The sequence below is a fragment of the Megalops cyprinoides genome, chromosome 13, assembly GCF_013368585.1.
Source record: "Megalops cyprinoides isolate fMegCyp1 chromosome 13, fMegCyp1.pri, whole genome shotgun sequence".
Lineage (NCBI taxonomy): Eukaryota > Metazoa > Chordata > Actinopteri > Elopiformes > Megalopidae > Megalops > Megalops cyprinoides.
The window spans coordinates 28,066,696-28,127,643 of NC_050595.1; the positions used below are offsets into that span (position 1 = coordinate 28,066,696).

General features: G+C 39.8%; 4 protein-coding genes across 5 annotated transcripts; all 4 read left to right on the top strand.

Moving 5' to 3' along the window:
* Positions 1 to 34,834: 34,834 nt before the first annotated feature.
* On the top strand, positions 34,835 to 40,398 carry LOC118788169 (UDP-glucuronosyltransferase 2B31-like). Its single transcript, XM_036544069.1, has 2 exons — positions 34,835 to 34,863; positions 38,700 to 40,398. Exon 2 carries the CDS (start codon positions 38,705 to 38,707, stop codon positions 40,301 to 40,303), a length of 1,599 nt encoding a protein of 532 aa, XP_036399962.1. The 5' UTR covers positions 34,835 to 34,863; positions 38,700 to 38,704; the 3' UTR covers positions 40,304 to 40,398.
* A 978-nt stretch (positions 40,399 to 41,376) lies between these two features.
* Positions 41,377 to 47,377, top strand: LOC118788024 (UDP-glucuronosyltransferase 2A1-like). The gene is made up of 2 exons (XM_036543849.1): positions 41,377 to 41,619; positions 45,555 to 47,377. Exon 2 carries the CDS (start codon positions 45,569 to 45,571, stop codon positions 47,162 to 47,164), a length of 1,596 nt encoding a protein of 531 aa, XP_036399742.1. The 5' UTR covers positions 41,377 to 41,619; positions 45,555 to 45,568; the 3' UTR covers positions 47,165 to 47,377.
* Positions 47,378 to 50,477: 3,100 nt separating this feature from the next.
* Positions 50,478 to 54,288, top strand: LOC118787926 (UDP-glucuronosyltransferase 2A3-like). 2 transcript variants are annotated; one of them, XM_036543699.1, is made up of 2 exons: positions 50,478 to 50,640; positions 51,841 to 54,288. In XM_036543699.1, the coding sequence occupies exon 2, from the start codon at positions 51,865 to 51,867 to the stop codon at positions 53,452 to 53,454; it is 1,590 nt and encodes a 529-aa protein (XP_036399592.1). In that variant the 5' UTR covers positions 50,478 to 50,640; positions 51,841 to 51,864; the 3' UTR covers positions 53,455 to 54,288. The 2 variants fall into 2 exon arrangements, with proteins under 2 accessions (XP_036399592.1, XP_036399593.1); XM_036543700.1 differs by lacking the exon at positions 50,478 to 50,640 and having other exon boundaries at positions 52,151 to 52,519; positions 52,601 to 54,288.
* Positions 54,289 to 57,506: 3,218 nt separating this feature from the next.
* LOC118788123 (UDP-glucuronosyltransferase 2A1-like) lies at positions 57,507 to 60,573 on the top strand. Its single transcript, XM_036544000.1, has 2 exons — positions 57,507 to 57,571; positions 58,736 to 60,573. The coding sequence occupies exon 2, from the start codon at positions 58,760 to 58,762 to the stop codon at positions 60,347 to 60,349; it is 1,590 nt and encodes a 529-aa protein (XP_036399893.1). The 5' UTR covers positions 57,507 to 57,571; positions 58,736 to 58,759; the 3' UTR covers positions 60,350 to 60,573.
* The last annotated feature ends 375 nt before the right edge of the window (positions 60,574 to 60,948 follow it).

The window sequence follows — 60,948 nt, forward strand, 5'->3', positions numbered from 1 at the left end:
TAGCCTTAAATAATATGTATTCTATTATACTTTGTATAGTGGAACGTATTGTATGCATTAAGCACTACTACTAAAAAGTAATATGATGTGATTCTATGCCTAAATAATGCTGGGAGTTACCCTAGGTCATAAACATTGCATGTAGGCCATTGTAAGACACCGCTAGGGGGGACATAATCTTGGGGGCTATTACAGGACAGTGGGTGACCTTGGAGAAGGAACACTGCCTTCAGCATTGGCCCTCCCGGGAAGTCACCCCAGAACCTTCATGCACTATGTTGCTGTTCTATAGTCATGCCAACTTCTCCTATTGGTTCATGGTCTACGCTTATTGTATCTTTTCTCCCTTCACTTCTCCTATTGGTTTACGGTTTACGCTTATTGTATGCTTTTTCTCTGACTCATAGTCACGCCACCTTCGCTTATTGTATCTTCTCCCCCTGACATGCCCCTACAGCGTGTCAGCATGTTTTTGCCTCCTTTTAACATATGCATCCCATTTTAGTTTTATATTTTCTTTTAGGAGTCATACAGCTAGAAAATAACAGCTGATTGCCTGCTTTGGCCTAGCTGACATCTACTGGCAAATGCTTGCGAACTGTATGTGGATTTACTGCAGTTTGTCATAGTTGCCCATCATAGTAGTGCTGAGCCAACGGCCCCCTTTGCGGGGTTTAATTCTTCTTTGTCTTACTCTCACGGCCCATCTCCTGGGCCGTGTCCAGACGGGGCCTAGTTCTTACATTAACCCTTTGCTTTAAGGCCTAACCTTGTAGCTTATGGCACATAGATATCTGTGTGCCTTCTTACAGTCTGCAGCACCGCGGTCTGGCTAACTGAGTTACTTAACCTTTTTTATTATTTAAATGTGGGCCTGGAAATAATGGTAATATTCCAGGCATATATGCTGTGTATTATTTAATTATGTTTAAAAATCATATATGTGTGGAGTCGAAATAATGGGAAATTTCAGAAGTGTTATGTTTAAAAATAAAATACAATTAATGACTATTGTATTTTTGGGACTAAAGTTTATGGGACTTTCCAGGCGGTGTAAATGTAACAGCTTAAAAATTAAATAATGGTGTATTAAAATGGAAAATGGGATGATCCTGAAGGAGGAGCCTGGGAGGAGTTGGAAATTGTGGTCTGGGATAGGAGGAGTGAGAAAAGGCATAAAGGATGGATGTAGGCTGAGGGGAAGGCGGAGTGATTGGGGAGTGTTTGTGAATGTATACACACCGCATATACACCTGTTGCTCCATGGACCAACCCGGTTTACTGTATGTGATTGATCACCATATGCAATAAACCAAACAACCATGATTACATCAGACTCTGTGAGGACTTATTATTTTTTGGAAGGCATCAAAATGTGGAGGATGACCCTCGGTCCATTTGGCCCAGACCAGGGGGATATCCACCACACATGTGATCAGTGATAACAGAAAAAGGAACATCTCATGACTAAAACTATCTCCTACTACACTATAAAATAAAATAATAAAAAGAAATTGTGATGGTTTAAAGCACTTGTTAGCTTTACCTGCTAGGTTATACCTTACCAACCTTTGGAACTTTGTCATGCAGCGCTTCTAATATTGTTGATTCTGTATGTTTTTTTTTGCTTGTATTGTATTGTACCTCACTTGTAAGTTGCTTTGGATAAAAGTGTCTGCCAAATGAATAAATGTAAATGTAATGTAAATGTGTTCAGACATTATATTCTGACCAATGAATACTATGTTGCGTGTTCTAAAACAAGGATGTCTCATATTCTGCAGACCAAATAATCCTAAAATTTTAATTCATTTTTGTGCCCTCCTTCTTTTGAAAATGTTGCAAAAAGAGTTCAGAAAGAGCATTAAATAAAATTTAATACATATCAAGATAATAGAACATGCACTATCTGATGTAATGGTTCCACTGAATCTGTATGAAACAGCTGCAACATTAGTTTTCCACAAGTATAGGAAGACCCAGCTCAACCAACAAATGATTGATCAAGGGATCCCACCCCACTCATTTAAACTTGCCAGAGTATCAGTAATTCATCTGCATGTGGTTCTAGGAAAGGTAAATATATCCCTCTCCCATTTCTCATATGGCACCACTAACAACTACATTCTTCATCTTTAACCTTTCTGTAGGAAATGACATCAGAGATGAAGACACATGGAAGGTTTGACCTACATAGAAGGAACCAGCTGCAGCTCATGAGAGGCAGTGACGTCTATAGCTTGTTTCAGTGCATGATTCCACTGCCACGAGTGAATTTTTCAAATTTCCAAACGGAAAACAATATTGAGAAAGATATGTTGAAATATTTAGTGATCTCAGTGATTCATTGCTGTCTATATGGGGGTATCTAAATTAATTACCTTTGTAACAATTACAGATATTTTATGGTCTTATTTCTCCACAAGACAATAATTACCACAGAATGATTTCATTTAAATCCTGCCTCTCCACAGGCGCAGTGAGTCAGGCTGTTGAAGTCTCTCAGAGCCCCAGCATTGTGATGCTGACACCAGGACAGTCAGCTGACATGAAGTGCACCCAGCGCAGCTCTGATCCAAACATGTACTGGTACCAACAGAAGAACAATGGACCTCTACAGTTTGTCGTGTCGACAGCAACTTCAGGGGAAGTAACAGAGAAGGGAGATGGGATCCCTGACAGGTTTACAGTCTCCGGGAAAACCTTGCAGAATACAGCACAGAATAACAGAACAAACAAAAGTAGACTGTTTGCCCTCATGTGTCATTTCATGTCTTTGACAAGGATAGGTCTAACAGACAGGAAGTGGTTGACTTCAGACAGGAAATTGTTGCTGTTGAGCATGTGTATTTTTTCAGTTCATATTGAGTGGTTTAGTGTCTGTGCCTCACTTTGCCAGACAGATGCTCTCATAATGGATCCTGCTCTCTCACTGTTGGTATTTTACAGTCTTTCTTGTAAGTGCTGTATTAATGCTGAATTACACACTTTCATGTAAAATCCTAGGCTGAGTTTCAGCAAATTGTTTTAAAACTCTGGAAACCAAAAAAATGTATTTGTTTACCCAGGTCAGACATTCATTGTGAGAAATATTCTTTCATTCTACTTTTTTTCAGTTATTGTAATTGTGTTACATTGAGCAGCAGGTAGTACAATTGCTATTGTTATTGAATTGTGAATTCATTTGTTTTCACAGATGTCCAAGGTCAGTCTGAACTGAAGGTCTCGCAGTGGCCCTCACAGAAAGTCATGGCCAAGGGCTCCTCTGTGGAGCTCCAGTGCAGCCAGAGTGGATCAGAGAACTACATGTACTGGTACCGTCAGCAGAGATCTCCAAGGCTTCAACTCGTCATTTTTTCTGCCTACATGAATGTCCCAGAGAAGGGAGAGAAAATCAGTGATAGATTTACCAGCAAGAGAGCGGAGATAAAGAAAGTTACACTCAATATCAGTCAAGCTGAGGAGTCAGACACAGGTGTTTATTTCTGTGCAGCTAGTCCCACAGCAGGCAAATATGTCTCTCATCCTGTAATAAAACACCACAGAGGGTTAGCGTAACCATGTAAAGAGCAAGAGAATCCGTGAACTAATATCTTGCTATATTAGCCTCTTTACAGATTATGTTATTAAAATGTCAAAGTGCATTTTGCAGTCATTTTTACTTCATCTTGTACATAATAAAGTTATGAGGGGTAGAATAAATACATTTTGACTCACAACACATTTCAGTTAACGTATTTATTATTTAAAGTGAATTCATCATGCTTCTAGCCACGGCATTAACATTAATGTGTTGAATGATTAATGCCAGTTGGGTTCATGGGTATTAGCTGTTCATTGTCTGTCAGGGTATTTTTTTGAGTCATTTCCTGTGTCATTCTGTATAGGTGCCTTAATTATCTTGATATTCCACATACACGTGAAGCCTGTGGCAGACAACAGTCTGTAAACTTGAATGTGAGGGAGAGCCTTCACCACCCCTCCCTAAGTGCTAATAGTGTTAATCATTGGTTAATTGGTCACTTGTGTGTGACTTGTTTGGGGAAACAGCCTATTGGCTAAGGAGTCACACCGGAGTAATTGGAGGCAGATTAAACACAGGTGTGGCTGCAGAGCAGGAGAAAGGCTTGTTTTGTCCCTGCTGTTGGTTTGCATAGGCTGGGTTCTATTGTTTTGTTTGTTGGGTTTTGCAAAAAGTTTTTTTTCATTTTAACCTTTATTCTTTTCTACTCATTCGTGGGAGAAGTGTCAGCCACCTTCTCTACAAAGAACGTTGAAAAATTGCACATATATCTTCTGTACCATCAGCTGACAGGTAGAGACTGAATTAAGTTTCCATGTATTAAAAATCTATATCATTTTGGGTGTATATTATCTATTCTTTACTTGTGGTTTGCAGTAAATCCATCAGTACACATCTGTGTGCAATGTTTCACAGCAGGAGTTTCAATAAAACATTGTGCTATATTCAAAATTTGTGTTTCCACAGCATGTATCCAGGGGACTGTTGTCAGGCACCCCAGAAACTCCTGTTGAAGTCTGAGGAGCCTGTTAGGATCTACTGCTGGCATGACAGCAGCTGTCGGTATTATTGATACTGGCAAAAACCTGGCGAATTGCAACATAAACCAACAGAAACCTGGCAAAGGCATTGAGTTCATCGCCATCATTTTCACTGGAGAAGGTGCACAGTTTGAGAAAGAGTTCAACAGAAAGGAGTGATATGAAATATAGAAGCCTGAGACACTGTCTGTATCATTCAGGATCAAAGCCCTGAACTTATCAGACAGCGCTGTGTACATCTGTGCAGCTACTCAGTGCAGTGCTGTAGCCCTGCATTAACAAACAGTCATACAGGAATACAATCTGCCAAAAGGGGGAGTCATGACTCATTTACTCAAACAGTGATCAACAAGGGACTTCAATTTTCTGTACACACATAATGTAGAGGAGCCCTTTAGCTGTCTGAAGCTGAAACGCAGAAGATATTGATATATATTCCTGTGCAGTTAGCCAGCAAATTGTGGAAGGTCTCTTTTACCCTCACAATTTGCTATCTATACACTGCAGCAAAGACTAAGTTTTCACTTAATTGTGTGATGCATTTATCTTCTGACATTTTCACATCAAAAAGTGTAGTGTTCAGACATTGACATTCTGATTAATAATTTGCTGTGTCTTTTTAAAACAGGGATGTACAGTATTTTCCAGCCCAAACATTAGTTCATTTTTTGTGACCCTCCTCTGCTTGTTCACAGCAGAAAAACATGCTGGCTTTCCTGTCTGAAAACTACAAGGATATTGAGGGGTAGTAGCATAGACAGACATGAAGGAGATGGACATACTTATTCATTTAATGCATGTGATGAACTATATAGAATAGTTAGGTTGTCTTTGTGGATTGATGTATTTCACACATTCAATAAGGACAGGTGTAACAGACAGGAAGTGGTTGACTTCAGAAAGGAAATTGTTGCTGTTGACTGTGAGCATTTTTTCAGGTCATATTGGGGTGGTTTAGTGTCTGTGCCTCACTGTACCACACAGATACTCTTATAATGGATCCTGCTCTGTTACTGTTGATATTTTACAGTTTTTCATGTAAGTGCCTTCAACAATGCTGAATTAATTTAGACTTTTGAACAAAAATCCAAGATTCATTGAACAAATTTTAAACTGCTTGTAGATGTTTGTACACAGCATTAACAGTATTTAGATTGAAATTGTATTAGTAATTACAAATATTTTCTAATCAGCACTTGGTTTTATCTGTGATGTTGTGATTGAAATTTTCCTTGTATCCACAGGTGTCCAGTGCCAGTCAAAAGTGAAGGTCTCTCAGTGGCCCTCACAGATAGTCGTGGCCCAGGGCTCCTCTGTGGAGCTACAGTGCAGCCAGAGCAGCTCCTACAGCTACATGTACTGGTACCGTCAGCAGAACTCCACAGGGATACAGCTTATCATTTATTCTTTGGAGGGGAGCAAACCAGAGAAGGAAAAGAGCATCAGTGATAGATTTACCAGCACCAGACCGAATACAGAGAACATCACTCTCAGTATCAATAAAACTGAGGAGTCAGACACAGGTGTTTATTTCTGTGCAGCTAGTCCCACAGCAGGCAAATATGCCCCTCCTCCCGTATTAAAACACCACAGAGGGTTCACATCAGCCTATGAAGAACAAAAAAAAATCACCTGAGCTAAAATCTTCATATTCATCTCTCTTTTCACACTACCTTATAAGGTGTGATAATTAATTAAACAGGTGTTTCACGTAATATCTTTCGTCATGAAGTTTTTAACATTTTTGAACCTGTGGAGAAAAAATACTGTTTTATCAATGAGATCTGTATAAGAACACAATACTGTAGCAAAATTAAAGAAAAGTGAAAGTCCTTGTGTCGATGGCAGAAATGCTTACTTATTAAGAGATAAATAAGTCTGCATTGACTGCACAGTGTTTGTCTGAGGTTTTTTGCCACCTCCCCTAGCTATGTCATTTCCTGTGACAGCATTATTGCACGTTACTCCTGTTGAGAATTCACTTACAGTCAAAACCCACAGAGGAAAACATTCAACAGGCATGAACACTGACATATTCTTCTTACCTCTTCTATACTATCAGCTGACAAGTATGGATTTAAACTTATTTCAGTATTTCCTTTAATATCACACTGTCTCTTGTCTAGTAATTAGCAATATAACCATCAACGCACATTTATGTCCAAGGATTTATTAATTCTCTGCAACGGCATATCATACTACAACTTTAAATGAAAAAACAAATGTAATCTTTGTGTTTCCACAGCATGTACTCAGGGGATTGTTGTCAATCAGACACCCAAGAAACTCCTGCTGAAGTCTGGGAAACCTGCTAATATCTCCTGCTCCCATGATGCCACCAGCTATCGCTATTATTATTGGTACTGGCAGAAACCTGGCAAAGGCATTGAGCTCATCGCCAACATTCTCACTGGTCAAGACGCACAGTTTGAGAAAGACTTCATCAACAGAAAGGACAGATATGAAATAAAGAAGCCTGAGGACCTGTCTGGATCATTCAGGATCAAAGACCTGCAGTTATCAGACAGCGCTGTGTACTTCTGTGCAGCTTATGAAGCACAGTGCTACAGTCCTGTCTCTCCCATCAACAAAAAGTCACGCAGTAACAGGTTCTGCCAATAGAGGGAGCAATGACCCATGTGATCAGTGATCAACACAGGACATGTACATACAAAAGAGAGGGGGGCTCTTTGCTTTTCTGAAGATGAAATATAGAAGATATTGACACATGTTCTTGTGCAATTGGCCTGAAAATTATGGAAGGTCTCTTTCACCTTCACAATATGCTACCTAACCACAACTATGCAGACTTTACTCATTTCTAACTCCATTGTGAGATGCGTCTATTTCCTGAAATCTTCATTTCAAATAAAAGTGTGGTTTTCAACCAACCAAAGAGAGCTCATGTTACACCTCTCTTGGTCTCACTCCACTGGCTCCCTGTAGCTGCCCGCATCATGTTCAAGGCCTTGATGCTCACGTCCAGGGTGACCAACAAAACTGCACCTAAGTACCTGAACTCACTGCTGCAACCCTCTGTTCCCTCCCGACTGCTACGCTCTGCCACCGAACGGTGCCTGGTGGGGCTGTTGTATCGTGAGGTTAAATCACTATCCAGGACTTTCTCCGCCATTGTTCCCCGGTGGTGGAATGAACTTCCACACCTCATCCGTTCTGCTGAGTCCCTCTCTGTCTTCAATAAACATCTGAAGACACAGTTTTTCTGCTCTCATCTGAGCACCTGAAACTCTTCCTCCCTAAAGGAACATCTCATGACTAAAACTATCTCCTACTACACTCAGAAATTGTAATGGTTTAATTCACCCATTAGCTTTACCTGCTAGTTTGTACCTTGCCTGGCCAACCTTTGGAACTTTGTCATGCAGAACTTCTAATATTGTTGACTCTGTATGGTTTTTTCACTTGTGTTGTATTGTACCTCACTTGTAAGTTGCTTTGGATAAAAGTGTCTGCCAAATGAATAAATGTAAATGCAATGTAAATGTGTTCAGACATTATATTCTGACCAATGAATACTATGTTGTGTGTTCTAAAACAAGAATGTCTAATATTCTCCAGGCCAAATAATCCTAAAATTTTTATTCATTTTTGTACCCTCCTTCTTTTGAAAATGTTGCAAAATTTGAGTTCAATAAGAGAATTAAACCAAATTTAATGCATATCAAGATAATAGAAAGTGCATCTGATGTAATGGTTCCACTGAATCTGTATGAAACAGCTGCAACATTAGTTTTCCACAAGTATATCAAGACCTAGCTCAACCAGCTAATGACCCATCAAGGGATCCCACCCCACTCATTTAAACTTGCCAGAGTATCAGTAATTCATCTGCATGTGGTTCTAGGAAAGTTAAATACAACCCCCTCGCATTTCTTATATGGCACCACTTACAACTACATTCTTCATCTTTAACCTTTCTGTAGGAAATGACATCAGAGATGGAGACACATGGAAGGTTTGACCTACATAGAAGGAACCAGCTGCAGCTCATTCTACAGAGAGGCAGTGAAGTCTATAGCTTGTTTCAGTGCATGATTCCACTGCCACGAGTGAATTTTTCAAATTTCCAAACGGAAAACAATATTGAGAAAGATATGTTGAAATATTTAGTGATCTCAGTGATTCATTGCTGTCTATATGGGGGTATCTAAATTAATTACCTTTGTAACAATTACAGATATTTTATGGTCTTATTTCTCCACAAGACAATAATTACCACAGAATGATTTCATTTAAATCCTGCCTCTCCACAGGCGCAGTGAGTCAGTCTGCTGTTGAAGTCTCTCAGAGCCCCAGCATTGTGATGCTGACACCAGGACAGTCAGCTGACATGAAGTGCACCCAGAGCAGCTCTAATCCAAACATGTACTGGTACCAACAGAAGAACAATGGACCTCTACAGTTTGTTGTCTATACATCAATTTCAGAGGAAGTAACAAAGAAGGGAGATGGGATCCCAGAAAGGTTTACAGTCTCCAGGAAAAACTTGCAGAATACAGCACTCAGGATCAACGACGTTCAGGCTGAAGATGCTGCAGTTTACTACTGTGCCTCTTCAGCACAGTGGCAGAACATGCTGGCTTCCCTGTCTGAAAACTACAGGGAGATGGAGGGGTGATAACACACACACACAGAAATGCAGTAGATGATTGCACTAGATAAATGTCTTGGCACATCTTACCCATCTGAAGAACTAAACGTAACAAAAACAATACAATTAAAATCTCACTCTGTGCCTTTATCATTTCATTAATTTGATAAGGACATGTGTATCAGACAGGAAGTAGCTGGCTTCAAAAAGGAAACCTGCTGTTGTACGTGTGCATCTTTTATGCTCATATTGGAAGGTTTAGTGTCTGTGCCTCACTGCACCAGACAGATGCTCTTATAATGGATCCTTCTCATTTACTGTTGATATTTTACAGTCTTTCATGTAAGTGCCTTCAGTAATGCTAAATTAATTTGCAGACTACTGAACAAAAATCCTAGATTGCTTGAACAAATTTTATACTGTTCTTGAAGATGTTTGTACTCATATATAACAAAATATTTAGATTAAAATTGTATTCGTATTTCCAAATATATCATAATCAGCAGTCGGTTTTATCTGTGATGTTGTGATTGAAATTTTCCTTGTATCCACAGATGTCCAGAGTCAGTCTGAACTGAAGGTCTCTCAGTGGCCCTCACAGAGAGTCGTGGCCCGGGGCTCCTCTGTGGAGCTCCAGTGCAGCCAGAGCAGCTCCAACAACTACATGTACTGGTACCGTCAGCAGAACTCACCAGGGATACACCTAGTCATCCACTCTGTCTACCTGAGTGATCCAGAGAGGGGAAAGAACATCGATGATAGATTTACCAGCACCAGACCGAAGATGGAGAACATCACTCTCAGTATCAGTCAGGCTGAGGAGTCAGACACAGGTGTTTATTTCTGTGCAGCTAGTCCCACAGCAGACAAATATGCCCCTCCCCTTGTAATAAAACAACACATAGGGTTGATGTGAATCTATAAAGCACATACTGGCTTTTCATTGGTGTTCCTGTTGAGTACAAAATTATTTTACATTTTAAGCCTATAGAGGTGAATATTCCATAACCGTAAGCACTGATAATTTTACATGTTTTTTCATATCATCAGCTGACATGTATAGATTGAATTTCAGGTTTGTTTGTTTTTTCCCCTGCATTAAATATCTTCTGTATAATTAGAAATGATGAGTATTAATTTTCTATTTGAGTATTTTAATAGTGATTAAGGATAATTAGGACAATTGCTCAGAATACTGGAGGGTTCACTAAGATTTTCTGCTCTCTCGATGACAACATCGTATATCATTCATACTGAAACCTACAGCTGCCTAATTACCAACATTTTCACTAACCAAGAGGCACTGTTTCAGAAAGATCTCAGCAATGGAGCAGATAAATATGTCATATTAAGTCATGTGGTGAGGTGTTCTGCCAGTAGGGGGAGGCAGTATTGGCAACATCTTCAAGACATCATCACATGAAATACATATAACCAAGAGCACACAACATGTTTCATTCAGCTGCAAATGAAATGATCTGACAGGATCAAGTCACTCTGGGTCTGCTCAAGTTCTGTCCACACAGAACTAAAACTCTTTGAGATTTTGTTACTGTGAGTACCAGGCTATTGAAGATGGAGAGAGGCTGCTATCTGCTCACTGCTTACATATGGTGTCTACTAGGTAAAGATTTTAAGAAAATATTAATCAAATATTCTATCTTCATTAGTCCCATGTTTGTTGTGTTAACGTCAATGTATGTTGGAAAAAATTTACCTCCATTTCTTTTACTCTACTCCACTAATACAGCTGTCCCTTTTCAGAGCTCACAGCAGCCATCAACGTAGAGCAGTCTCCAACTTCTCTTTTTGGAAAACGCAGTGACAAGGTTGAGCTCACCTGCCACCATGATGACACCAACTATAACAGAATGTACTGGTACCAGCAAGTTAAAGGACAAAATGCACTAGAGCTTCTTGGATTCCTTAACTTGCGATCTCCTACCCAAGATGAAAAGTACAAAAGCAAAATTTAATTTGACTGGAGATGGCAGTAAGAGAGGCTCTTTAGAGATATCAAGCTTAGGTGCAGCAGACAGTGGCACTTATTTCTGTGCAGCTAGTTACCATAGTGCTGGAAGGTGTCTTTAATCTTTACAAAAAACCACCCCCACAACACCTGCTCTCAAACACTAAAAATGTATATTTTCCTTCTGTTTGACTCAAAGCATGCACATACTAAAATACTCATATCCAATAAAATCTGGGCTTTGAATGTTGCCGTTCTCTATGTCTATAGTTACAATTTAAAATCCACCGGTTGGTGTCTCCCAACATCTCACTGATCTTAAAGTTCTCATCAACAAGAAAGGATTTATTAAACTAATGCACACATGTTTTGTGTAACACTGTTTGTATTTTTGTGCCAATAGAAATTCAGCATTTACTCATGTAAGGTTTGATGGAATTGAATATTAACTTGTTGCTATGAGGTTTTTTCCCCATAGTTGTGTCATTTCCTGTGTCATTCTCCCTTACTGGGCTTGTCCTGCTCAGATTTCAACTTCTTCAGAAGAGCAGAGAACATTCTATGGACATGAGCAATAACAAACTGCTCTTGTTTCTACTGTTCCACCATTTATCAAGTTTGGATCAAGCGTTTTGTTGCACTGCACATTTTGTGTTTTACTGAATTATTCATATATACTGTGAAACCTCTATGCTAACACACACACAGAAATGTAGTAGATGTTTGCAATAGATCACTGTAGTGTCTAACTTTATCCATCTGATGGATTCATCATAAAAAGCTGTACAATTAAAATCTCACTTATGCGCCTCTGTCAATTCATGAATTTGATAAGGACATGTATAGAAGCCAGGAAGTGGTCGGCTTCAGAAAGGAAGTTGTTGCTGTTGAGCATGTGCATTTTTTTTTCAGTTGATAGTGAGTGGTTTAGTGTCTGTGCCTCACTGTACCAAACAGATGCTCTCATAATGGATCCTGCTCTCTTACTGTTGGTATTTTACAGTCTTTCATGTAAGCTCCTTCAATAATGCTGAATTACACACTTTTTCAGTAGAATCCTTCCCTAATTTTCAGATGTTATGCTGCTGTTGAAATCTAGTAATTGCTAATAATAGTGTTTATTTGCTGTTTCATAGTGGAGGTAATCCTTTCATTCTAGTTCAATGACATTCAGCAGCAAATAGTACAATTGTTGTTGTGATTGAATCTTGGATTTGCTTGTATCCACAGATGTCCAGAGTCAGTTTGAACTGAAGGTCTCTCAGTGGCCCTCACAGAGAGTCGTGGCCCGGGGCTCCTCTGTGGAGCTCCAGTGCAGCCAGAGCAGCTCCAACAACGACATGTACTGGTACCGTCAGCAGAACTCACCAGGGATACACCTAGTCATCCACTCTGTGTTTGGGAGTGATCCAGAGAGGGGAAAGAACATCAGAGATGGATTTACCAGCACCAGACCGAAGAGAGAGAACATCACTCTCAGTATCGGCAAGGCTGAGGAGTCAGACACAGGTGTTTATTTCTGTGCAGCTAGTCCCACAGCAGACAAATATGCCCCTCCTCCTGTATTAAAACACCACAGAGGGTTCACATCAGCCTCTAAAGAACAAAACAATACAATGCGTAAGCATCAGCTGAGCTAAAATCTTCATATCCATCACTCTTTGCATATTACCTTGTAAAGGTGTAATATTTAAGATGCATTTTACTAAATATCTTTCATCATAAAGCTTTTAACATTTTTGAAAGGAGAAAAAAATACTGTTTTATCAATGAGATCTGTATAAGAACACAATACTGTAGCAAAATTAAAGAAAAGTGAAAGTCTTTCTGACTATGGCAGAAATGCTTGCTTATTAAGAGATAAATAAATCTGCATTGACTGCACAGAGTTTGTCTGAGGTTTTTTGCCACCTCCCCTAGCTATGTCATTTCCTGTGACGGCATTATTGCACGTTACCCCTGTTGAGAATTCACTTACAGTCCAAACCCATAAAAGATAACATTTAAGAGGCATGAACACTGATAGATTTTTATCTCTTCTATACTATCAGCTAACAAGTATGGGTTTAAAGTTATTTCAGCATTTCCTCTAATATTACAATGACTCTTTACTAGTAATTAGCAGTATAATCATTAATGCACATTCATATCTAAAGATTTATTAATTCTATGTAATGGCAAGTATACATAATACAACTTTAAATAAGAAAAAAAAACAATCGTAATATATATCAGTAATACTATCAGCTGACAAGTATGGATTTAAAGTTATTTCAGTATTTCCTTTAATATTACACTGCCTCTTTACTTGTTGTAATTAGCAATATAACCGTCAATGCACAATTACATCCAAGGTTTTATTGATTCTCTGCAATGGCAGATCATACAGCAGCTTTAAGTAAAAAAAAAAAAAAAAAAAAACGTAATTTTTGTTTCTCCACAGCACATATCCAGGAGATTGTTGTCACTCAGAGACCCCAGAAACTCCTGCTGACGGCTGGGGATCCTGCTGAGATCTCCTGCTCTCATGATGACAGCATACTGGCAAAAACCTGGCAAAGACATTCAGCTAATTGCCAACATTCTCTCCAGTTTGAGAAAGAGTTCAGCAACAGAAAGGAGAGATATGAAATAAGTTAGACTGAGACATTCTCTGGATCATTCAGAATCAAAGCCCAGCAGTTATCAGACAGCGCTGTGTACCTCTGTGCAGCTACTCAGAACAGTGCTGCAGTCCTCTCTACCATAAACAAAAGGTCATGCAGTAATAGAATCTGCCAGTAGAGGGAGCAATGACCCATGTGATCAGTGATCAACACAGGACATGTACATACAAAAGAGAGGGGGGCTCTTTGCTTTTCTGAAGATGAAATATAGAAGATATTGACACATGTTCCTGTGCATTTGGCCTGAAAATTATGGAAGGGAGCTATTTCCCAGACACTCCAACAGTGATCATCACGCAACATGTATGTACTGTATATGTGTAAGAAAGACAGGCTCTTTAGTCATCTGAAGCTGAAATACATTAGACATTGACACATATTCTTGTGCATTTAGCCACAAAAATCTGGAAGATCACTTTTACCCTCACAATATGCTACCTAAACACCACTATGCAGACTTCTCTAAGTTACAACTTAATTGTGTGATGCATTCATTTTCTAAAATCTTCATTGGAAACACGAGTGCGATGTTCAAACATTTAGTCATTGTGAAGGAGAGTCTTCACCACCTCTCTCTTGAACCTGAAATGTTAATTGTTGTCAATCATTTTTGTTGTGTTTACCTGTTTCGATTTGTAAAGGAACCTGCCTATTGGCTAACGAGTCACACCTGAGTAATTGAAGGTTCATTAAACACAGGTGTGGCTGGAGCAGGAAGGGGAGGCTTGTTTTGTCCCTGCTGGTGGTTTGTATAGGGTGGCCTCCTTTGTTTTGTTTGGTTTTTAAAATAAATAGTTCCTTTTACCCTTTTGTTCTTGTTGGCTCATTTATGGGAGAAGTTTCAGTCAGCTTCTCAACAGTCATATTCTGATTAATGACTAGTGTGCTGTGTGTTCTAATACAGGAATGTTCAGTATTTTCCAGCCAAAAGTCCCCCATAAAAGTGAAGTAAATTTTTTGTTCAGACAGAAAATTAAACACAACTTTAATACATATCATAAAAAGAATGTGTATTATCCAGTCCAGTGCTTACTTAGAATTTGTTTGAAAGAGCCAAATTGCTGGTTTTTATCATGTATCCAGAGATCTATCTTAATTAATGATCTGTGAAGGGATCCCCACCCACAGTTTGGAAAGCACTCATTTAAACTTGCCAGGGTATCAATAATATTTCATCTGCATATAGTTCTAGGAAGGGTAAATACAACCCCCTGCCATTTCTTAAGTGATAATACTTACAGTTATGTTATTCATCTTTAACTTTTTTGTAGGAAATGACATCAGAGATGAGGACACATGGAAGGTTTGAATTACATAGAAGGAACCAGCTACAGCTCATTCTACAGAGAGGCAGTGAAGTCTAGAGGTTGTTTCAATGCATGATTCCATGATAACATAGAGAGACATGCAGTTTATGAACAGAGTTACTGATCTAACCCATTTTTCACTGAACAGGTTAATAGTATACATAAAAGTAAGCTCTTTGTCCTTGTATTGCTTCTATGTGGCTCAGGGCTCCTCTGTGGAGAGAAGGGAGAGAACATCAGTGATAGATTTACCAGGACCAGATCCAATATGAAGAATATTACTCTCAGTATCAGTCAAACTGAAGAGTCAGGCACAAATGTTCATTTCCGTGCAGCTAGTCCCACAGCAGGCAAGCATGTCTCTTCCTATGTATTAAACCACCTCAGAGGGTTCACATGAGCCTATAAAAAAACTAAACAATTGGCAGAACTAAAATGTTGTTACATTTACAGATTATATTATTAAAGTGTCAATGTGTAGCATGCAGTCATTTTTACTTTATCTTGTACACAATAAAGTTCTGAAGGTGTTTTTAACATTGATGTATTTAATGATTCATGCCGGGTAGGTTCAGGGGCTCATTGGCTGTCAGGGTATTTATTTCACTTGTGTCATTTCCTGTATCATTCTGCTTGTGTGTCTTAATCATCTTGATAGTCCATACACATTTGAAGCCTATGGAAGAGAACCGTCTTTAAACATGAACATTGAAAACTTTTACATATATCTTCTGTACCATCAACTGACAGGTACAGATTAATTTTTAAACGCCTTAAAATGTCTGTATTATTCGAGGAATACATTATATCTTTTGTACTTGATTTGCAATAAATCCATCAGTATACATCTGCGTGCAATGTTTCACTGCAGGAGTTTTTATAAAACAATGAAAATGTAATATTTTTATTTCCACAGCATGTATTCAGGGGATTGTTGTCACTCAGACGCCCCACAAACTCCTGTTGAAGTCTGGGGAACCTGCTAATATCTCCTGCTCCCATGATGACAGCAGCTATCGCTATTATTATTGGTACCAGCAGAAACCTGGCAAAGGCATTGAGCTCATCGCCAACATTTTCACTGGTCAAGATGCACAGTTTGAGAAAGACTTCAGCAACAGAAAGGACGGATATGAAATAAAGAAGCCTGAGGACCTGTCTGGATCATTCAGTATCAAAGACCCACAGCTATCAGACAGCGCTGTGTACTTCTGTGCAGCTTATAGTACACAGTGCTGCAGCCCTGTGTTTCCCATGAACAAAAAGTCATGGCAGGAGAGATCCTGCCGCTAGGGGGAGACATCACCAAGACAGTTTTCAAGATGAAACGTTTACATGTTGAGACCGTTCCATATGGTCACTCATAGTGGTATGACAACTGAGGAGGTTGACAATCACAGTGACTGGAATAAATCTCTATGATTCTATCCATCTGACCAAAAAGCAATTAATGTCAGAGGCTCCTTATTTATTCACCATGTGCAGGTTTTGTCTGTAACATGAGTGCTTCGGTGTAATTTTAGTCTATTTCAGTGATTTTTTTAAAAAACGTATTGCTCATGTCTGACCATTTGATCAAAGCCTGTGTGATTATTGCACAGTTATGCTCTGTTCCCCCAGAATTCACAGGGGCTTTCTCTGTGCTACAGCCCCCACCTATTCTTTTGGGAGATGCATTAGCAAGGACCATGTCACCACATAATGTCAAACACACCAAAACAATGGATACGAAACACATCTGTCTTTTGGAACCAGCAAGTGAAAGGACAACAGGCAGAGGAGTTTGTCTGATACCTTAATTTTAAACTTGTAAATGAAGATGGAAAGCAAAGAGGACATCTAACTGTAACAGCAACGCCAGAAAGAAGCTACCCCAGTTTTCTCAAACTTACAAATAGCAGCTTGAGATAACAATGGCACCTATTTCTGACAAACACATTTACATTTATTCATTTAGCAGACGCTTTTATCCAAAGCGACTTACATGGGTTACAGTTCTTTTTTTACAATGTTATCCATTTATACAGCTGGATATTTACTGAGGCAATTGTGGGCTAAGTACCTTGCCCAAGGGTACAGCAGCAGTGTCCCAGCAGGGATCAGGGAGTCCTGCTCCTTAACCACTATGCTACACTGCCGCCGCGTGCGGCAGTGCGTGGAAGGAGTCATTTTCCCCCACAAAGAAATCTAAATAATCTAAATAATCACTGCAGCCAACATGTCTGAGAACTTGTGACTCTGTGTGTACTTACTGGCAACAGCAGACCACCTGCTGCAGGATCCAGTCACCTGCCGAAAGTGTGGAAGAGGTCATCTGCTAATGATGGACTTCTTTAATGTTGCCATTAAACTGTATACCTGCTAATTATGTTGTTGCTTCTCTGTCTATTCTGTATGGTACTTAAGGTATTGCAACACTGATTTGTTTCTTGTTAGCATTGTAGCACATTTAATGAAATATCTCCTTTCGGTATGGCACTGTTTTTTGTAGTACTGCTGTACTCTAATTCTTTTCCTCAGATGACGTCTGATATTTACTGCTCTTATTTATGACCCTGAACTTTGAATAGACCTTCACCCGTGAGAATGTTTGAATGGGGTTGTAGTACTCCTGCTCTGTGCAGTGACTTAGGTGATTCTCTGCAGTGTCTGGCAACTTCTGCATCAGAATTAAATTTGCCTGAGATGATGGCTCCCCCTGCAGGTCACTCTGTAGAGAATGCAGTCTGAATTCCTCTGTAGGTGAATGTTACACGGATTATTTTCATATCCACAAATAGCTTTCATTGTACAAAACCAGCAAGTTACTTATACATTCATAAAAGTTTAAAAGTTTTTATAAGATAACAAGTCACTTACAAAGCAACACACTTGTGAGTCATATTTACTCCATAAAATATGTCGTCTGCCATGACAAACAGCTATTACGAAATGTAAATGCTTCAATGGTTCAGTGAGTTGGAAATAAATGGAACTCATTGTCATAATTGTCAGTGTCTTTACTGACACAACAGCAGAGCTGAAGTAATAGCTCATGTGAGTCCTGCATAAAAGCCTTGGTAGCGGGTAGCAGGTAGCCGAGCGGTTGCAGTGGCTACGTCCCTCCCCGAGACCTGGTTAAGTAGTGTTGTTTCTGACAGGCCAGGGGCAATTTGCCTTTAGCTCAACTGGCAACAACGCTGGCCGTAAGGGGTTGGCAGTGAGCAGTGAGAACCTTGGTTCGAAACCCGCTCGCTCTCCTACCCACGTAACATCTAATACACAGCACAGCAAGATCCCACCCGTTACATAATCAAAGAATACATGTGACACAGAAGCTTTTCAAAGAACTAAACAATTGTTATACAACTGTTAAAACAAAACTCATCCAAGGCATATCATAGGCCAACTAAAAAAGTGAATGGCTTCCCACAGTACTAATACTGCCAAAAATGCTTTCTGGGTGAAAGGGTCACAACTGGCTACAGCAGTTAACAAATGTTCCTGTTTGCTAGACAGATCATATCAATGGTGAGAAGTGTCACAGGCAATAGAGGATTTATGGTGAAGTAAGGAGAAGTTAATCAAGATAGTATAGAAGAAACAGCAGAAGAAAGAAGGTAAGGAAGAAAATGGTTTGGTTGAGTGGCCTTATGACTTCTTCTCTGAATGCTATGTGTTTAATGACAGAATGGTGCTAACAGCCCATAATTCATCTGGATAGCATGCCTGCACTCCCAGTGTAGGGACCCTTCATTATGCATGCATCCTAATGTCAAGCTTTACTACAGCATCCTCTGCATTCACACTGGAAAACTGAAGCACAAGTGTAATCGTCTGAAACACTAACATGCAGCCCATGGATTCTTTCCACACTACTGGTCCCACAATGCACTAGGAGTGCAGATGCTGAATGCAGAGCGAGTCCCTCCTGGATGTCAGCTTAACAACTCATAGGCACCAGACAACACACAAGGAAATCATGCTGGTAACACACAGGGAAACCAACCCTGTCGCAGCAGGCCAAAGCTGCCTCATTAGCCTGGTGTTTGCCCCTGGTAATTGCTGGCAGGGGTCGACCCAGGTCACAGGGCTTAGCTTGCATGTCAGGACAAGCACTGAACGAGCCACTTGGGGGTCTTCATTACACATTCATTACACACATCAAGAAAGTCTCTCATTTTTTTTTTGTCAAGAAAGGTTTTTTTGGTTTCCTAGCACATACAAGACAACACAGCTCACAAAAATGACAGAGTATTCATTCTTTTTTTTCACTCCCTCCCCCAATTGGTAATGAGTCTATATTCTGATAACTTCATGATCAAATGTACTGGTCTAAATATGTAACTTATTATCTCCAGGAAGCATTTGTCAGGCTGAGAGCGTGGACCCAGCTGGTGCAGTTACAGTGTGTTACAGTATTCTGTACATTGTGTCACGCAGGTGAGGGGCGTATTCTGTACTGTGTGGTTGTGTGTTATGACGCAGTGTTTCCTTCCAGTGGGATGTTCACTGTTCCTTTTTCAGCATATAAATAGATATATTTCGTCTGATTCGCCAACTTCATATCTCAACGCGCTGCAGGTGGGGAAGAAGGGGCACAGCGTTTTTGAACGACAGTCTAACGCTGTGGGGACAGGGGGGGCACAGTGATACATTTTCATAGACCCGCCGTACAAAAACTTCGCCCTGAAAGTGGCTGGCTAGGCCCAGAGTCAGAGCCACAGGGAAGCCCTGTTGGACTCTCACACAAACATGGCTCCTCAAAAACAAGCTTGCGTCTCTTCAGAAATGCCAATAAAATGCAGGAGTTCCTCAAAAAGATGCCATGCCAGGACACTTGCCGCATTCTCATCTGTGGCAATATTTATGCGTCTTGGCAGAGCATTGTGCCTCTGGACTGCAAGCTTACTTTGGAAGTGGAACTAAACTAACCGTGCTGGGTAAGTTTAAACAATGTCTAATCTCTAAATATTGTGAATGAGGAGCAGTTGTTCCTGTTGTTTTATACCTTTATCATCACACAAAATGAAATCTTAATTTATTAAGGGCCAGTCACTGTGCCACTTATGAAGCCTACTTCGGCGCTGGCACTAAACTGACTGTTTTAGGTAAGACATTGATATCTGTTTTGAGTTTAATGACTCCAGTGTTATGTGACAAGAAGTGTGCGTTGTGCAAACACTCAGTATTACTTTGGTCCAGGCACAAAACTCACCGTTCTAGGTAAGTGCAGGTCTCTCTCTCTTCGAAGCATTTAATCTTTCCTCTTCCATTATGTTATGAGCAGTAACTAAACAGTGACACACGATATTTTCCCATTAATCTCAACAAGCAAGACCGCTGATATCGGTATATTTAACCGATACTAAAAATGTCTTGATAGTGTGAAGAACACCCCTTATTCTTAGTTAGAAAAATCATGCTGTGCTCAACAACTCCAGCAACTTTTGGTGGTGGAACAAAATTGACCGTCTTAGGTAAGAAATCAACTATTATCTCGTGGTGCTGGAATTCCAGTCAAAGCCACGCACTGAATAGGATTTTTCTGAAAAAAAATTTCCACATGGTTGCAGACCAGAGGAGTTTTAAGGTTGCAAATACTGTCGGTGGTCCTCCGTTCCACCATCCTTTGGTAATGGAACCAAACTGACAGTTTTGGGTAAGAATAAATGTCTTTTAAAAATATTTAGCAAAGTATACTGTAGCAAAAAAGCAGGGAAAAGAGGATATTGAGAGTGTATATGGTCTGTGGGAATTAGTCCAAGGACTCTCCATCTGTCCTCGATGAGAGAGTTTTAATTCCGCTTCAGAACATAGTGAATGCTGCACAGGCTTACTTTGGAGAGGGAACTAAACTAACAGTTCTTGGTAAGTGCATACTATCTTAATCGGTTATGGAGCAAATTATATGTATACTCAGTCAATAAACCTGGATTAATTATCCAAAATGTGTAGTACCTATAAATCTGACTTTGATTACTGTAAAGGCACACAACTTACTAATGTAAAATTTTAATTTGGCAAGGAGGTCACATTTAATTTATGTCTTAAATGCTAAGGCTCAGAAAGCTCACAAAGGTGGTGGGAAAACTGCATTATGACAATAATCAACTCATATGGCTGTATGAGCAGAGAATTATACTCAAGCCATCCAACAGTGCAAACTATAATCCAGCTTACTTCGGAGGAGGAACTAAACTTACTGTTTTAGGTAAGAATGAAAAAATTTGGACTGCTATTACAAATTTCAGTAAAATGTTCATTGACACATCTAAGAATTACAGTAAAATGTAAAATATAATCTTACACATGTTCTTCTGAGGGGGCTTTGTAGAGTTTCAGTGTGACGGGTGGCAAAGCTTTTCTGATAGGGTAGAAACAGTGTGAACAACTATCCTGCATACTTCGGAGGAGGCACAAAAATCACCATTTTAGGTAATTCAGAAATATTTTATTGACCTAAGCATGTTCTGGTTAACACTTGATTGCGTTTGGTTTGCCAGTGGTTTGGCAATTTCTAGTTGCTTCCAAAGAGGACTTAAGAGTCAGTTTTTCTGTAGCCAGAAAACAGTGTGAACACTGATCCTGCTTACTTTGGAAGCGGCACCAAACTCACAGTCTTAGGTAAGATGCCTGCCAGCACCTTTCATTTATAAAGAAAAAGAAATTGAGGTGTGAAGGTTGGTCTTTAGTTTCTTTAAAAAGGTGAACATATGTAATTCCTTCTAGGTGATGAGTCAGAAAATGTAAGCGTTGCACTAAGATATCAAACAAAAATATCAAGCGTGAAATCAGAAGTTGATATGTATGTATATAAAATGTATATCCACCTGTCTTCAGTGACTGGTAGTAAAAATGCAGAGAATAATAGGAATCGTATTGTAATTGCTCTTGAGTTAAGAGTAAACTTCTGATTGTGAAAATGGTGTTGTCTGGTTAAAAAAGACATATAAGGTGATGTGGAAAAAAAATTTAAATGGTTGCTAGTGTCCCTTTGCCAGCGTAGCAGAACGTAGCACATTTATAGTGAGCAGTATTGCTCCCAGTGATAGACAGAGTGTAACAGGGAGCAATACTTCGGAGAAGGAACCCGCTTAACCGTGCTAGGTAGGTGTCAAAAGCCAAGAAACTTTTATGTAAAGTCTTGTGTGAAGACAAAGGCTGTATATTCAGCCTTTCTCTCTACACAAAAATTCAGAAAATTGTTTATGTGGTATTGGTTTAAAGGATTTGGTTTGTGTTTTTTGAATGGCTATATGTTAATTACAAGAAAAAAATAAAACTGTATTTGATAGTGAATCCATGCATAACTTTCTATGTGAGAAATACAGTGATGTAGGAATGAGTGGAACATAGCTTACACTGTACAGTAGGGAAAGTAGAAAGGTAGTTTTGTCTTTACCATGCGAGACTGTGCTCAGGAAATGTGCAGTATTTCGGCACTGGAACCAAACTTACAGTGTTGGGTGAGTTAAGTTATTCATTCTCTCCTTCCCAGAACTATCTGGAGAGTCATACTCTATTGTTATGGACTGTGCTGTTTTTCCTTTCTCCTGACTGGAAGAGTCAGTGGCAGATGATGATCATCTGACTTCATTTGCAGAACATGATGTCACAGAGCCCAAAGTGGAAATCCTCCCGCCATCCACTCAGGAGATTAGGGAAAAGAATCGGGTCACTTTGGTTTGTGTGGCCACGGGCTTCTACCCCGACCATGTCACTGTCACCTGGAAGATCAATGGCAATGTGGAGACCAAGCGCACTAAGACGGACAACTCCGCGTCACAGTCAGGCAAGGAATACAGCATCAGCAGCCGACTGAGACTCTCTGTAAAGGAGTGGTCCAACAACAAAAACATGTTCCTCTGTAAGGTTGGCTTCTTCAATGGAAAAACTACCATCGATGTCACTGCTTCGATCCAAGGAGCCAAATGTAAGTCAAAGAAATTAGAACCGTGTATCTGCTCTATCTGTGGCATTGGTTCCAAGAGTGGATTACCCTTGTGTGCTTCAAATGGCAACCAAAAGATACAATACTCAATATTTCATTTGACCTATTTCATTTAGTCTCTTCTGTTGATTTGTCTCTTATCTGCTCTTCATGGTATGGTATTTAAAGTCTTAAGATTTTAAAATCTGAAAGAATCTTGAAAATCTTGAAGATTTTCCTGAGCAAGTGTACTAGATTCTAAACTTTTGCCATACACTTTCCATGCAATATGGCTTTACAGTGTTCCCCATAGTATAGGTGTGTATGTATGTATATGTATGTATTTTCCACATTGCTGTGCTTTGGGAAAACAAATGATTTACATTATGCTTGGCTTGCTATAGAACAGCGGCATTCACCAAAAAGAACCAATTGTCTTCTTTACTGACAAAACAGTAAGACACATTCAACAGTAGACTAACTAATCCGCAATATCCTATCAGTTGTCCTATGTGTAATATCCGTTTACCATGCCAGTTGTTATTGGACGCAGTCCGTTAAAGAACATGTAACAGGAGCATGCTTTGTGTGTTTGTTTGTAATGAAATACCTTTCTTTTTATCATTGCTATTCCAGATTGCGGGCTGTCAGCAGGTAAGTAGTGTTTTAAGTGCACTGATATTATTTCACCAGCACTCACATTAGTGACAGCAGTATTAAAATGTAACAAAATACATGTTGCTATTGCATCAATAAGCATTGACTATTGGCTTTTTAAATTGTTCTTTTGCATCAGTCATTCATTACTCCATCATACTCTTTCAGAGCAAAACCAGAGGAATGGGAACACAGCAGAGTTTTCCTACATTCTCCTCCTTGGAAAAAGTACTCTCTTTGCAGTCTTTCTGATGACCTTTGTGTTTAAACTGAAGGTAAGCACTGAAATTAAAGTAATCAAATTTTCACTCCAGCTACCTATGTGCACTGCATCAATTCATTGTACATGATTGATGTTAATTTTACATATCTGTTGTTTCCACAGGGCTCCGTAGCGACAAAGGATATTCACTGAGACCAGACTGACGAAAAAGAAAAACTTCACCATACTTAACATTAGCCTGATATTTCTAAATTTGTCATACTCTTGTAATATATGTATACAAAATAGGTTCTACAAGATATGTAATTCTACAATGAATTGTTAAATGGCAATACTTCATTAGTATCTGAAATAGCCATGGATCAATATAGAAAACTAATTTCATTTAAGGTCAGGTACCATGCATGAAGTTCCTATTATTATTGTAATTTTTGTATTCATTCGAAGTGCATGAATTGCTTGCAGTTAAAAGGGATCAGATAAATAACCAATCAGAGATTATGTAATGCAGTAAGCACAGTTCAGTTACCTTTAAGATGAACTTTGAAACTTTCTTAGGTTTTTTGTAAATACATTCATAAGGCATCAATGTACATGGACAAATTATCTGGGATGGAGAAAAGTATACTGATACTGAGACTAAATTACTGAATCATAGAGAAATACGTGTTTGAGTAAATATGCAGTTGTTCATGGAAATAAAATATAACTACTTAAGCTCTTTTTTTCCAGAGTTCAGTGGATATAATGTATATCTTCAGCTTTACTTTTGGACTTTTACATTAGCTTTTCTGTTTTCTGAGAAATTAATGGTTGCAGTTTGTTATTCAATTTGCCGCCCTGAATTAAAAAAAAAGAAAAATTACAAGTGTTTTGTGTGATGTTTTTTGCACTTAAATGTTGAAATGAAATTTTCAGTAGTAATTTATTTTAATCCTTGCTGGGGAGCTTCATCCCCAGCCTGTTTTTTATTAAATACTAATAGAAGCTGTTTTGAGAGGACACACATCCTCATCCTTATATGAACTCAGTGCATTGGACATAGTCCAAACTTGCATCTAATTTACAGCAATATTGTTTCCATTGCAACAGTGTCTACAGGTATGCTCAGATCCTTATCTTGGCAGCCAATTACCTGATGTGCCCGTTTTCAAGAATAACACCGTGAAGTGTGAGGGATAACTGTAGATTTGGGGTTGCTAATTCTAGACAATTATATTTTCTGAGCAAAATAAACCAACTTATATGCCTTCATTGTGTCCTCAGTGATTTGACCTTTAACACTGCATAATGTAAGTTTCTATATTCAATCATTTCTGTCAAAACCATTGTGACAAATGACTGATTCTTTCCAACAGTCATTCTGTGTAAATTAAACAGAGGAGCAGTAATGTAATGAGTAACTCATGGGGAGCAGGTCTGAAAAACTTGTGTCTGAGGTGCACTTTCCGTTGGGTGTAGGCGACTGCAGAGAAAGGATTGCTTTGTTTGCAGACCTTCCTGTTGCATCACACAAGATGTTTGCAGAATGGTGTTCTATTTCACAACGATTCTGTGAAGATTTGACTAAAAGGGAAAAGAGCACCTCGCAGGATTTTAATCATAATAAAAAGTTGCCAGATATTCATTTCAGTCTCTACATAAAGTTTGCCATAGTATGTTTTGTTGCACTCAATATTTAACCATATATTTAATTCTCAACTAAACTCATACATTCAGACAGAGTGTGGAATGCTTTTCAAAGACAATTTGACCTGAATTTATAAGTCTGACTGCATTCATGCATGCCCCTACCCACAAAGTACTCCAGCCTTCTCTTCTCCAACACATATCACATGGACTGAAATATACACCATATGTTTGTTTCATTGCTTGTTAACCAAGCAGCACTAAAAGCTGCTTTTGGACTTACAGCAAGGTGGGCCCCAACTCTTACATGTGTGCAAACCTCATTAAATGATATGTGGAGGAACAGCTCTCCTCAAATTTATTATTAAAATTTGAGGCAGCATTTCCAGCAGTCTTCAACATGTGGATACAAGGACAAGACATCATCAGATTAGGAAAATATAACTTGGAGGAATTAAAGTAACCTGTACTGTATGAATAGTGATCTGAATCAAAAATATTTTTATACAGCACCTGTGAAGACTTACAGATGTACAGGTGCTCTCACTATCAATGATTCCATTCCATCCATTTTTTTTTTTTTTTGCTTTATTTTTGGCGGAGGGGGGGGGGGGGGGGTATGTCTTTTTGTCTTGCAGCATTTATTATTTCATTCTTTATTTCTCATAAAGTTCAAACACTGGTTTGTTGTCCTACCCCAGTACAGTGCGAGGGAATAAGATACAATGAGTTACGACAGAGAGAGAGACAGAGCACAAACAGGAAAGGAGGATGTGGTCTGGTGGTGGGGCGCTGTGCCGTTTGGCTCGGAAAGCGTTAGCAGAGCGGGGGAGAGGAGGAAGTAGGCCAAGAAACCAAAGCACATGCTCTGAGCTGCAGAGGAAGACTGCAGAATAGCAAGGTGGTTACAAGGGCGCTGAGCATGAGGCTCTGACACAGCAGCTGTGTTCTCATTCAAGAGGGGGAGGAGGGGTGGGGGGTTGACATAGCAGGTGTGGATCGTCTCTGATAATTTTTTTAGTATCATAAAAAAAAGGTTTGTCGTGTCAGTTTCGCCTTGTGTCAACAACTTGAAGTTTTCTGCTCAATCTCGGCACGCCTTGCCAACACGTTAAAATTGCATATCCCTGCTGTTGAACACTCTCGATCGCTTCTGGAACAAAAAAGCGAAGGAAAGAAGGGTAAGGTTTTTGATGAGGGGACACGTCTGTTTCAGACACTGTGGCTGCTCCAAGCACAGAAATACACAGCGCTGTGTTTGATGGTGAGGCTTTCTGCCTCCAAGTAGAAATTCTCACTGTTGGGTCTCTGAGGGGTAAACTCCTTCACAGGGGACACCGAAATTGTTCTTGAAGCCATAGACTGAAAGATCATGTCCAGCAAGCCCTCTGGAGTTTGCCGGTACCAGTACATGTAGGGCTCAGAAAACCCCTGCACTGTGCAATTCAGCCTTGCTGAGGATCCAGCCCTCTGAACGATATCAGAGGGTGACTGCTGGATGGTTTGTGAAGCAGTCACTGAAGGGGAAGACACAGGTTTTTACATCATCATACCCAATCATGGATGAAAACATGATTAATGGCTATGGCAATGAAAGCTGTGTAACAGCAATCTCGCCACAATGAACAGAATGAAGTGAGTTATGTGGCAATAAGACAGGAAACAAACAATTACAGGTCTGAACAAGTTCTATTAAGGCATTATAATAGGATAAAAATATTTTGGCCCTGCCACACGACTTACATGGAAGGAATGCTGTCAGCATGAAGAATATCAGCATTTTCTCAGAAAGGAATTTAACACAGAGTATCCTGGAGGCAGCACGGACTGTCACATCAAATGCTCAAAACTGACACCTAAAGTTGACAAGTTGGAGCCTCTGGTGGCTCGTGACTGCAGGTTTCCGTTACAAGAAGAAGACAACGCCTGTGTGTGGCTTTTAAGGTCACAGCTAAGGCAGTTACTCCCCAAACTTTTGTTTTTAATGTTTATCCCAGTTAAAAAAAAGAAGTCTCACACAAACGAAGGCCACACATGTATACTTATGTGAGCTAAAGTTAAGGGTCTTAGTAAACTCTTCTGCAAAGGTTTTTTAGTCTTTGCATGTTCACTGTTCAAAATAGCTTTATGAATAATCCTCAATGAATCTTTTAACCTTAGAGCATACACTATATCAGTGTAGCCCACCTTCTCCTGAATGAGCTCAGCAACACAGACCTGTAATGGAAGATACTGCATAAACTGAAAAAAGCTGTGCATTTATGTACTTATAAATATCTTTTACTGTCGTGTAAAGAACGCTGTGAAATACAATACTGCTGCAATTGACAGGAAGAGAAGAATAGAAATAGTGTCAAGGTGACTCATCGAAGGAAAGTAACTCCTGGTAACTGTGATTGTCCAGGATGTTTGTGCTGTTACCCAACAGTACATACACATAAATGTATTGTAATATTAGGAGAGCCATTGGGTTTAAAAAGGACTCTCTACATTATGTAATAAACTGAAGTAATTATCACTCATGCAGCTGCTCAGAGTTGATTGTATTACTACAGCTCTGCCAACTGATGTACTGGCCAAAATGGCTTCTCCAATGCTGCACCCTAGTGGCCAGTTTTTGGTACTACAGGTTTTGGTATTGCCAGCTCACCATTGTTGAGCACTGTGTATACTGGAAGCACAGAAGTACACAGCAGAGTCTTCGTGTTGCAAGCTGGATATGTTTAAAGAAAAATGCTGCCTGCTCTCTCTTGCAGCCATGAATCTGCCATCCACTAACAACTTCTCCACTCCCAAGTTCTCAATCTGTGAGAAGAAAATGAGCTCCAGGCCTTTTTGGTGCCCCTGCCTGTACCAATACATTTGCTGATCACTCCCGTCCTGTTCACACTTTATTTGCACATCTTCTCCTCTCCTCAGCACGGCAGCCTTGTCCTGACTTATGGTGGTTGCATCGATCAGAACTGTGGAAAAGAAAAAGCACTCATTCAGAATTACCATCTTCTTTTTCTCATGAAGAAAAGGACAGCTGCTTCGGTGAGGTTTCTGCTTTGCATGAGCTGAACAAAAATTCAAAATGAGCAAAGCGTTTAGAGTGGGCTTGAGAAAAATGTAATGATCAAATACAGAAAATACAGAAAGGGCAAATTAACATTGCAAACACACAGTAAATGAACGTTAAACTCACATGTGGGTAAATTCAGGAAAAGAACAGTTATGATGTGCACAGTGATGCACATGGTTAGGTCTTAGCAGAGGCCTGAGGGCAGCAGTGTCATTTCCACTCTGTATATCTTCTCTTTGACACCTGTGAACGCCTGCACAGCTACCATCAGATCATGCTTCCTTGCTGTGCTGACATACAGGGGTGGAGTCAACACCACTTTAAAAACAAGCAACCTATGAATATGACACTGTGTGCTGAAATGTGCCAAGCATACATACACTCTGCCAAAGGTTAATTTGTTAATGCTTAGTTGGTCCAATCCGCGTTTGCTGGGTTTCATTTTTTCACTGCCTTATGTGTCTGTTTGTGGCATTTACACAATGATGCTGGGGTCTGAGTCACACTGACCCTCATGTGTAGGTATGCAAAGGCATCCACTCTGCCCTCTGAAACATTCAGAACATTTCCTTGGAAATGTTATTCAAACAATTTGAGCAGCCCAAACTGCCTGAGGTGTGACAGGATGAATAAGTGAAATGGAATGCAATATGTTTGCTGTCAAACTGGCTTGTGATCCTTGGTATTCCCTCAGTTCTAAACAAAGATTCATATCTTAAGAAAACAGGAAACTAATTCTGAGTTGCCTCTGAAACACCAGTTGGGAATATTAGTGCTCAGAAGTCTCAGAAATCCCCTGACGTATATGGACTTTCTTTTAAATAAATACAGTGCAGTGAATCAGTTGGCTAAATCGACTTCCTATACAAGACTGCCATTAATACGATTGGCATCCTATTCAGTTTACCTCAGCAGGCATAGCTAACTTTTTTTTTGGAATACCCAATGCTTTTTTCACCTTTTTCTCCCAGTTTGGAATGCCCAGTCATGTCCTTATACGCTTCAGCTACTGCAGCAGCCCCTAATGTCAATGCAGGAGGCTGTGGAAAAACACATGCTCTCCTTCGAAACACATAATCTCAGCCACTGTTTCTTTACGCACTTTATCTCCAATGCTAAGTTTGCCTACACTTGATTACGAGGAGGACATATGCAGGAAGAACTTCAGGTGCAAGATTAACCAGCAGGGGTCACTAATGTGCAATGGAGCAGACTAAACCCATTAATAAAACCTACCCTCCCCTATTCCCCATCAGCAGAATAATGCTAATGCCCCGTCATTGTCACTGATGACAAGACTGGGATGGAACCTTGCTTTTACCAAGGTATAATTTGTCAGTACATGTTCCAGTGCTATCTGGTATGTTTTATCATTTATTATCATCAGTACCATCAACTGAGCTGGCGTTGCAACATAACTGGTAGCGAAAGTCATATGGGCAACCTGTAACCAACATTCTATGAAGCTCCTCATCAGTCTCTTGTGTGCTGTAGTTATCTCAGCTTGCCAGAAGAAATAAAAACAACTAATGGCAGTTATGGGTGTATAAGGGCGTTGAAATGAATTGGCTAGATATCCTGAGCTAAGGCCTCTCTAGTTACTGGTATGATATCAGCACTGGAAGGTGTGTTTGTGGGTGTGTGCATGTGTGCATGTCTGACTTTGATTTTACTATTGATAACACATACAGTACAGCAACAAGCTGGAAGAGTATAGGACTCAACATTGTGTGGCTTATCTTTTAACAACCAGCTAAAATGTAATTCGTCAAACTGTTGAAGTGTTTTAATAGAATATACATATATTCACCAGCTAGATGTCCTGCTTGGTGTATTAAGATAATTTAACCAACACTGGAATGATGACATATGAGAAAACTGACTTCTTTTAATTCTCGCACCATTGAGGATGACTGCTTGATGGTCATTCTTTTTCAACAGTTATCTGAGTTTTTCCTTGCTCCAGTAGCTAGTGTTCATTCAGCAGCAGTGTAGCAAGGTGGCCGGTATTGCTGTTGTACCTTTGGGCAAAAAAATTGCCTCAGTAAATATCCAGCTGTATAAATGGATAACATGTAAAAAAGTGTAACTAATGTAAGTTGCTCTGGATAAGAGCGTCTGCTAAATGTCAATAATGTAAAGTAAAAATGTAATGTAATTCAATAGTGGGCTTGGTGTTTCCTGGCTGATGGCTGAATATAGTTGGCTGATTGCTGTGTACAAATATCAGTCCTTGACATAGGGCATGTTTCTGCAGTATGATCTGATAATGCCACAATTTGTTCCCATTGAGCAAGTGGGAGGTTGGAGTGTGCCAGCATGATAGCTATGGCTCTAGTACTGTCTTTAGGTCTGATCAGCATGTATCCACACATAGTCTAAGTCAATCCTCATTGGTGCACAAAGGCACCAGGAGCTATTCAATCGAACAAATTTGCACTTTTGAGAGCACTTCAGTCTTCACCATTTATTAGGTAAATTCCCCATTCACTAAACAGCTCATAGCATTTTCCTCATGTATGGACAGATGATTGTCTATAGACTAAAAAAACTGGCTTGGGTTCAACATCAGGGATCATTTTATAACCTTTGTTAATCGTGTATAGCTATTAAATCAATTTGAAGAGTTGCTTCTTCTTAAACTGACTTGTATAAAGCCTATGTTTTGCAGATGCTATCACTGTAAAGAAGTGTAACTTATTGACTATGCAATTGATTTCACGTACGTTGTAAGCTGATACCACAACCGAACACACAATAGCCTAGCCAATGTGGCTCTGCTCCGGCACAACTGAAACCCAAACAAAACAGCTAGTTCATGCATTCCCACTTTTGAGTGACTGATATCTGAAGCTAGAACTCCTGTAGTGCATATTTATGCCAATTTAGCATTTCACAGCCACTTGTGACTGGGTTTTCTTTCTTTTTATACCCTTTTCCCTTGCATTCAATCCTTTTCGGCATGGACAATTGCACATTAGGCTTGCCTCACCACGATAAAATCTGCACCTGCATAAGAACACTGAGGTGAGACAAAGGAGAGACAGAGGTGAGACACGCACTCACCAGCAGCCAACAGTTATTTTTCACACTACAAATCCCAAAGTGCCCAACAGTGAAGTAATCACTGATTGGAGGATAGGCACAGCTCCACTGACATCATCTGTAGGGCTTTCATATAACAGGGTGCCTGAGGACAGAGAGACAAGGAAAGCATCCTGACAACCCCACACTACCCACACTAAATTAACTTTGTCCCCCCACTGCCGTTTCCCGATCATTGTTAGCTGATGACGCAACTGGGATTGAACCTGAGCCATAGGGCTCAACCTGCATTGAAGAGGAACACCTTGATGACTCAGACATTCAGGAGCCTCATTGTTATTTCTTTTAAAAGGCACACCCAGCAACACTGTTTCTGCACTCACCCAGCAGTTGATTTCATTCCAATCACTTGTCAATGTCTTTGTGCTTTTTCTTCCATCAGTGAATCACTTATAACACTTTTAAGTGCTTATACACCATTTATTTTCATGTCTAAACATGGCAAGTAAAAGCTGTTACATATTCATCACAATGTCATGAAAGTACAAATAGTTGATGGGGTTTGGTTGAAGCAGCGGTAAACTTGTGCAACATGCAAAGTTTCATGCAGACAGCAGCAGATTCTGAGATTGTGGGATTCCTGTGCTGGGGATGAAATGTGCTCAGAGTTCAACTTCTCCCTCTGTCTTTGTTGACTTCTTTCTTTTATGAGAGGTGCAGCACAGCCACACAGAAATCACAACAGCTAGCTCACTGAGGAGACCAAGAACAATAAACTCTGAAAATAAGCACATACACATAAATATATGTGAATGACAAGGGGAAAGTTGTGGTCAATAAAAAAAAAACACAGAACAGGATCATGTCCTAATATATGCATGGCGTACACAAGTGGCATGAACACATTTATTAATTGTTCATTGTGTATTTATTGCCTGAGAATCTGAGCAAAACATTTGTAAGTGCTGCATTAGTTGTTGAAGCTCAGCTTCATTGCTGTTAGCTGGGCAGCACCATCGCCAGCCGGTGGTTTCTTCCTCCTTTGTTGTGAGGCTCTCCTCCCAGTCAGTCTGTGTGCATGCATAGTACTGACCATCGAAGAAGAACAGTAACAGCTGAATGACTCAGGGAACAATGCTTGCTGTTTGGTTCAGACAGTTGCAGTTACGTTGCGTAAGTGGTATCAGGGAGACCACAACCAACACTGGGACCATAAATAACAATATAGAAAATATGGCATTCTTCTTGGAAGAGCATGGATATTCAAAATCCAACTCCACTAACTCCTCCAGCCCCAAGAGGGTGAAATTCAAAACCACATTGGAAGTGACAGGGCTGTTTGCAAATCCCCATTTCATAAGATTTAACCAAATTCTCTCTCTGTTGCTTTTATGAAGGCTGCACTGAGGAATGTCTCTAGGCTCAGCTGAGGTAATATTGGATTTCTGCGCACTGAATGAAGTATTTTCTAAAAGCTGGTGAGGGAGGGGTAGAGTGTTTACATTTCTGTCTCATTAGAGAGAGTTTCACAGGAAATACAGGACAGCATATGCACATGTAATCAAAATCTCAACTTCTCTGGGTTTTGATACATTGGTACTTTTTAATATCTCCTTGACACATTATAATTCTGCATGTATAACAATTGAAACTGTCTTGACTCTTTTTCATTGTTGTCTGCGTATTGAATCCAGTTTAAATAACACTGGCATTGTTTTTGAAACCATATATAGTGTTACATGGAAATGATGATTACCTCTGTTTGGTGTAAATACTGAAAATAAAACCCTTTTGTATTAAGTTCTCAGTGCCTGAATTGACATTTTTAACCTAAAGACACTTCCCATTTTTTTCCAATTCTACCACATCCCCACTGGTCAGGTTACAGACTGACTCTACACCAGCTGACAAATTGTGAGCATCTCTACTGTCACTCATGGTGCATGTGCCTCATTACATATCCTGCAGCTTGAATTTAATACATTTGTACACCAAAATAAAGTCCTGTGACATATTTTACAATGGGCGCGGTTACCTGTCTAACTGAATGCATCTGTCTAGTGGCAACAGGGCCTCAAGTCTCAAGCCTCACAAGAGATCCAGAAAACAATTGGTCGTTTTCTAAACCTCATGCACCAGCAGGAGGACATTCTAACCACAACACCCACAGTTTTTTCCCCTCTAATGTTTTTGTTGTGCTGCTCCCTCAGCAGCACAGTATCTGCACCACTGACGCAGAAACACACAGTGTTGTCGTTGGCATGCAGGCTGCTTGCTGTCAGGACCAATGTTTGTTCTCCTTTTCTTCAAGCTGAAAAGAGCTTTTCCTGCAACACAGGCTCCGGCTCCATTAATTCAGGCCAAGACCAGAGCAGCTGCACTGAGGCTGCCTTGGCTTGCTGCCGGTACCAGTACATCCAGTCATCGGCGCCTAATTGGTCACGTTACCTCAGCAATGCCTCCTTCTTCCGCCAAAATAACAGGGTTTGGATTTAACACAGTGGCTTCCACCAGCACTAGAAATGACAGACACAAAGCCATTATCATCACTATCATGGTAGTTCAATAAGATTACTTTCATGCTTTGAACTGAAGAAAACATTGTGTATTTTAAAGACATCTTATAACAGAGTATGATGTTGTTTTAATTGCCCTTTGCACACCAGGTTAAGACACAGCAGCCGAGGAGGAAGCATACTGATGGAGGCAGGATGACCTCTCAGGCTGTGTGGAGACTGATATGGAGAAGCTCTTTTTAAGGCAGTGATGTCACCATGCAATGACAAACCAGCATGTGAACAGCATCTTTAATTGGCAAAATAAAGTCTCATTTCCAGTGATCTGAACATGAAACTACACAGTCAGCATACAAAATAATACATATTTCCTGTCTGTTGTATTATCACTGTTTGGTTTAGTTGTTGGATTGATAAAAAAAAAATATATTGATTAAAAAAAATCATCTTTACAATCTATCTATTAAAAAAATCATCTTTATAATCTATCTATATGTAGATACTTTGTACGTGTATTCATATAGTTCTTTCCTTGACCAATTTTGTGTCTGTGCCTTTAACAATACTGCATAACATTTGCTTATCTTGTACTTTGGACTGAAAAAAGGATAATGGCCAACTTTTCATGAAAAAAACTTAGATGAGAAATCAATTTTCAATGCTATGAAACAGCTGTTTTCCAACACCGGAGAATCAATTTGTGAGTACAGTACTATCATAACTATTTTTTCGTAACACCAGAGAATCTATGCCATTGAAATGATTAGCGAGATAAAATTTACAACTTAACTAGGGTGTCTAACTGAAGTTAGTGAAGATTGTATTGTTACTGTTATTTTAATTATTTTATTATAATATGCTTTGCAGTATGTCTGTGGGCCAGATTTACTTAAGGACAGTGTGTGAATTATGAGTGTTAAAGGGCTACAAAAATGTGTGTCATGATGGATAAAATATTTGATTTAGAACTGTTTAACACTGGAAGGGAATTTTGCTAAGTAAAAAGCTAATCAAAATTTACATAAGTCAAAAGCCTCATATTTGGGGCTTCTGCTTGTTCTGCACATATGCCAAAGTATATGTTTTCATCTGTGCACTTTTGACTGTCATACTCCTAATTCATTCCACTGTGTTTTTTGTAATACAAACAATGTAAAATGCTTGTCTTCTCATGTGTTGTCACTCATTTACATTTATATTACATTTATTCATTTGGCAGACGCTTTTATCCAAAGTGACTTATAAGTGAGGTACAATACAACACAAGTGAAAAAACCATACAGAGTCAACAATATTAGAAGTGCTGCATAACAAAGTTCCAAAGGTTGGCCAGGCAAGGTACAACCTAGCAGGTAAAGCTAACATGTGCGTTAAACCATTAGTGTACTTTTTGTGTTATTGTATTTTATAGTTTAGTAGAAGACAGTTTGAGACATGAGAAGTTCCTTTAGGGGGTAGTGTTTCAGGTGCTCAGGTGAGAGTGGAGGAGCTGTGTCTTCAGATGTTTCTTAAAGACAGAGAGGGATTCAGCAGAACGGACGATAGTGATTTTACACCACAATGTGATGGGACTACCAGGTGTCGTTCGGTAGCAAAGCGAAGTGATCAGGAGGGAACATAGGGTTGCAGCAGTGAGATCAGGTAGGTAGGTGCAATTTCATTGGTCACCCTGTATGCAAGCATCAAGGCCTTGAACATGACACGAGCAGCTACAGGGAGCCAGTGCAGTGAGACCAAGAGAGGTGTAATGTGAGCCCTTTTTGGTTGGTTGAAAGGCAGATGCGCAGCTGCATTCTGTATCAACTGCAGAGGCTTAATAGTGCATGCAGGTAGGCCAGCCAAGAGAACATTGCAATAGTCCAGTCTTGAGGTGACCAATGTCTGGACACGGAGCTGCGCAGCATAGTCAGATACGTAGGCCCTGATTTTCCCGATGTTGGGAACGTGAATCTGCATGATCTGGCAGCCTTAGCAATGTAGTTGGTAAATTTTAGTTGGTCATCAATCACTACCCGCAGGTTCCTTGCAGACCTGGACGCAGTTAGTGTCATTGGGCCGTGGTATTGCGCGCCTCCAGTTACGCGCATTTCAGTTACACGTATTCTCCCCTACGCGCTCCGATCACGCACACAGCGCTCCGATCACGCACACAACTCCAGAATGAATGCAGGCTCATGAAAGAGGGGCGATCTATGTAAAATAGAAGTAGACTGAGTCACAGCCTCGTTCATTTTGGCTGTCGGGAAAACGTGGAACGTGGACTTACCATTTGAATGCCATTGAAATCCATTGAAACCATAAACCAGACTCTGATTTTGAAAATAAATGCACAGAGGAGAGCTATATTACGAATCGCCTCAAAGGAAAGTGTTTGTTTCTATGTATGACGTAAACCCAAAAATAAAGTAAATAAACCAAACAACACGTGCTGGGCCTGTGTATAAAGACATGTTTGACGTGTGGAGATTCATTAACCCTTTTGCACGTAACTTATTTTTTATGCTATGTAGTGCGCGTTTTCAGCTACGTCACATGGTTTCCTTATGTTTTCATTAGCATTATTAAGCTTCTCATAGTTTGCAGTTAGCATTTGCTATATATTTTTTAATGTTAAATCGCTGTTTCATCACAGCTAAAATTAGCTAGAACTTTTCCAATCTAGTTTTCTAATCGCACCGGTTTTAGCATAGGCCTACGCGCTAAATGGTACGCGTGAAAGGGTTAATAAAAACGCTCTACTGAGGAAAAGGTGCAACAAAATGCAGGTTCCAAGGTCCACGCTTGAACTCATGTTGAGTAGCCTATTATTAACAATTTATTAGTAATCACTCATCATGACTCTACCAAAGTACTCTCTATTATCTAAATTGATTAATGAATGGGTAACGCTCTGCTATTGATATTTCTGATTTATTCTAATTGAACTAATTATTCACCAAGCTTGTTCACAACACCATGTGATGTAAAATGTTTTTTGTTTAACAATATAATATAGGGTTACGAGACATTTTATTGTAGTTTAAAAATAATGACACACAAATATCGTACATTTGGAACTTTATTTGTACGTGTATAATAATGTTAAAAGTAGGCCTACTGCCGACTTAAAAGGCAATATGGTGTTTCGCCATTTGGTGCCGCTGGACTTACTACAGCCTTCAGAAGCGTGTATCTGAAAAGCACGTAAGTCAAGGGCAGAATACGTGTAAATGGTGTTTACATAAGAAACGCCCAGATTTTGGGGTTGCTCCGCCCGAAGCGCGTAACTGCCTTCATGGCGCACAAATCATAGACTTAAGTCGAGGGGAGAATACGCGTAGGCTTAAAAGTGCATAACTGTGCGCTTTTTTTGACTTACGCTGAATGGTGATGTCATGCTGGATAGACGGGCTGCCTGGGATGACTAGGAGCTCAGTCTTGGATATGTTGATTTGTAGGTGGCACTCCTTCATCCAGTCTGAGATGTCTGAGAGACAGGCAGAGATCTATGCTGAGACCGTAAGGTCATCAGGTTGGAACAAGAGGTACAGCTGGGTGTCATTGGCATAGCAGTTGTAGGAGAAGCCATGCACCTGGATGATCAGGCCCAATGCAGTTGTGTAGATAGAGAAGAGGAGGGGATCAAGCATCAATCCCTGAGGTACCCCAGTGGTTAGCCAGTGGGACTTAGACTTCCCACCCCTCCTTGAAGGATCTGTCTGTGTGGTAAGACTCAAACCATTGAAGTGCAGTGCGGGTGAAGCCCAGTTCAGCGAGGGTGGACAGGAGGATCTGGTGGTATACTGCGTCAAATGCAGGGGACAGGTCTAGTAGGATGAGGGCTGACAACATGGAGGCAGCTCTTGCCGCCCACAGGATGTCAACAACAGACAGTAGGGCCATTTCAGTGATGTGGGTTTGAATCCAGATTGATTGGTGTCCAACAGATCATTCTGGGAAAGGAAAGCAGAGACCTGGGTGAAAACAACTCGTTCAAGGGTTTTAGATAGGAACAGGAGGAGAGAGACGGGTCTGTAGTTTTCTGTTTGGGAGGGGCTAAGTGTAGGTTTTTTGAGTACTGGGGTTACCCGATCCTGCTTAAACGGAGTGGGGAAGGTGCCAGTGGTGAGTGATATGCATGAGAGCAGGTAAGACTGTAGGAGTGATAGTCTGTAGGAGATGGGATTGGGTCCAGGAGGCAATTACCTCAGAAAAGATACACTAAGTGCACACATATTTTTGCATTTTCCCAATTACATTAGCACATCTGTCCCTGAGGATGATGGAGGAGTTCCATAAAACAATGCACTTACTCAATATGGTCCTTCTCCCTCTGTGGATTGAATAGGCATAGGATTTTTTAGTGTCCAATTTCAACCTTCTCAATATGATCACTCAGTCATCCCTAGCAGTTGGCTAGCACTACTTTTTTTTTTTCAACCCACGTTCCTGTGTTGTCACTGTAAATGAGAAATAAGATCAAAGGTTGTTTTCTGTTTAGGCCCATACATCACTGACTGATACTGTATGTATGTGTGTGTCATCCTTGTTCCTCAGATACAATGAAGATGTACTCTCCGTGGAGCTTAGCATTTATCCTACTCATAACACAGCTGATGCTCTTTGGTTCTGTCTGCTATGGTGGAAAGGTGCTGGTAATTCCACTGGAGGGAAGCCATTGGGTTAATATGGATATCCTCATTAGAGGTCTTCACGCTCGAGGACACACCGTTACTGTGATACGGTCTGACAAGAGCTGGTACATCAAGGAGAAGTCCCAGCACTACAGCTCTATCACAGTTCCTGTATCAGCTGGCATCGATGAGGACTTTGTTAAAACGGCGATAAGGACTGTGATCGAGATTGAGCGAGGAAAGAGCTCCCTGTTGAATTTTTTGCTCTTGCAAAAGGAGATGTTTCACAAAATGTCTGAGGCTCACAGGATGGTGATTAACATGGCAGTGAATATATTTGAAGACAAGAACTTAATAAAGACTCTTAAGGAAAGTCAATATGACCTGATGCTGACAGACCCGGCCTGGGGTTCAGGTATCTTGGTGGCTCACTATCTTAATATCCCCCTGGTGTACAACGTGCGGTGGGTCACAAGTGGGGAGGGTCATTTCGCTATCACTCCATCACCAATATCCTACATTCCCATGACAGGATCTGGACTGTCAGACAAAATGACTTTTGTTGAGAGGGTCAAAAACATGCTTTTCTATGGGCTCATGCTCTTTCAAGACAGGTTTCTTATCAGGCCCATTTACCAGGCTGTTTGTGACCAGTACTTTGATGCACATGTTGACTTCTATGAGCTTTTACAAGCAGCCGACATCTGGCTCATGAGGGTAGATTTTGTCTTTGAATTCCCACGCCCCACCATGCCTAATGTTGTCTATATGGGTGGATTCCAGTGCAAGTCTTCCAAGCCCCTTCCAGAAGATCTGGAGGAGTTTGTTCAGAGTTCCGGAGAGCATGGCATCATTATCATGTCTTTAGGGACATTTGTTGGCCACCTGCCACATGGTCTAGCTGATGAGATAGCTGCTGCTTTTGCTCAGCTGCCTCAGAAGGTCATTTGGAGGTACACAGGGGATAGGCCAGTTACCCTGGGTAACAACACCCGATTGGTCAACTGGATGCCACAGAATGACCTTCTGGGACATCCCAAAACCAGAGTCTTTGTGGCCCATGGGGGAACCAATGGAGTGCTAGAGGCTATTTACCATGGTGTCCCTGTGGTGGGGTTGCCACTGTTTTATGACCAATACGACAATCTCCTTAGACTAAAAGAACGGGGAGGAGCCACAATTCTGAGTGTAGGTACTGTAGACAGCAGCATCTTCTTCCAGGCCTTACAGGAAGTGCTCCATGACCCATCCTATAGGATGAACATGCAGAGACTCTCCAGGCTGCACCGGGATCAGCCAATGAAACCACTGGACCTCGCCCTCTTCTGGATTGAGTTTGTTATGAGACACAAAGGTGCTGCTCACCTGCGCACAGAGTCCTATAAGATGCCCTGGTATGTCTACCACTCTGTGGATGTCATAGCAGTCTTGCTAGCACTTATGTTACTCATCTTAATCATTGTCATTGCTGTTATCAGATATCTGTGCTGTAGGTTGTGCTGTAAAAGAAAAATAAAACATGACTAATTGTGAATGCACTTATATTAACAATGTAAGAATAAAATATATTTGAGGAATAAATTGTCCGTGAGAGGTGATCTAAGACCAGTTCATGCTGCTCAGCATATTTTGGTCAAGGTTAGCTTTGTGGTTGGGGAATCAAGTCACAGATCAGCATTTACCCACAGCTTTTGCCTTTAGCAATTCCTACAGGACCCAGCTATGTGTATTACATTGTGAACATGTTTTACGTTTTTGTTCGTTCTATTGTTTGTGTTTTTGCCTTTTTGTTGGTATTGTTTTGCTTTGTTGTTTACTTTTGTAATCACTGTTGTAATTTTACAGTATCTGCCATACAGGGATTCTATGTAAATAAATGAATACAGACTGAATTCTGTAGATTTGGCCTGTGACATCCTCAACTGATCTTTTGTGTGTGTGGAGGAGGAATGAATATGTTGTCAGCTTTTGCCATTTTGGGTCGTTTTTTCCTTTGTTTCCCCCCTGCAATGACAGATCAGATACCTGTGCTGTAGGTTGTGCTGTAAAAGAAAAATAAAATATAAATACATTTTTATCCATTCAAATTCTGTACTCTAATGTACTGCAGGATTTACCATTGTAAATCCGAAAGGCAAAGATTGAAGATTGGATTTAGATTGTGATACATTCTGAAAAAATGTGACGATGTATGCATTCATACAGTATGTATGAATGCAAATGATAAGTCATGCATTCAACTGTGAAATGTATGCATTCATATGAAATGATATGTGTGGCCATATTTTTAACAGCTGTTATCTTATAGGGCAAATGTAACGGATACTTTCCTTGTACGGCCAATTTATTGTGCTCTGTGTGACAACAGTGCGGACATGAATTTCAATCAGCTGTACCTAAGTGTTCAATTTTGATTCAATATCTTAATAATAATCTCAAACATTTCTACTTGTTTACTACTTGTCTATTTCTGCCTGTTTGATGCATAATTCCACTTTCCACCTCATCCTTCACTGCAAATCCCACCGTCTGGGAAAGCATCCTTCATTCGTTAAAAACGCCCCTAATCACGTGAACACATAATTCAGTTAATCGTTCATCTGAGTTGTTGTTGCGGACGAACTAACCAGATCTGTGTGTTACTGCGTGTAGAATTCTTTCTTCGAGTTGGTTTTGAACTGTGCTTAAATGATTTTTGCGATTCACTTCCTCATTATGGTCTATAAACAGTGTAGAAAAAGGGGGAAGTGGCCAGTTTGTTACTGAAGACGCCGCGATGTGAACACTAAGCAGGCAGTGCCACATATCCTTGAACTGGATGGAACACATTTGAAGTTGAGCACGTAAGTACACATGCAGATTGGGTCACAGGTTTAAACGAGAAAAAATGCTTAAAAGTGAAACGTGTGAACTGGCATATGTGACTGTATCTACTATGGGAAAAGTAAATAGGTAGCACGAGGTAGTATGTTAACATCATTTCTGGTCTATAAGCATTCTACTCCTGTCTGTCGATTTGCTTAGCCAGCTCACTTCTTGACTCTATTATTATTTAAAATAACGTTTAACGTCAACAAGAAATCAGATTACTGCACAGATGCGTTCGTAGCGTAGTGATGAGGAGCGTCACAATCGTTATAGTAACTACCACGGTACTCAAAAACAACATAATTATAACGACAAAACAATAATGATGTAGTTACCTTTTGATACTTGTAGTTCATGAGTACGATGTGTCTAGTGTTGACATAATTAAAGTAAAGCCTATGGTACGGTAGAGTGACACAAGGAAAAAAAAAAAACTAGCACAAAACTTGATGCATTTCCAGTGTGACTCAGACGCACTACGGAGTCTAAGGGGCATTCACTCAACAAACTGGCTTGTAAACTGTAGTTAAATTTCTCCTGCACGCACGACGAGACACCCAGCACGACTTCGAGAACACACACCCTAGATTTAATAGATTGCAAGCTAATGCAAGCCGCTCGTGCAGATGAGTGCGTACATTGGCAGTTTGTCCATTGCCGGTTGTTTAGAAAACAGTCGTTGTTAAACCTCAAAATGTATCGTTCTGTGAGCAGTAGCAATCTATATAGGTTAAGGATATTTCCTACATGTTAACTGTTTAACAAGACACGCTTGAATTAATCCACTATGTGAGACAAACCGTACGTCATAAAGCATCCACACTAATAAACATCACTATTAATCGTTTCAGAGGCAGCAGCAGTTTAATAAACCCTGTTATCAAAGATTACTATCAGGGTATAAGTCACTTGCGTTAATGTATATCAGGCATTTATTAAAACATTTGACGCGCTACATTGTGTTTCCGAAGCTACTATTTTGGAAGGCTGTATTGTCTAAGCGTTCCAACGTTTTTCTAAGTTAATTTCTACGTTATGATTCACAGAAGACAGTTCACTGTACGTGCTTCAATAACTTACTGTTGTGTTCTAAAACAGCGAATAAACCGGTTCTTTGAGCCAGGGTATGGCACCTGCCACATTCTTCCATACCAAAAGTAACCTTAAATGAAAGCTGAATGGGCCACTTCGATAAACATCGATAAAGGGAGGGAAGGTTGAACTAAATCTTGCTGCTTGTATTACAATTACCGCTACAGTTACCATCAGAATTAATTTATTGTATTCTTTTGCCATTCTTATAATTGTTTTTCATAACGATACTGTCAGGGCCGGCCCAAGCCTTTATGGGGCCCTAAGCAGAATTTGATTTGGGGCCCCCCACCGCCTCGGCACTGCCAATACTATTGACTATTGTTAACATAATATTGTGTTTTTGTATGATTACCATTGATTGAGCCAGATAATTATGACTGTCAAGCGATTAAAAAAATAATCTAATTAATTACATGCTTTGTGATTAATTAATCTAAATTAATTGCATACAACATATTTGCCATGAGAAGCATTTAAAGATATTTCAGTTCACATGGATTTTGGTAGATGACTGCATCAATTATAATAGACATTATAAACTTTAAAGGTCAACATCTTTTATTTCCCATATATTCAGAACATTTTTTCACAGTTCATATGCAACAATCAAAAATATGACCTAATGAATTGAGGAAATAAAAAAATCAGAAATGTTTCAGCAAGAACAATGATGGAAATAAGTCCATAAGTTTCTCATTTTATCCTTGACATTGTAATGATTGTCAGTGTTTCAATGTTTCATATTTTAGATGCCAAGCAAGCCTACCGTATATCTAGCCCGTCCATGTATGCTACAAAGTAGCTCACTAGCCTTTAGTGGGCTATAATTAAAAGTGGCTTGCCTGCCTACCATATAGCTAGCCTTTACGTGTATGATAAAAAGTAGCTGGCGAGCCTGCTGTCAGGTATGAAAGAAAGTAGCTAGCTAGCCTTTTCATGTATGATGTAGCTAGCTAGCTAACTAACCTGCAGTCAAGTAACTGTTTATGTGTTGCTTGACAACACATGTAAATGTAATCCTGAAGGAACTATTTTTGTCGACGGAGCCGAATAAACAACAAAAAAATCATAATTTGTTGTCTCAAATTATCGTTATCTGATAAACAGCCTTGTTTGTAGAACTGTTGTATAAAAGCAACACAGCATAAATAAAAGCATCACAGAGTGCGATTAATTTGCGTTAATTTTTTTCTATAACTTTCTATAATTAATTCATCTATATTAACGCGTTGACTTGACAGCCCTAAATATAATATATCACCAAAAAAAGCATTTCATGCTCTTGTGGGACATTTCAAGCGCTCTTGGAGGCCCCCTGGTGGCCACGGGGGTCCAAAGCATTGCTGGGACGCTTAGTTTGCTTATGCGTCGGGCCTGTCCTGGATACTGTTGCGAAAATGCCTGTTAGATAGGGTGTTGTTGCTAGGCTAGCCTATTTTTGTCAGAGCTGTGAATCGGCTGTCTCTAACACCTCACAACAAGCACATTACCAAAATGAAAAAAAGGTTTCATTACACAGCTGGAATGTGTTACTCTAAGATATTTCTAAGGATGTCTCCTTGCTTCACGGATGTGCACACAGAGCAAATCTGGTACAAAGTCAGCTTTACAAAGTCAGTCTACTACAAGTCTTTAACTGTTCCTTCACAAGAGTCTGACCATTGAACATAGATATGTTTTTTACTGTTGGAAGTCAGATACTATCGTAGTAATGTAAAAATTATGTTTGCAATTGAAATGCAAAGTGAATAAGTGCAGCATTATATTCAGACATTGATACCAATTTACAGAAATAACAGTTATGAGATATTTGCAATGTGGAAAATTTCAATAGCAGCTAGGTGTAATTTCCAATTTGATTATTTTGTATATCTGTTGAGTAAAACAATCTTTAAAACTTTAAAATAAAAACTTTATTGTGTGACTCAGTTTCAGACTGTCATTGAGTGGTTGAAGTGGAAATCATGTTTGGCGTTAAAAGTTTATATCTTTTGCATCATCCTGGCAGAATGGAACATTGGGTGGGTTTAACTGTGCCAGAAATCATGTTTACAATGTGAATTTATTATGTACAAAATTAAAATAATATTTGAAATTAACCATTGTTTTTAATGAATGAAAAACTGTTTTAGTCAGTTTTTAGACTGAATGCATTTTTTGCAAGAGGATAATGTTTTTCAAGAAAAGATAAATAATATCACATATAACCTTACTTACTGAGTATATGACAGATCTGACTACAAACCTTTTGACATCCATGCTCATTGCTGTGATACTTAGCAGATAGTTAATAACAGCAATGATAATGATAAAGTAGGAATTCATGCTGACTGTTAAAGGAGGTGTTCCATGCAAGTAAAATCAGAGATGTATGGCTGGAAACCAAGACTAGTGAGGCAGATACTGTATGATAGGTAGGTACTGAACGATTGGAATGTTGGGCCTTTATTGCCAATTTTCACATTTTTTCCTGTATGAACCAACGATTGTCAAAGATGCCTCATATGTATTTGGTGATTTAAGAAAAAGCAATGGTAAGGACAGATTCACAGTTGTACTTTTGAAAATATATAAAGACATTTGTTGTCTTTTGATCCGGTCCATCTGATCATATCCAGCCTCCTTATCTCACTATTGGTGGGGGTAGTCGCAGTTGAGGATGCAGTTCAGTAATACAGTTGAGGATGTAGCTTAAAATACTGTTATGTACACCACAAAATGAAATATGATTTACAATTCTTGACGATTGATTTATGATAATTTATGATGAACATTCATTCCAACTGTTTTATACTGTACCATTTTTACATTTCAGGTCTGAACAGATTCATGTGTATCAAAATGCAGCCCATAGTCTTCTTTCTGACAACTCTTCTGATCCTCACACTGCCTGTTATCCATGGTGGCAAAGTCCTAGTGTTCCCATTGGATGGCAGCCATTGGGTGAACATGAAGGTCCTGATTGAGGAGCTGCATGCTAAGGGCCACAGTGTCACAGTGTTCCGAGCATCAAACAGCTGGTACATCAAGGAGACGTCCCCTATCTACACCTCAATCACAGTCCATGTTGAAGAGAGACATGGTGATGAAGACTTTTACAGCAAATTGGTGTCTAGGTTACTGCAGATACAAAGAGAGGGTAGATCTGCTTGGACTCGCTTCAGCTTGGACATGGAAATTAAAGATAATTTTTCACAGATGCATAAAAGCATATGTGAAATGGTCATCCAGATTTTTGAAGATCAGAAGCTGATGCAGTCTCTTCGCAATGCTCAATACGATTTGGTTCTCACTGATCCTGGAGTAGGTGGTGGGGTTTTCATAGCGCACTACCTCAGTCTGCCGCTTGTTTTTAACGCTCGATGGACAGTACACGGAGAAGCTCATTTTGCAATTGCTCCTTCGCCACCATCCTATGTTCCTTTTCCTGTGGCAGAGTTAACAGACAATATGAGTTTTTCTCAAAGGATCCGAAACATGCTTTTTTATATTTTTAGAAGTCAACTTTACAAAAACACTGTTGGTCCTCATTACACTGCTTTGGCTCATCGCTACTTTGGCCCTGGGGTAGACTACTTTTCGCTCTTTCAGGCAGCAGATATCTGGCTCATGAGGGTAGATTTTGTCTTTGAATTCCCACGCCCCACCATGCCTAATGTTGTCTATATGGGTGGATTCCAGTGCAAGCCTTCCAAGCCCCTTCCAGAAGATCTGGAGGAGTTTGTTCAGAGTTCCGGAGAGCATGGTGTCATTATTATGTCTTTAGGCACATTATTTGGTCAGCTGCCACATGATCTAGCTGATGAGATAGCTGCTGCTTTTGCTCAGCTGCCTCAGAAGGTCATTTGGAAGTACACAGGGGATAGGCCAGCTACCCTGGGCAACAACACCCGATTGGTCGAATGGATGCCACAGAATGACCTTCTGGGACATCCCAAAACCAGAGTCTTTGTATCCCATGGCGGAACCAATGGAGTGCTAGAGGCTATTTACCATGGTGTTCCAATAATTGGCCTTCCACTGGTATTTGATCAGCCTGATAACCTTTCCAGAATGAAAGTGAAGGGAGCAGCAAAAGTCTTGGATTTTGTCACGTTGGACAGACACATTTTTCTCCAGGCCTTACAGGAAGTGCTCCATGACCCATCCTATAGGATGAACATGCAGAGACTCTCCAGGCTGCACCGGGATCAGCCAATGAAACCACTGGACCTCGCCCTCTTCTGGATTGAGTTTGTTATGAGACACAAAGGTGCTGCTCACCTGCGCACAGAGTCCTATAAGATGCCCTGGTATGTCTACCACTCTGTGGATGTCATAGCAGTCTTGCTAGCTCTTATGTTACCCATCTTAATCATTGTCATTGCTGTTATCAGATATCTGTGCTGTAGGTTGTGCTGTAAAAGAAAAATAAAACATGATTAATTGTGAATTCACTTATATTAACAATGTAAGAATAAAATATATTTGAGGAATAAATTGTCCGTGAGAGGTGATCTAAGACCAGTTCATGCTGCTCAGCATGTTTTGGTTAAGGTTAGCTTTGTGGTTGGGGAATCGGGTCACAGATCAGCATTTACCCACAGCTTTTGCCTTTAGCAGTTCCTACAGGACCCAGCTATGTGTATTACATTGTGAACATGTTTTACGTTTTTGTTCGTTCTATTGTTTGTGTTTTTGCCTTTTTGTTGGTATTGTTTTGCTTTGTTGTTTACTTTTGTAATCACTGTTGTAATTTTACAGTATCTGCCATACAGGGATTCTATGTAAATAAATGAATACAAACTGAATTCTGTCGATTTGGCCTGTGACATCCTCAACTGATCTTTTGTGTGGGTGGAGGAGGAATGAATACGTTGTCAGGTTTTGCCATTTTGGCTGATTTTTTCCTTTGTTTTCCCTCTGCAATGACAGATACTTGTATATTTGCGTTCTTTTTCTGTTAAAAGTGCGCTTTGTAATAAACTTGAAGGATATGGCTTTTTACTTTGGACTCTCATTTAATTGAGACAAGGGGACAAGGCCTGGAATCTTTCAATACTGTGTCTCCCTAATAGTGTGGGCAGTGTAGTCATTTTCCTTTTTGCATGTTAACCCTTGCAAATATGATTGTTATTCTGCTTCATCCCATAATAGAAGTGTCTGTATACTAGTGTCAGCATTGGATAGGGTAACAATATACTGCTGATTTAGTACAATGAAAATATTCAGATGTACTTTTATTGTTTCATCAACAGGCTTTTGTTTGTTTTCAGTGAGATTCCCTCCACTACATATGACTTATTGCTGTTACAGTAAAGATTGCACATCTTTTTAGAAGGTAATTATTTATACAAATTCTTTTACGTGTTGAATGGTCACACGCTAATCAAGGTGATATATTTAGTTGCATGTTTTGTAAGAATGGTCTGGTGTTTGAATGTATGCAATTTCCATGAAATGGAATGATTGAAAATGATGAAATTTTCTGATGAGAAGCTACTGCTGAGTGCTTGGCTTGTGTGCAAGACATAGATGGATCATGGATCATAGGTTTGTTTGTAGTCCTTATCCATACAGGTGGAAACCTATTAGTATTCATTGGTAAACCTGACCGTGCAGCACTTATCATACAATCTCTCTCCTGTATCGTGGGTGTTATGGTTGATTCCCTCTGTGAATGCTACCATACCAAGATAGAGTTGGAATATATAATGTAAAAATACATGTGAAAACTTTGCAGAGTCATTAAGTAACCTTTTCACACAGCACTTTGTACACACGTCGTAATGGAACGACCATTAGGAGAACCCGGGAGTGACTCAGATGTTGTGAAATAAAATGTCATTGAACCCCATGCTGACTTTAGACATAAAACAGAAGCTAAAGCAAGGCTGCATAAGCATTCATGTTTACTCTATCGAGTTCAATTGGATGATAATATCTAAATTCTTAACTCAGAACGGTACTGCTTTATGAATATATTTGTACAATTTATGATTGTGGCTCTAGAATATTATTTGCAGGAGTGTATGTGATTGTTTTCTGATGGTGTAAACTGGGTGGCTGATTGAACTTGTGTAAACTTGGAAGTGGAGCTAATGGCTAAAGAGATGCATATAAAGTTGTGTAAAATGGTGATCCAGATATAGGTACAGATGAAGATCAGAGCTTGACACAGTCTCTACATGATGCTCAGTATGACTTCAGGTTCTTACTGATCCTGCAGGAGGTGGTGGGATTCTCTTAGCACACTACCTTGGTCTTCCCCTAGTTTTTAATGTTTGATGGACAGCACATGGAGGCCACTTTACAGTTGCTCCTTCACTATGCTCCTGTTCCACATGAATAATTAACAAACATGAGCTTTCTCCAAAGAGTCCAAATCATTATAATGTATAGTATTAATGTGGCTTTAAATACCATGTGAAATGAGCTCTACTTACAAGTTGTTTTTTTTTTTTTTGTCACTGACTATTTTTAAAAGTTTTATTTTTCAAATGGGAAGTTGTTAAGTGCTGGACTGCAGATATAAAAGGATCATAAGTCTGTATATATGTCGTGTGAAGTAGAGCCTTCACCTGTCCCCTAGAAACAGAATGCTTATTGTCAATTTGTGTTAATCATTAAAATTTTAAATGTTCAAGGTCCCTTTGTTTTCAGTCCATTTCAAACCTACCAATAGGAGATCACTTTATGAAGTGCATCCAAATCTGTTAATTGTAACTATTGGTCATTTCCATTATCTGTGTGCATGTGAAGCTAGCCATTGGTTAATGGACCACACCCGCCTAATCAGAAGCTGAGAGATTGTTGTGAGCAGCTTGTGGCCTAGGCTGGGTTTCTTTGCTTTGCATTTTAAAAAAGAAATTATTTGAATTTTTTGTGAGTTTGCTCCTCCTGTTTTGTGAGAACTTTTGGCCAGCTTTCTCACATGCTGTAATGTATAAACCATGCATTGTCCTTAAGTGACCTTTTTCACAGCACACATTCTATGCAGTGTAAGGGAATGACCATTGAATCAGGAAAACTGGAAGTGTCAGAGACATGCTGTGCATTGCAATGTCCTTGAACCCCATACTGCATTTAGCCACAAAGGCAAAGCTGTGGGAGGGTTGTGTAAGCGATGTGACAACAAGAGATGCGATTTTAAATGTACAATGACAATATCCAAATCTTGTGCTAACCTAATGTTTTGCCGTTGTACAATCTTCACAGCTTTTAAATAGAGAATGCAGTCATTTTAGTCAGACAGTTCTTTCAGAGTTGTTGAAGAGGTGACCGAAAAAATGCACCTTTGGCCCACTTCTTATTGTAAAATATATGAATGAAAAACATCAGACTGCTGTTTACCCCATGGTCAGACTTTATTTCTCAAAGTTATTTTGTTGATATTGACATATACTGTTTACAATATATTTATTATACATATATATACACACACATCATTATCTTTGATTTTGCTGAGCAGAATGTAAGGTCTGCTGCTGGAGTGCGCGCATTACCGTTCTTTCCCTCTTATCTGATGTAACAGGTAGGACCTTAGGACCCCGTTTCGTCTTCTGCGTGGTTGCCTAATATAGTTCAAGGTACGATGGGATGGGTTATCAAGACACAGAATTCCTTTTGGGAATGTTCCCATAAGTTACAGAAATTCTGAAATACTGGTTGTATGGATGTACGTCGCGGTGTTGGGAGAGTTTATTTTAAAAGCACGTTTGAATGGCACGTTCGTCTGATTTTACGTGAACCGGTTAAATCGTGAAAGAATTGCTAAGTTTAAACTTAACACAAGGATTTTTGGGGAAAAGCACTATATGGGTTTTGATTTTGGAGGTGTTTTGTATTAGTAAACTGCAGCTCCGCAAGCACTGGATCATTCCATTCTGAAGAAAGCGACTCAGTCCACAAGTATATCGAGGGTAAGTAACATGAGCAGTACTGTGTTTTGGGTTTCACATTACGTGGACTGTTTTGTGAACATGGATTTGTCACTTGTCTAACTGGAAGAGATTTTAACCTCTGTTTGTCTAAGTATTTATAGTAATAACTATGCATTTTGGGTATGAAACAACATGCTGGATTAAATTCACTCATGGGCATTGTTACGCATACTAACATGCTCTTTAGTGAGGCACGCAGTGATATTAAATGATCTTTAGCGTGCACCAACACTCAACGCGTTTCACGCAGTAATGCACTCCATACGATGTGGGCTGAAGTGCTACACCGTGGGTCATATAGTGATATACATTATTTACTTTGCTGTGTATAACATGCATTTACATTATATGCCAAGTAATGTGCAATACAATATTCGAACATGCCATGATACCATGTCCATGGTAATGAATGCACTTTATGTTGGTAGTTTAAAATATTAAGCTCTAAAACACCAAAGGTGAGCGTGCTAATTGCCTCTGACACTGGTGGTCTTGTTGGTCTCTGCTAAATAACATCCCTTGGGACATTGCTAATTCGTGTGGTTCATGGTTAGGTTACCTAAGGCCAAGTCCACACGTTCACAGGTATTTTTAAAAACGGGGGTTTTCCTCCTTCTGTCCACAAGAAAACGCAAAAACACGCTGCCAAGAGCATACCAAACCGTATAATATACCCGTAACCGTAAAGCCATGTTGGCCAATCGGAAGCCTGAAAAAAAAGTTATTACGGCGCGCATTCTGACGTTATAAGCCAAAAACTCCGTTTTCTCCGTATACACGTAAACACTGAAAACGGAGTTTCTATGCACGAAAGGCCAAAACGGATAGAAAAAGCTACGCTTTAAAAAAAATACCCGTATACGTGTGGACAAGGCCTAAGATACTTGATTTAGGCCTGTTTCTTTCTTCTTTCCCAAGATCAATGTGCAACTCTGCATTCTGAGTGCGAGCACCCAGATAGTGTATTAAATACCTGTGAATAGTGTGCAGCTGTTTCTGCTTTACACATTATTGTGCTTCCTCTAATGCTGTCTTGTGAAAATGAACAATTTAAATGCTTTAATATTTATTTTGTTCAGTGTTATTTCATCCCTCTTAATCAAATTTTAAAATAATATGCACTGATTATTTTGCATGCCTTTCACACAGTGAACTTCTGTAATCCTGTGTCTATTTCAGGAATAACACTGTGAAGGATTCTGTATGGAGATGTATCTTACAGTCTTCTTCCTGACCACTCTTCTGATCCTCACACTGCCAGGTATCCATGGTGGCAAAGTCCTAGTGTTCCCATTGGATGGCAGCCATTGGGTGAACATGAAGGTTCTGATTGAGGAGCTGCATGCTAAGGGCCACAGTGTCACAGTGGTGCGAGCATCAAGCAGCTGGTACATTGAGGAGACGTCCCCTCACTACACCTCAGTCACAGTCCATGTTGAAGAGAGACGTGATGATGAAGAGGTGTACAGCACATTTGTGTCTAGGTTACTGCAGATACAAAGAGAGGGTAGATCTGTGTGGACTCGTTTCAACTTGGAAGTGGAGACAAGTAACATGGTAAAAGAGATGCACGAAAGGATATGTGAAATGGTGGTCCAGATGTTTGAAGATCAGAGCTTGATGCAGTCTCTACATGATGCTCAGTATGACTTGGTTCTTACTGATCCTGCAGTAGGTGGTGGGATTCTCTTAGCATACTACCTTGGTCTTCCCATAGTTTTGAATGTTCGATGGACAATACATGGAGAAGGCCACTTTGCAATTGCTCCTTCACCACTGTCCTATGTTCCTATTCCAGGGGCAGAGTTAACCGACAATATGAGCTTTTTCCAGAGGGTCCAAAACTTATTCGCACAAAGTCTTTTTTTACTTCAGATAGCGCTTATTGTGAGCCCTCCTTACAGTTCTTTATGTCATCGCTACTTTGGCCCTGGGGTAGACTACTTTTCGCTCTTTCAGGCAGCGGACATCTGGCTCATGAGGGTAGATTTTGTCTTTGAATTCCCACGCCCCACCATGCCTAATGTTGTTTACATGGGTGGATTCCAGTGCAAGCCTTCCAAGCCCCTTCCAGAAGATCTGGAGGAGTTTGTTCAGAGTTCCGGAGAGCATGGTGTCATTATTATGTCTTTAGGCACAGTATTCGGTCAGCTTCCACATGATATAGCTGATGAGATAGCTGCTGCTTTTGCTCAACTGCCTCAGAAGGTCATTTGGAGGTACACAGGGGATAGGCCAGCTACCCTGGGCAACAACACCCGATTGGTCAACTGGATGCCACAGAATGACCTTCTGGGACATCCCAAAACCAGAGTCTTTGTGGCCCATGGGGGAACCAATGGAGTGCAAGAGACTATTTACCATGGAGTTCCAATAGTTGGCCTTCCACTGGTATTTGATCAGCCTGATAACCTTTCCAGAATGAAAGTGAAGGGAGCAGCAAAAGTCTTGGATTTTGTCACGTTGAACAGACACATTTTTCTCCAGGCCTTACAGGAAGTGCTCCATGACCCATCCTATAGGATGAACATGCAGAGACTCTCCAGGCTGCACCGGGATCAGCCAATGAAACCACTGGACCTCGCCCTCTTCTGGATTGAGTTTGTTATGAGACACAAAGGTGCTGCTCACCTGCGCACAGAGTCCTATAAGATGCCCTGGTATGTCTACCACTCTGTGGATGTCATAGCAGTCTTGCTAGCACTTATGTTACTCATCTTAATCATTGTCATTGCTGTAATCAGATTTCTGTGCTGTAGGTTGTGCTGTAAAAGAAAAATAAAACATGATTAATTGTGAATGCACTTATATTAACAATGTAAGAATAAAATATATTTGAGGAATAAATTGTCCGTGAGAGGTGATCTAAGACCAGTTCATGCTGCTCAGCATATTTTGGTTAAGGTTAGCTTTGTGGTTGGGGAATCAAGTCACAGATCAGCATTTACCCACAGCTTTTGCCTTTAGCAATTCCTACAGGACCCAGCTATGTGTATTACATTGTGAACATGTTTTATGTTTTTGTTCGTTCTATTGTTTGTGTTTTTGCCTTTTTGTTGGTATTGTTTTGCTTTGTTGTTTACTTTTGTAATCACTGTTGTAATTTTACAGTATCTGCCATACAGGGATTCTGTGTAAATAAATGAATATAAACTGAATTCTGTCGATTTGGCCTGTGACATCCTCAACTGATCTTTTGTGTGTGTGGAGGAGGAATGAATACGTTGTCAGGTTTTGCCATTTTGGCTGATTTTTTCCTTTGTTTTCCCTCTGCAATGACAGATACTGGTATATTTGCATTCTTTTTCTGTTAAAAGTGCGCTTTGTAATAAACTTGAAGGATATGGCTTTTTACTTTGGACTCTCATTTAATTGAGACAAGGGGACAAGGCCTGGAATCTTTCAATACTGTGTCTCCCTAATAGTGTGGGCACTGTAGTCATTTTCCTTTTTGCATGTTAACCCTTGCAAATATGATTGTTATTCTGCTTCATCCCATAATAGAAGTGTCTGTATACTAGTGTCAGCATTGGATAGGGTAACAATATACTGCTGATTTAGTACAATGAAAATATTCAGATGTACTTTTATTGTTTCATCAACAGGCTTTTGTTTGTTTTCAGTGAGATTCCCTCCACTACATATGACTTATTGCTGTTACAGTAAAGATTGCACATCTTTTTAGAAGGTAATTATTTATACAAATTCTTTTACGTGTTGAATGGTCACACGCTAATCAAGGTGATATATTTAGTTGCATGTTTTGTAAGAATGGTCTGGTGTTTGAATGTATGCAATTTCCATGAAATGGAATGATTGGAAATGATGAAGTTTTCTGATGAGAAGCTACTGCTGAGTGCTTGGCTTGTGTGCAAGACATAGATGGATCATGGCTCGTAGGTTTGTTTATAGTCCTTATCCATACAGGTGGAAACCTATTAGTATTCATTGGTAAACCTGACCGTGCAGCACTTATCATACAATCTCTCTCCTGTATCGTGGGTGTTATGGTTGATTCCCTCTGTGAATGCTACCATACCAAGATACAGTTCTGATAGGAAATGGAGTTGGAATATATAATGTAAAAACACATGTGAAAACTTTGCAGAGTCATTAAGTAACCTTTTCACACAGCACTTTGTACACACGTCGTGATGGAACGACTATTAGGAGAACTTGGGAGTGACTCAGAGATGTTGCATTCATGTTTACTCTATCTAGTTCAATGGGATGATAATATCTAAATTCTTAACTCAGAATGGTACTGCTTTATGAATATTTTTGTACAATTTATGATTGTGGCTCTAGAATATTATTTGCAGGAGTGTATGTGATTGTTTTCTGATGGTGTAAACTGGGTGGCTGATTGAACTTGTTTAAACTTGGAAGTGGAGCTAATGGCTAAAGAGATGCATATAAAGTTGTGTAAAATGATGATCCAGATATAGATCCAGATGAAGACCAAATCTGTTAATTGTAACTATTGGTCATTTCCATTATCTGTGTGCATGTGAAGCTAGCCATTGGTTAATGGACCACACCTGCCTAATCAGAAGCTGAGAGATTCTTGTGAGCAGCTTGTGGCCTAGGCTGGGTTTCTTTGCTTTGCATTTAAAAAAAAAAATATTTGAATTTTGTGAGTTTGCTCCTCCTGTTTTGTGAGAACTTTTGGCCAGCTTTCTCACATGCTGTAATGTATAAACCATGCATTGTCCTTAAGTGACCTTTTTCACAGCACACATTCTATGCAGTGTAAGGGAATGACCATTGAATCAGGAAAACTGGAAGTGTCAGAGACATGCTGTGCATTGCAATGTCCTTGAATCCCATACTGCATTTAGCCACAAAGGCAAAGCTGTGGGAGGGTTGTGTAAGCGATGTGACAACAAGAGATGCGATTTTAAATGTACAACAATGACAATATCCAAATCTTGTGCTAGCCTAATGTTTTGCTGTTGTACAATCTTCACAGCTTTTAAATAGAGAATGCAGTCATTTTAGTCAGACAGTTCATTCAGAGTTGTTGAAGAGGTGACCAAAAAAATGCACCTTTGGCCTACTTCATATTGTAAAATATATGAATGAAAAACATCAGACTGCCGTTTACCCCATGGTCAGACTTTATTGACATATACTGTTTACAATATATTTATATATATATATATATATATATACACACACACACATCATTATCTTTGATTTTGCTGAGCAGAATGTAAGGTCTGCTGCTGGAGTGCGCGCATTATCGTTCTTTCCCTCTTATCTGATGTAACAGGTAGGACCTTAGGAGCCCGTTTCGTCTTCTGCGTGGTTACCAGAGCCATGCAGAGAGAGAGTCGCGTCAACTCCTTTCGCTCCGATGGACATTTTTTTTTTTTTTTTTTAACAGCAATGGTGAGCCTCGGACTCTCAATAATTCCCAGAAGTTAACAGCAAATACTAGCCGCGCAGGAGAGTTGCAGTAGACCGTATGTGATGCACTTTTAAAGGGTAAGACGTTTAAAGAATCAGATTGTATATTATCAGCACATCTGAATCAAGTTAACGTACATTAAAGCATGTTAGTGGATTATCGCCCACTAAATTAGTAGATTTAGGGAACGTTAGATAACAGATTAGGCTATACAAAGTTAGCAACACATAATATTAACAACGAACAGCCTATTAATATGATTACCTCATATTTTTGTTGTTGTAATCTTTATTGATAGTAAGATGGCTCCTGCTGACTTGAGCCAACCATTTTCCCCTTTCCGTGTCAGTGGAGAAACCGTCCATTCGTACTCCTTTCCCCGAGCGATTGGAGCATCCCCATGCAACACAGCAAATCATGGTGGAGACTATATGCAAGGAGAACACGGAGGAAAGGGCACAGACAAACTGCTTGACATGCTATTCATGTTTCTGAGTTTATTAGAGATGTATTTAATGAATTCATGACTATCATTGATAGTCACCTGTCGGTCTCATTCTGTCCTATCTGAAAGTCATAAAGATGACATTAGTCATTAAGATTACTCAGGCCCTCAGTTACCATAGGATTACAGAAACCACCATGAATCTTTATAAAGAAATGTTAGAAAATTAATCTGATCTTTATTTTGAAACATCCCCTCCCCTCCCTCTAAATATATCAATAAACATTAGGATATGATTGCTCTTGACTACCATACAAGTTTAAGAACATAATAATAAAAACTCAATTCAAACCAATAAACAACAGCAACACGCTCTTTAACCGAGGTAACGTTAGCCTAAAATATGTCAACAAGGCGGGTAACGCTGTTCACACTAATCCTCAAATAATACCGAATTTTACTTAAAGAAAAAAAAACATATTGCTGTAACTACATACACATGTCGGTGTGTTATATAACTATCGTAAATCATTGCATTTATTGACTACTAATTACCAAAAATCGCAGTTCTGTCTCTCTGTATTTACGCATTCAAATTACCCGCCAAGAACTTCCTGGAACTGTCTGAAGTCTACGTGAGTGACGTGACGATCAGGCAATTTGAGCTTTCGTTGACGCAGCTCTCTCTTTACATGGCTCTGGTGGTTACCTAATACAGTTCAAGGTACGATGGGATGGGTTATCAAGACAAGCTGAATTCCTTTTGGGAATGTTCCCATAAGTTACAGGAATACTGATTGTATGGATGTACGTCGCGGTGTTGGGAGAGTTTATTTTAAAAGCACTTTTGAATTGCACGTTCGTCTGAGTTTACGTGAACCGGTTAAATCATGAAATCATTGCTAAGTTTCGACTTAACACAAGGATTTTTGTGGAGAAAGCACTATATGGGTTTTGTTTTTTGAGGTGTTTTGTATTAGGAAACTGCAGCTCCGCAAGCACTGGATCATTCCATTCTGAAGAAAGCGACTCAGTCCACAAGTATATCGAGGGTAAGTAACATGAGCAGTACTGTGTTTTGGGTTTCACATTACGTGGACTTTTTGGTGAACATGAATTTGTCACTTGTCTAACTGGAAGAGATTTTAACCTCTGTTTGTCTAAGTATTTATAGTAATAACTATGCATTTTGGGTATGAAACACAACATGCTGGATTAAATTCACTCATGGGCATTGTTACGCATACTAACATGCTCTTTAGTGAGGCACGCAGTGATATTAAATGATCTTTAGCGTGCACCAACACTCAACGCGTTTCACGCAGTGATGCACTCCATACGATGTGGGCTGAAGTGCTACACCGTGGGTCATATAGTGATATACATTATTTACTTTGCTGTGTGTAACATGCATTTACATTATATGCCAAGTAATGTGCAATACAATATTCGAACATGCCATGACACCATGTCCATGGTAATGAATGCACTTTATATGTTGGTAGTTTAAAATATTAAGCTCTAAAACGCCAAAGGTGAGGGGGCTAATTGCCTCTGACACTGGTGGTCTTGTTGGTCTCTGCTAAATGACATCCCTTGGGACATTGCTGATTCGTGTGGTTCATGGTTAGGTTACCTAAGGCCAAGTCCACACGTTCACGGGTATTTTTAAAAACGGGGGTTTTCCTCCTTCGTTCTTAAAACAAATCTCTGTCCACAAGAAAACTCAGAAACACGCTGCCAAGAGCATACCAAACCGTATAATATACCCGTAACCGTAAAGCCATGTTGGCCAATCGGAAGCCTGAAATAAAAAGTTATTACGGCGCGCATTCTGACGTTATAAGCCAAAAACTCCGTTTTCTCTCCGTTTTTTCGCTTTAAAAAATACCCGTGTACATGTGGACAAGGCCTAAGATACTTGATTTAGGCCTGTTTCTTCCTTCTTTCCCAAGATCAATGTGCAACTCTGCATTCTGAGTGCGAGCACCCAGATAGTGTATTAAATACCTGTGAATAGTGTGCAGCTGTTTATGCTTTACACATTATTGTGCTTCTTCTAATGCTGTCTTGTGAAAATGAACAATTTAAATGCTTTAATATTTATTTTGTTCAGTGTTATTTCATCCCTCTTAATCAAATTTTAAAATAATATGCACTGTTTATTTTGCATGCCTTTCACACAGTGAACTTCTGTAATACTGTGTCTATTTCAGGAATAACACTGTGAAGGATTCTGTATGGAGATGTATCTTACAGTCTTCTTCCTGACCACTCTTCTGATCCTCACACTGCCAGGTATCCATGGTGGCAAAGTCCTAATGTTCCCATTGGAGGGCAGCCATTGGGTGAACATGAAGGTTCTGATTGAGGAGCTGCATGCTAAGGGCCACAGTGTCACAGTGGTGCGAGCATCAAGCAGCTGGTACATTGAGGAGACGTCCCCTCACTACACCTCAGTCACAGTCCATGTTGAAGAGAGACGTGATGATGAAGAGGTGTACAGCACATTTGTGTCTAGGTTACTGCAGATACAAAGAGAGGGTAGATCTGCGTGGACTCTTTTCAAGGTGCAAATGGAGATAGGTAACATGTTAAAAGAGATGCATGAAAACATATGTGAAATGGTGGTCCAGATGTTTGAAGATCAGAGCTTGATGCAGTCTCTACGTGATGCTCAGTATGATTTGGTTCTTACTGATCCAGTATTCGGTGGTGGGATTCTCTTAGCACACTACCTTGGTCTTCCCCTAGTTTTTAATGTTCGATGGACAATACATGGAGAAGGCCACTTTGCAATTGCTCCTTCACCACTGTCTTATGTTCCTTTTCCAGCGGCAGAGTTAACCGACAATATGAGCTTTCTCCAGAGGGTCCAAAACTTATTCGTACAAAGTCTTTTTTGGCTTCATGCAGCACTTATTGTGAGCCCTCCTTATAGTTCTTTATGTCATCGCTACTTTGGCCCTGGGGTAGACTACTTTTCGCTCTTTCAGGCAGCAGACATCTGGCTCATGAGGGTAGATTTTGTCTTTGAATTCCCACGCCCCACCATGCCTAATGTTGTCTATATGGGTGGATTCCAGTGCAAGCCTTCCAAGCCCCTTCCAGAAGATCTGGAGGAGTTTGTTCAGAGTTCCGGAGAGCATGGTGTCATTATTATGTCTTTAGGCACATTATTCGGTCAGCTGCCACATGATCTAGCTGAGGAGATAGCTGCCGCTTTTGCTCAGCTGCCTCAGAAGGTCATTTGGAGGTACACAGGGGATAGGCCAGCTACCCTGGGTAACAACACCCGATTGGTCAACTGGATGCCACAGAATGACCTTCTGGGACATCCCAAAACCAGAGTCTTTGTAGCCCATGGGGGATCCAATGGAATTCAAGAGGCTATTTACCATGGTGTTCCAATAGTTGGCCTTCCACTGTTTTTTGATCAGCCTGATAACCTTTCCAGAATGAAAGTGAAGGGAGCAGCAAAGGTCTTGGATTTTGTCACGTTGAACAGACACATTTTTCTCCAGGCCTTACAGGAAGTGCTCCATGACCCATCCTATAGGATGAACATGCAGAGACTCTCCAGGCTGCACCGGGATCAGCCAATGAAACCACTGGACCTCGCCCTCTTCTGGATTGAATTTGTTATGAGACACAAAGGTGCTGCTCACCTGCGCACAGAGTCCTATAAGATGCCCTGGTATGTGTACCACTCTGTGGATGTCATAGCAGTCTTGCTAGCTCTTATCTTACTCATCTTAATCATTGTCATTGCTGTTATCAGATATCTGTGCTGTAAGTTGTTATGTAAAAGAAAAATAAAACATGACTAATTCTTAAAGGCAGAAAATCACGCATTTGTATCTAAGGTGTTAGCAGTTGTGTTGCTTGTCTTACTTAATATTGCTGCTGTTATCAGATTTGTCTGCCACAGGGTGTGCAATAAAAGAACAATAAAACGCCAATATTCATACACCTTTTGTATATTTATACCTGTAAAAAATAGAATAATGAAACTTTCAGTTCATGCCAGGATTATACTATGTTCGCAGAAGTTCATCATGTAAACTGATAATTCCATAAGTACAGACCTTTAAATTGTTTTGATCATTCGTTTTAATGTGTATAGTGTTCAGCTAGTGTTGTTTTCTACATACGAGTTTGTCTTGCGGATTTTTTTTTAAAACAGTGACTCAAAGACCAGAATGTGTTCCTTCTAAAACTGAGTACAGTATTCATTCAGATGTAATTAAATGTCTGAATTAAGCTGCCAATTTAAAAGCAACTCCTGCATATATTTTCTTAACAAGAGCATATCTTTACATAGCTAGCTAATTTTGTTAGCTTCTTAAATAGCTAATTAGCAGCATGAAGTATGCATTGGGAATTTAAAAAAAAACAAAACATAATAAATATCTCATACATCACCACT

What these genes read in the sequence shown, in the direction of transcription:
- LOC118788169 (XM_036544069.1), top strand. Translation starts at nt 38,705, where the DNA reads ATGAAGATGTACTCTCCGTGGAGCTTAGCATTTATCCTACTCATAACA.
- LOC118788024 (XM_036543849.1), top strand. Translation starts at nt 45,569, where the DNA reads ATGTGTATCAAAATGCAGCCCATAGTCTTCTTTCTGACAACTCTTCTG.
- LOC118787926 (XM_036543699.1), top strand. Translation starts at nt 51,865, where the DNA reads ATGGAGATGTATCTTACAGTCTTCTTCCTGACCACTCTTCTGATCCTC.
- LOC118788123 (XM_036544000.1), top strand. Translation starts at nt 58,760, where the DNA reads ATGGAGATGTATCTTACAGTCTTCTTCCTGACCACTCTTCTGATCCTC.